The sequence below is a fragment of the Melozone crissalis genome, unplaced genomic scaffold, assembly GCF_028551555.1.
Source record: "Melozone crissalis strain CALT ecotype California unplaced genomic scaffold, PUWL_Pcris_2 ptg000027l_1, whole genome shotgun sequence".
Taxonomy (NCBI): Eukaryota; Metazoa; Chordata; class Aves; order Passeriformes; family Passerellidae; genus Melozone; species Melozone crissalis.
In genome coordinates this window covers 26,174,112-26,235,059 of record NW_026535805.1, presented here as the reverse complement: position 1 = coordinate 26,235,059, position 60,948 = coordinate 26,174,112, and the positions used below count along the sequence as shown (strand labels likewise).

Sequence of the window (60,948 nt, the reverse complement as noted above, 5' to 3'; positions counted from 1 at the left end):
GAATAACAGCAGGCACTGCAACAGAGTGGGGGAGTGTGAGGCACCGAGAAAGAGCTCAGCACAACAGAGCAGGAGATGATTAAACAAACAAACAAACAAACAAACAAACAAGCCCTCACCCCAAGGAGGAAATTATTAAAGCAGCATGAACGTGGAGCTGCAGCCGTCTTCTGTGGGAAGCAAATTCTGCAGTGAGCCCGCAGACTAGGAAAGGCCACAAATGGCAGCTCTGCATTACTGGGGAAAAATGGACTGGTGAGAGCTGCTAGCCAGCATATGTTTGACCTTTCTGAGAAAAGTGGCACAAGCACCTTCACTAATGACCATGGCAGGGAGAAGAGAGGCCTGGAAGGAGCTTTGATTTCCGGACCATCTGCGATCCCGCCTGCCAAGCAAGGGGAGGCACCAGCCAGCCCAGGCCCTGGCCAGCATTCCCCCTCACAGGCAAGGGAAGGTGAGACTGGCTTCTCCCCACTTTTCACATGCAGGGAATCTCATTTAACTCTTGAGCGCTTGGGAGCCTGCTGGAAATTGCGCAAACAAAAGGCACTGCTCACTTGAGCAGAGGCAGATCTGGGCTCTCTGTGACCACCCCTTACTGGGAGGAAGGGAAGAATAGCCAGCAGAAAAACCCAAGAGATTAAACCATTTTAGGTCTTGTATTCCACATGTCCAGCCAGTGTTTTGGTATCCATCAAGACACAAGACATTTCCTTTTTTCTTTCAAGCACACATGGCAAGTAATTTTCATCTCCTTTGTGACATTTTATCAATGATCAGGGGTAAAGCTGGAAGATAACAAAACCATGCTCACTGAAAAGAATACGTGATAATGGAAATATCTGGCTGTTACATACAAGTACATACAGATGGGAAGTGCTGTGAAGAAAACAGATTGGTTGGCCTTGTCTCTACAGAAGAGTTTAGTACCATGACTCACAAGAGTTTGTTTGCAAAGTTGGGATGTACTTCAAGAATTACAAACAACCTGAGGACTTGGGCAAACAGGACAGTATAAAAAGATCAGTTGGTAGGGGTGTTATCAGCCACATAGGTATCTCAAATTACAAATTAGCCCATCTCCCTTCATGCCTATGGTGCAAAACAATGGCTGTATTTATAACAGATGACTGGATTCTGTCATCTATTAGGATGAATTAGGATGAATTACTACTCCTGGAGCTATGGAATGTGATGAGAAAAAAGTGTGGCATAATTCACCTGGGATCAAAGAAGAAGGTGTGTTGCCTTGTGCTGAGATATTTTCAGGCAATGGTGAGGAGGAGGAGGATCTGGTTACACTGCAAAACCCTACACTGCTGCTTAGGCTAAGTGCCACAGCCAGGAAAGACGTGATAGTGGATCCAGGAAGGGTCACATGAGAAGTTTTCCACGGTGTCATGGAAGGTCCTGGCACTGGCTAAGTCACCACAACAGCCTCATTGAGCTGTCAGTGTGCACTTCTCATCAGCTGCCTTTCAAAAAGAGGATTTTAAACAGACAAATGGGAAAAGGGCTGTTCATGAGTTGAATCCCTCTGTTTTTGAAGGGTAGATCAAATAGCCTGTCTTGTGTAGCTGTGTTAACAGAAGACTGAGAGAAGGTTGGATTACATTTGAGCAATAAATACAGGAAGAGAGAGGAATTATTTCCATTTAGATAAAAGCTGCTACAAGATTAAGCAGCTGTACACTGACCCTGAAAGAATTTTTCTTGGAAAGAAGAAGATATTTAACTTTCAGAAATAAAGTGCCAGAGCAGCCTTTGAACAGGGATGCTGGGAGAAGGTTTGTTACAAGATAACATTGGATTAATTTAGAGAAGAGATTGTGTGAGCACAGGGATTGTTCTGGAACTGATGGTGTAATAGATGGGGTTTCAATTGCTTTAGTGTTATTTAGAATTCCAGTCGAAAGGAGACTTAGTCCCATTTGTTTGTGACACAAGATTTGGCTGCTGAATCTCATGCTAGGCCAGGTTCCTGGTTATCCCCTGGTGCCAGGACAGATTTTCTCTTCTGTGCTTGATGCTGTTCATTTTAGGTTTGTTTGAACTTTCTTTAGGGTACTACAGCTTTTTCAGCCAGCACCAGGTTGTTGGTCCAGGTGTGTGGATGCCTCAGTGGCACAGGGACAACTTTTCAGCAGTGCATCAATTTGCATCCCTCACTGGCCTCAGAGTGGTGCAGCAAGCAATTTTCCCTGCTCTTTTCCATGAAATTTTAAGTGGCAATAGATAAAATGGGAGAAGACTTTCATGTCTGGCAGCTGGCAGAGCATGAAACTGAAAAAGAATATGATGAAAAAAGGCACTGCCATTTGTAATTGAGATGTCCTTGCAACTGAGGGGCTTTTTCCTCTGATCTGAACCAAGTCCAGTCCTGCAAAGATTTTTGCACATCAGTAGATCTGGGTTGGGAGAGATCCTCTCATTTTGGGGAAAATTTGCCAACAGAAACCATGACTATTTGTAAAGTACAGCTTTCAGTCTGTACCCTTCCCAAGCTGAACACTCATCCAGGTTTTCTTGTTTTATTAGAACAAGAGAACAAATCCTATTAAGTGACAACAAATTGAAAACATTGCATATAAATACCTAAAAAGGTACAAACCATTTACACATAACCAACAGAGCTGTTATTTAAAGTGCATATTTTTAACCCAGGAATATTTCCCAGCTGCTAGTCTATAATCTAAATGAGCATGAAGTCTTCTTCCCTCAGCAGGAGCACTATTTAATGAAAATCTCCTTCAGAACCAGTCCTGGCAGCCATTAAACATGCTGGATGTGCTTAGCCTAAACCATTTGACAGCAGCATCTCTCAGAGGACTGATAACTGAGTAAGACTTAAACCTGTTAAAAACATATTTTCTGCTGTATTTTAAATGCATACCTGCAGCTGCTATGAAGCCCAAGTCTCTGTTTGTTTTGAATTTGTCCCTCAAATTGAACTCTCACACAATTAACTTTCTGTAATCCACTTAGCTGGGTTTGAGGCTAAACAATACCACACAGAAGAATAGAAGTTAATGTTCTGATTTGTGCATGGCCTTGAAGTTTGGATGCAAAATAGGCCAAATTTATGTAAAGTTTACTAAATTCCATGGGAATGTGCACTGTGGCTGCTGCATCAGGGAGAGAATATGAATTGAATCAAAGGAAGACAGGAACTGAAAATCACCTCTGATCTCACTGCCTGTTCTTGCTTCCTCATAGTCCTTTAGAGACCATTTCGTCATTAGAGAGATGAATTTGGACTCTTGAGATTAAGCTCCAGGTCTCATACATGCTTCTGATTCTTGGATAAACTATTTGTGTCAATGCTTTAATCTCTGGTAAAATAGCAGCACAAATACAAAGGTTGTATTTGTTGCATTGCCAAATCTGGTTGCATTTTTGAAGCATGATAGAGCCATGGTCTACCAAGCAGAAGGGTTCATAAAATCATTAAACAAGATAAACTGGGTTCTTTCTGAGAGAAGTGCACAAATACAGGCTGAAATTGAAGTGCTAATTCCTTGCAATACTTGACACATAGGTTTTCTACTGATTTTATATCTCACATCTAACAAGAGGTGAGGTTAAATGATGAGATGCAATTAAAATTGCCAGACTGACCACATGACCTCAGGGAATGCCTCATGGAGCTGCCAACATGACAGCAATAGCACACCGGGGTGCTGCTGATGTAACAGTTCTGAAAACATTTTTAACCAAGCCTGTATTGCATTCAGGGAGGGTGACACTTTCTGGATTACAGCATGGTGCAAAGAGTGACAGTGACATAAAGGCAGAAATACAGCAGAAGCAAATTGTTCTCTTAGCTGTCTGCTAGATCAGTTTGGTGCAAACACATCATCTTGTTTCTTGGAATTCAATGAAATTATCTTACTGGGGGTCTTGCTGAACCAGAGTTGCGTGCTTTTCATTCATCCCTGCTTCTCCGCTCCAACTACCAGCTCTGGGAGTTCCATCCAGGCTTACATTTTGCAGCTGGGAAAGAAAGTCCTGGGTAACCATTTGCCCAGGGGATCTATTTTTGTCCAAGCTTTCAGGGTCAGTCTGCTGTCCTTGTACCAATCATTACATTATTCTGTTTCGTCACCAAGCTCACATCTAAGGGCATTCAGGACTACAACTTCTCAAAAAAGCTATTTTCATGTTGAGATTTATTTATGTTTCTATATATGACTTGCAAATCAAAAACTGCAACTCTTATTAGCCTCCTTTGTGAGAAGATGAGGTAGCAATACTTGCATCATCAAAATTATCAGTAGCTTGGCAGATACTCAAAGGGTTTTGGATTGCTTGGATTGTTTAGGGACGCCACTGCCTGACTCAGGACACAGCCTTACCTCAGCACCAAGGAGTTAAGTCTCTTGCCTCATCTTGAATAGGAAATTGCAGCCTCAGTTGCATTTTAACAACTAGAGCTCACCAAGGGAGTCACAGTACGAGTGTCCCCAAGAACATCACAGGGGCACTGTCTATCACAGGGGGATGCTACAGCCCTGGAGCAGCTCCAGTGCATGTAAGATTTTTTTTTTTTGACCTGTACCCTGAAGTTAATAAAAATACATCTTCCTGCTCTGTGCAATGCCCTCCCTGCAAGGGGCTTCACTCCTGGCCAAGGGTCATTTATACATTTATATTTGTTTTATACATTTATATTTGTTCTCAGCACCTTGTTGATGCCTGAGGCACAGCCAGGAGGGCAGGAGGATTGATGAGATAGTCCTATTGCCCAAAATGAAGTGCTCTGAGATTGCCTGAAGTAAATGTGCAGTTGACCCTTCTGGTGGGTCTGCCCACGTTTCTTCTGAGCTCTGACAAGCTCTTGCATCCCAAGGGTCTGCACAAAAGGCAAACAGCTTCTGCACAGCAGGCTGGGCACATGGACTAGGAGGCATTTACCAAGCTCCTGGCTCTTGTAGGGTGCAGTAGACTGTGTTTAAAATCAATGTCTCTGTGTCAGACACTTAGGAGCATTTAGGGCAGAGATGCTGCCACAGATTCTCTGTCCGCATGCATCTCCCCCAGGTTAGTAGGGGTGGGGACAAGTATCAGGGGTGCTCCATAGGTGGGGAGAGGGATGAAGGGGAACCTGGAGGTCCCCAAAAAGAGGGAAAGCATGGAGGATGGGGCATGGTAGTTAATGCCATCTCCCTTTTCTACTCCCTGGCCACAGCACAGCCCCTCTGCAGAGCTACCACCCTGGGTACTGGCAGGTGTGGCGCCGTGGTTTCAGTGGTGTGCTGAAAAATGCATGTTGAAAAACTGGACTGGGAATGAGCTGAGCTTTTGACAAGATGCTCATGTTCAGCACTCAGAGGAGCATGGCCTGCTTCACCTACTAAAGAGGACATTTGAAGGATGCTCATCTTTTCAGGGCAAGCTGGTAGCTAATATAATGGGGTCTGTCACTTAGCAGACAAGCACGTAAAAAAGTCCTATTGCAAGGCTGGTTTTGGAACAATTAACTAGAAATTGTGCAGTTAGCCAAAGAAGGCAGGAATTTTTTAACAGGGAAGGTAATTAGCATTAGGGACAGAGGATGAGAGCTGGGACTGTTTCTGTCAGACCTGGAAATCCTATCTGCTCTAACACTGCAGATGTGTCTTGGCTGCTGTAAGAGGCCACAGAAGAGCATCAAAAGGGTCCTTTCTGCCTTCAAAAAACAGAAATGCACCTTCTCCCTCCACTCCTCCGACTTGTAATAGAGTGACTAGTTTTGTCCTAGTGACACCACCTCTTTGATAATCCTGCTGTCAAATTATTCCCTCCTCCCTTCACACTGCCTTGGGCACTGGCTCCTCCCAGGGGCTGGGCTGGAGCAGGCTGACTGCCCCTGACCCTGCACGTCCCACCATGGCCCCCCGGCACTGGCCACCTTTGCTACTTACCTTTGGCCCCAGAGCAGCTGTGGTCTCTGCTCCTGTGCCCCACGGAAGTTGCTCTCCCTGCACCACTCCACCTTCTTGAGGCTGATGTTGCTTGCAAACCTTCCTGGGGCAGACTGCCTGACTCCACACTCTGCATGGAAAACCAGGGCATTTTCTCAGCTCTCAGCAGGGTCAGCAATAGCAGGTCAAGCTCCCCAGAAGAGGGGGTACAAAATGAGGGTCATTTTCTTCTTTCATATTGATTCCTCTCTCCACTGAACATGAAGCAGGAATTTGAGTTAAACGGAGTGTGGATTTTCATTTTTGCACAATAAATTTCAAACAGGGCTTCATTATCCCATGCAAATAGCATTAATCTGCAAAAGTAGCCTACTAAACATTTGAGGGACTTTATCCCAAAGGTGATGTTGTACTTCATTACTGGGCAATGATATTTTTTGCATCTCTCTTCAGAAAGCATGCCTCAAATCACAGCTGGCAATTGCTAAACAAATTTAACACATCTTTGCCCATAATCAGGAAACCAGCCCAGAAATGCAGAATTAGGATTTGCTAATTCCTAGTTAAACTGACACTACAGTTTGCTGTCTTCTGTTTATGCAAACATGCTGATTAATTTTTGCCCACGTGGGGTTGAGATGGAAGCTTTACAGTTGTAGGATAATATTTCCAGATATAATATTGCAGGCCAGGATTCAATCAGTCTAATGCTCATAAGCAAAGCAGTAATACACTCAAAAAGAAAAATAAACCAATTTATTTCTTCTAGATGAGCTATTACTTTTTATGTCATTATGTTACCATTAGCACAAGCACTGGCTGACACGCAGTACAGATGAGTGAATAATACAGGCCTTTTGTGCCAGACACTGGAAATGGTTTTAGAAATAAAGTGGTGGCTGCAGCTACAGCTAATGGGTGGGGTGGGGCTTTCCTGTCCCCTCACCTAGTCCCCATCACTAGGGAGGATGATGAAGTCCCTTTCTACTCTCTGAATCTCACCTTGCCACCTCCTGGGATGGCCCAGCTAGGTACTAGTGAGAGCATAAGGACAGTCAGAGAATACTGTGAGCCATCTTCCTGAATGGAGAAGAGAAATTCAGAAGGTTAAGGGGGTGAACCAGTCTCAACAAAAAATCAGGTAGAGAAGTGGCAGTTCTATGTGCTCCTCCAGATACTTGCACCTATGCACTATACACACAAGGCTATGAAACCCCTGGGATCAGCACCAAATGGATTTGGGGAGTTTTGAGCCTCCCAGAAGAATGTGTTTCTCTCTTTTTAAGGTAGAGAGTTCATTACCATCTTTCCAAACAGGCTAGGCACTAAAACAAAAGGCTGACCCAAGGCCAGGCAGTGCCTTGAGCCACATTTGCCCTTGGAAAGTTTCAGCACTGACACTGACCTATGCTCTGCTCATGGGGCTGAACACCAAGTAAACCTGAGACAGAAAAAGCTTGTTAGGATAACAAGCATAACTTGCCTCAGGGGCCACAGGAGCCATCTACACTGGGGAAATGCCAAACCATTATCCTCATTCATAGAATATATGGTGCAACTGAAGTAACAGAGAGCTGCAGATAAGTGTAGATAAATGGTGAAAAATCTCCACTGAACTTCATTTCAGATTACTTTTGGCAATGTCCTTGCTCTTCCTTCCTGTAACTCCTAGTGACAGGCAATGAAGCCCAGTGAAAACTGTGTGGTCACTTAGCAGTTTGGCAGGATGACTTCTTCCTGACATTGGCTGTCAGCCCGTGCACCTGCTCCCAGCCACACTGTCCCTCCTCATTACCTAAAGCTGTCATTTGGCCCCAAATGATCTCACTGCCACAAGTGAGATCGTCTTGTTATCAGCTAAGGCAATGGCCCTGGCAAACCTGCACCATCACTAGCAAAGTAACTGGATTGCAGTCCTCACACTCAGTGGCAACACAATGACCTTTGAAGATAATTGTGGGAAGAACTCTGTGATAAAAAGTAAGTAGAATGGTAACTTAGGAAGCAATGAGACTGACACAGTAGGCATCAAAATTACAGACACCTAATCTGCATCAAGCAAGACTTAATGCTTTGCAGAAGCAGTCTCCAGAATCTCAAAACTATGGTTTCTGTTTGAAACAAGCAACAAGAAATTTTTTTTGCTATCTAGAAGCTTTTTGATATATGCTGCAATACTGATAGTACTGGTAGTGCAGAGAAGAGAAACCCCATTTTCTTGTAATGATGCACACTTGGAATAACACTGCTTCCCATTACAGTATTTTTTTTTGCTTGATTTTGCTTCAGTAGAAAGCAGAATCTAGAAGAATGAATAATGGAATAACGTTAGGGCAGTGGTATTTTTAACATCTCATCTCACTACATTTGTGGCAACTGTTTACAAGGCAAATTGTAACATGTAAATTCAAAATTTGATATTAGCAAACAGGTTTTGTGCAAGTTCCTATCTACCTAGAGAACAGCTCTGTCCAAGTAATAGCACATAAAAGGATTTCCCCTTTACCCTTTCCCCTTCCTTCCATTTTTCAGGAGCCCATTCCCCACAAGTTACCTGCTAACTGCAAAGCACCTAACTTAAAACAGCTTTGTGGGAAATCTCCATGTGATCCTGCGCAGGACAATCTCTCACTGAGAGACCAAAGCAGAGAGCAGGCACCTCAGCGTAGAATCTCTTCCACACACCACACCTACATTGACTTCCCATTCCTACTAGACACTGTCATGGATCCAGAGCTGCACACTGCTGGGAGCTAGAACAACATCCTGGGCAATGGTTGATACACACTTGCTTTTTCCTTACACAAGTTCACATCCTGCTCCTGGCCATTGCCAGAGACCAAACACTGGGCGAGACAAACATTTAATGCACTCCAGAACTGCTGCTCTTATGCAAGTCCTCTGACATAAGCACCCAGCTAGGGAGGTTTTGCAGTGCTGACATTAAAGCTGCAAACCACCCCAGTCTCTGGAATTATCTACTTAGAAAATAACTCATTTCAACCTCCAGCAAGTCTTCAGCACCCACGCAAGGTGCCACTGGTGGACATCTGGAAAAAACTTTAGAAAGAGAACACGTTCATTAAGGGACAACATGGCTGTCACTCAGCTCCAAAATCAAAACTCCAGTGGGTTTTTCCATTTTCTTTCCTCCAACACAATGAATATCCTGCCAGTCCTTTCCCTTGAAATAACAATAAAACAAGTTTGTATTTAATGACTGACAGACAACGAGAAGATGGCAAATGTCAGCTGTAGCACAGGAATAAAGCTATTAATGGGATATATGCCCGGAACAATTGAAGACAGGAGAGTGAGGACAGAATCCAGGCAATTCTTTTATGTACAAGTAATTTGCTTGCATTTCTATCTCTCTCTTGTGGCTTTTTTTCAGCACCATTGCTTTATGAGCCATGCTCTCCATCTGGGTTTACATGCACCTGCTTCACAGTTTGCCTCCAGGTAAGGGATGCACTTTATACTGAAGTTCTTGCATGATAATCTTTCTCCTTCTGATCTGGATTCCAGTTTCAACTCATCTTATATGCTGGCTTCATGTGAAGATGTAAAAGCTGTATGAAATGAGGGCCATTATTTTCATCAGTTTTGCAGATTTCTCAAATTGGAGCAGTTGGTTCATAAGGACAGGATAAATGCTATGTCGCTATTTTTTATTTGCTATAATCAGTCAGCCTCTGAAACAAAACCAAATATACCTTGGATTGCTCTTCTTTTTTTTTCTTTTTTTAAAGGAATAACAATACTAAGCCATGATTAATATCAAGGTTAGGTACAACACTGGCATTAACAGAGCCTCCCTGAGCTGAAGAAGGCTAACTAAAGGATGCACAAACGCAGACAGGATTTCTTCAAGGCACACATGCCACTAAAGAAAATACTCCCACTTCATAGTGCAGGCAGGCAAAAGCCAGACTTTTTATTTAATTTTAAAATAACAAATATTAACCTACAATCACAGTATACTGCTCAGTTTATCGCTTCTGCTTTGAATTCTGTGCTTTCATTTCACGTGTCTACATTTTGCATTTGTGTACACGCTGCAAAAGTAAATTTGTATATCATTTAACATCTGTGCATATCCTTTAGAGCTCAATATTACACGGAAATTAAAAGAAATTTTGAATTTTAAGGTACTGAAAACAATCAATAAAGTCCCACAGAAAAAAAATAGTATAAATGTTTCTTATAGTACAGTACTCATAATTTTATGTCAGTGTCATTTTAATGCCATAGTTTTCAAATATTGACTGTATAAAGAGGAGACTAGGGGAAAAAATTATCTAAAATGCTTTTCCTAAGTCTGTTAGACTCTGGTGATTTATGATATATGTACAGTATATAAATACATTTATGTATATATGTACATATATATTGGTTAACATTCATTATAAATAGAACTGTGTTAACCTAAGCAGTAGAAAAATAGCCACTTTCCTGGGAACATGCAAACACAATATGCTCTCATCTAATCTTTAAAACTCAAAACAACCAAAACCTTTAGCTCTGATTTTCTACAAATATAAATTTCAATTGAAGACTTTCAGCTGATTTAACCATAAAGTAAGTTTTTCCAGTAAAGATATAAAAAATTGTTTGAAGCTAGCTATAACTAAGCTCAAACACAGTATATTTTGGGTTATTTACTTTCAAGTATTTTTCCCACGTGCGCTAAATCTAGACACGCTGCATTTGTTTTCTTTACAGTAAATTATTATTCAGCTCTAAACACTAAAAGCCAAATTACAGGCAATCTGGCATGCTTGCACTGCAGGTAAAAGGCTCTCCTCTACACTGTTCCTATGTGGGAGGCTGTCCTATTATGGCTATTTGTGCTCCAGATCTTTTGTTCACTGCAAAGCATTATCAGGATTCCCCTATCATAAGATTCTTAAGGCCAGAAGAGAAAGTACTACAACCACTTAAGTCTTGTCTCATGCTCACTGAAATTCACTCTGAGATCCCTGCATTCAGCACAGTGACTGGTAGCTGGACTAAAACACCTCTGCTGTTACAGTCAAAGAGGTTCCAGCTTCAGAAGTTGAGCAAGATCTTGACTTTTTAGTGACTTTTCCCAAGGGGAAAAAAATTCGGTTCCATCCGAACCAAATGTGACATTTTTCCTTTTTTCTTGCCATACGAAAAACTGAAAAATTGTTTTGCCCTGAAACATTCCCTTCTCCTCCAAAGTGTTCCGAGTACCAGTTAGAAAAGCAAAAGAAGAAACAGGAGCTCTGTCCAAGGTGATGCTGTTTCTGTTCCTCCATGTACCCACCAGCTCAGCAGAGCACACACTGGGCTGGACTGTGGGAGGAACAGCACCGAGTCCTTCTGCTGAGCAGGTTTCAGCCATCTCTTAGCAGAATGCCACAAGCACATGACTGTTCCAGTCACTTGTGGCTTCTGTTGACTTGTTTTCATTCCATTCCATGCAGCTAAACACCCACTCCTGCCCATTTCAGAAGACTGAAATGCATCTGTCTTCCTTCCCTACCATGTCACCTCATCCAGAGCTTTGAGTTGCTTTTGCTATCTCTCAGAAAAGTATTTCATACAAAAAACAAACAGCACAGAAGACCCAAGGCACACTTTCTTCAGGACAACATTTTTCTGGTGATTGGAGGCCCTTTTAAGGAAGTAGGAAATTAAGATGTAAATGGCATGGGCAAAGGAGGGATCGCAGTATTATTTTTTCCTTCCTGGAATAATTGTTTACACCTACAAATTACTGGGTAATAGAGGGATGACCTAGATATTCCCCCTCCACCAGATCTAGAGATATTGCTCTGAAAATGTTTTCCAGATTAAGATCCTAGTTATTGGATTAAAACTGACTATTGTAAGTGCACATCCCAAAATCTGCTGTCAACCAGTTGCAAGATGGGGCATTTAACTCAATGAGCTGGATGTCAGTGAAGGCCTAGTCTCCTAAAGATGTTCAACAAAGTTGCTTGTGCAAGCCTTTCTCTCTGGCATCTCTGAATGTGGTACACCTAAATCCTTACCCTCAACCAAAACGGCCTTATGTTCCCAGCCACATCTTACATTTATTCCCTCTTCCCAGGGTGGCTCCCACATTTTTCCCAGAAGTCTTTTCTATGTCAGAAGTGATAAATCCTTGTTAAAGTAGCACAGTCTTCCAGCTTTTATAATTTGAGAAAAAAATATGAGGCTTTCTATTTCTTATGGTAAGTAGCATAAATGCACCAAAACACTGGTATGGATACCCGTGTATTAATTGTTTAGAGAGCTGTCATTGGAAGTTGGGGATTGGGAATTCACAAAAGGCTCGTTTGCCTTCTGATCGTCCTTCATGGAGGCTGCTTGGTCTGAGATGGAAGAGAAGGAGAGCTGGTCATGTTCCATTATATGCACTTGGTCCTCTTCCTTGTCCTTCTTCACATAAAACAGCTTCCTAAACTTTTTGAGTTCATGGAGTTCACAGAAAGTCTCAAGAACCACCAACATTGCGATAAGGCCCATCAACAGATAACCTGAGTGCAAAAAAAAAAAAAATTTAAAAATTAATTATATTAGCAAACCAGGTAGGGCTGGACCAGTTTCAAACTTGTGACTTTTCTCACCCCTGTCATCTCTGACCATTATGTTAATTTTCTTTATGGCATAATTTCAGAGCTTTGAACTGTGATATCCTTGTTTTTTTTCCTTTACTAATTCTACAACTAGAAGACCCCAGAAAAACAGAAAGAGTAATACTAGTGGCTTCAAATCCCTTACCACTGTGTGAGAAAAAAGCATATGTAAAGGCATTAAAAAAACTGTAATAATAAAAATTTACAACATGCACACTCCCGTACTTACTTAGGACTTTCATGATTAAGTGGCCTTCAAAAGATTTTGATCAAAAGATGGGAAATAAACTTTTACCACAATATTCCTATACATTACAAGCAGAAGTAAAAATATGGGAGCTAATTATGGTTATTGGTTATTCATATCAGTTTAGCAGGAAAAATCACTTACTACTTCATGAAAACTTTGTAATTATTTTCCTCTAAAATTATTAGACATACAACACCCTGAAATACCTGGAAAAACAAAGCAACTAGGAATGTGTACAAACCCAATAAAACGAAAATGAAAAATTAGTGTAAAATTACTCCTGGAATTTGAAAAACCTGGCACAGTTACTCCATCTTTTGGGTGCATTTGCAATGTTTTACTGAGGTACACAAATTACCCAAAACCTGGAAGTCTTATCTAAAACATATTACAAATTACTTCAGCCATGTGCTGACTAGTCAGCTCCCATAGACTGAGACTTTTGGAAATGGAGATTTCTATGACCAGCAGTACGCTGAGCTCTTTTTTTTTATATTCTCCAAACATAAATGTGTATAGTTTAAAGGAAGGTATTAAAATGAATATTTATTAACCTCAGTAATTCATTAGATCCCTACTTCTGATCATTACAGTTCAATGAGGAGCATGACTACTTATTTATTTTATCATTTCAATAAAGTAAATGAAGCAGAAGCTAAGTGTATAACTATTAGCAGAATGCACTCGTCCAAGGGCTGCACACTGGACATTTTTCAACACAAGTGTGCTGAAAAATCAACACAGATTAATGATTATAATTTCCATATGGTCACTGTTCTGTTGCCTAAAGGCATAAATATCTCACCTGTAGTTACAGATTATTCACTGGCAGGAACACTCTCCTTTTCCCTTCAGAAGAACCATTAATCAATTTTTTAATACTGAATACTCATCTAAATCAGCACTACAGCTAAAATTTATTAATTGATTTTAAACTTTATGTCATAACATCAAATGGGAGCTATGCATTAACACAAGGAAGAATGACAAAGCTATATCAATTGAAAAGCATCTATAAATCTGCACTGAGAATTTGTAATTATCTCTGAGACTCAGTCCAGCTGATTGTCACTTGATTTAGAACAGGACTTGAGCTCTTCTAAAAATTCTTGAAAAGCCTGTAGTACTCATTAAGCATTTTCTGATGAAGAAGTCCAAAATATCTTATAGAAAATTTAGGTTCAGGAGAAAACATTCTATTTGGTTCCTTGAATTGCTCACATGAAAGGAAAAATAATAATTTAAAAGTTACAACCTTAAAATCTATTGAAATTAGATATTCTAAGGTCATAACTTTGCCTAAAAGCTACTTTTTCCTTTTCCTTTTAGTATTTTCTTTAATATTTCCTGCAATTTACTTCCTAATTGTTGTACAGCTTGAAAAAGCTTTAATCTGAGCCATAATGTTTTCTTCAGATTTTGAGTTTTCAGAACAGCAAGCCTGTAACAAGGCCTTTGCCATGTGTGACTTTCCATTCACTTCACCACTTAGCATCCCCAAATCAACTCTGCAGATCAGCAGGTTAATAATTTTAAAATACCATTCATAAGATAAACATAACAGGGAGAGGAGGAAATCTGCAACAGCAACAGGGCTGGCAAGATAATAAAACAAAGTGTTCTGTTGGCTAGTTTAGTTCAAGGCCCTGCTTCAAAGAATGAAAAAACCTCTCTTCAGGTAAAACACAAAACCAAGTTTACAGATTCTTTGCCTACATCATGATTGCTGGATGATGCACAGAAGCATAGCTGAATGCAGACCAGCCTAAGAAAAGAACCTGACAGGAAAGGTTTGCTTTGGGTGTTTAGATCTTTTAACTGATGCCTCTGATGACCCAAAGACTGCTCAGGTTGAAGCTGTATGAGAAACTGCCATGTTTCAAAACACTGTCGCTGGAAAATATTGCCCTCAGCATACATTTACTCAGAATACCAAAATAAAGGTAATTTTCTTCTTAAAATCTTCACTTACTTAAAAATCACTGATCATTATGATTTCTTCTGTGTCAAATATAATGAAACAATTTAAATTTAGCATTCACAATCTTTCTTTTCTACCATCTCAGTCTACTTGTGCGTTTTGACAGCTGGTATGTACCAGTGCCAGCTTCAGCTACCTTCTGTTACAACTGGAGTCAGAAGCTTTGATATTCCTCCTTGTTTTCCATGGCTTCTTGACTCATTTCTGTCCACCTGTCATCTAACCTTATGGGATGGCCTTAGGTTACTGGATCGTCTTGGCTCTGTGATGCACTGAAATGTTAGCCCAAGATGCTCTCAACTATTTTAGTAACAATTACATGAGGTTTTTTTTTTTCCTACTATTAATAAGAGAGTAAATATCTATGATTAGAAAAATGGAATTCCTGTTTTAGCTTTTTCTTCCTTAACTATAAAGACTGACCTTACTTAACAGTTTCCTCTTTACAGAGCTACCTAAATTATTGCCCAGTTTGCTACTGACAAAGCATCACTATTCACAGAATGGAGAGGAGAAGTCTGATTGTCAGTTTGATGTTGATTTTTTTATTTTTAATATAAAATGCCTTTTACTTAGCTGGTTAGTTTGACACTTACATGTAATTCCAATTTTATACAGCTCCCGAAATTTTTGATTGTAGCCTTCTCCTGGCACATAGTCTCCGAGACCAATGGTGCTCAGGGAAATGAAACAAAAATAGAATGACTCCAAAAAATTCCAGTCATCTTCCAGGACAGAAAATATTGCTGCTGGGATTAAGAAGAAGCAGGAGACAGTGATGAAGCCGAGGACCATAGCATGGATGATTGCAACGACCTGCTTGGAGAAGCCCCAGCGGATGTGGAAGTAGAGCACGGGGCGCCGGGTGACGTACACGATGATGCGCTGCACCACGGCCGTCAGGAACAGCAGCGTGAACGGGATCCCGATGACCGAGTAGATGATGCAGAAGGCCTTTCCCCCATCAGATAAAGGCACTGTGTGTCCATAACCTGCAACAAAGCACAGCAGGCATGAGCTGAGTGAAAGATAGGAGCTCAGCTGCTGGCCTGATATGGGCTGTATTGAGTGAGAAGAATAAGATGCACTATCAGTAATTCTGAATTCTGCTACTCCTGACAAATGCTGTTCAATGGTCTGTTTTAAGCAGGCAAACAAAACTCAGTAGTAGCCATGAGCAAGTAAACGCAAATATTTTTGTATTTCAAAATTGTGATCATCATTGTATAAATGCTTATTTCAGAGAAGGAAGTAAGGCCTAGTCAGGAGTGGAAGCTTATGCCAGGAAATTTGTATTTGATTCTGGGTTTTCCTGCTCAACTTTTTATTTAGTTTTACAAAGTGATGTAACTTTTCTACCCACCTTGTAAACTGGAACAATACATACTAGAGAAAAATGCTCCTACATCTACAGTAGTAACACACTCCAACACCTTTTGTGAAAATCAATTAAATTACATAGAAGTACTATAATTGACATTCAGAGCTATCTAATTCCATGCCTCCACAGATTATAATCCAACAAAAGGTATCTAAAAGCAGAACAAATATTTTTCACAGCAAAACTCCAAGGATTTAGCCACTGTGGCTAGATTTCTGCCTCACCATTTAGACACCAGGAGGATGAATAGTGCTGCATTCAGAGTACAGGAATAGATCCCCTGCTAGTGCCAGCAGTCCCAATGTCACAAACCTGTGCAATTGTACCGAGTGCAAGTGGCCATGCTGCCAAAGTACACTCTGACAGACAGAATTTGGTTCTAAATGTGAGTCATCATCACAGAAGGGAACAGCAAATCCAACATAAACCAGGAATGCTTTCTTCTGTTTGCCAACCCAGAAAAGAAAAAAGAAAAAAAAAGTATTTTGTTTTCATTGCAGCTAGGAAAAGGAAATCTCTTGAAATTTAGTCTGGGCACCATTTACACTGATATCAAACCAAGCAAGTGCAGACAGGCCCTACCAATTCTGCAGCCCCAGATCAGCCAGCTCATTTGGGTTATATTACTGCTGTACAGCAAGGCATTTTCCAGAGCTACTGCAACTAGCTACCTGGAGCAGCCCAGGCAGAACACACAGTAAATTCAGGGTTATGCTGTTTCTGATTTCTGAAGTGCACTCTGCACCACCCCAGTCTGCCCAGTGCAGCACTAGACCAGACAGACATTCCATGAGGCCTCCTGGGAACTCTCTGCCTGCGCTCCTGTGAAACTGGCTGTTCTGCAAGTCCCTTCAAGTTTTATACGAACAAAAGAGATTTCTTCTCTACTTTGATGGATTTAATAATAGAATCATTACTTTTTAATTTTTCCAGAGGAGTAAATTAAAAATAACATTTCGTTTTCTTAAGATGTACAAAGACACCTCCAGACAATGAGAGACAGGCAAAATGTCTTATCACTACCATGTTCAAAGTCTTGTAGACATGAGGTGTAATTTCTCTGTGTTAGCTAACCCAACAGGAAATTTCAGTTGTACTTGAATTTTAATGATATTATGAATAATTTATCCAAGCTCAGTCTTTTGAGTCCCAGTAAATTGTATTAATTAATGACTTTTTTCCTGCTCACCTTCTGTTTATCTGCTTTGAGATAAGAGGATCAGAACTGCACAGAGCAGTTCAATCAGATTTATGAAATTGTAGACAAGTATTCTACTCTGTGCCTAATAATGCAGGAGGTTTGACTGGCATTTCTGACTACTGCCAAGGTGAGGCTTTCTTGGCCCTGTCTATCAGAAGTCTTGGATCTTACATCCCCCAGGGCATATCCCATCACTTAATGTTTGAAACTATGGCTGAGCATGATTTTATCCACACTCATTTCCATGTGACACTTTACTGCCCGGTTGCCATGGGGCTCTTCCACCATCCTTACTGCCTTAATTAATGTTGTGTATTTAGTAAACTTAGTTGCTTCCCTCTTCCAGGTATTTAGAAATAAGTAAAACAGCACAAGCCCAACACGTCTACAAGGAACACCACCTGTGACACTCCCTAATGAACAAACCAGTCCTTCAAGAACTAACCACTTCTCCTACTCTGTTTGCTACCTTTACATATCTCAGGCTATGTGGGGAAGTGGAGAAGAAAAGGATTTCTATTTTTGCCCAGCCTGCAACTGCTTTTATGTAACTTTTCTTGACAAACTTAAGTGTCAAGCAAGTTGCCTATAATCTTAGTTATCACTGTACAAAAGACATTAAAACACCCCAAACCAACACAGCTACACTTTAAAAGAGAGGAAATTACAGATCCAAGGCCCAAGATACTCCATTGTCTGGTTTCAGACACTTGGGCTCCTTTGCTTCCCATCTCTGTTCCTGCACCTGTTTGTACTTCAGACTGTGTCCTCTTCAGGAAGGTGTGTGTGTCCATTCTCCTTTTTCAGTGGAAACAACCATGATCAGAAGCATTACAGTCGCAATCCTAAGGTATCATTTTTGCTATGAGGAAAGGATGCTCACCAAAAGGGAACTACTTATGAAGATATGTTTTTATTCCATCAAGGGCACTTGCTATGGTTGACCAGAATTAAATCATCAATGCAGCCTGTCTGATAACTGTATTATTGATTATGAAAAAACCAAGATTTATTGAATGCTATATTTTCATACGGTATAATGAAAATATCAGATAACAATCACCCATTTAAAAGCACTGACCCTTGAAAAATCAAACCCTCAGAAAACTTGGCCAAGCACTGCTACTCACAGTGACACTAGAGATAAAGGATATCACTTAAAAAAAAAAAAAAGGAAAAGAATTCATCTAAGACCAGCAAAATTTGCCTAATAAGTACCAATGATCTATCTAGCTCAATGTGTTGAGATGGACCATACTGGATTGATTACACAAAGAGCAAAACTCCACAAGATGTTGACAGTTGAGTTTCACTTCTGTTCACATATGGGGATTTTTTCCTTAAAAATTTCTTACAGCTTGGAGGATTGCTACTATTATAAGCTTATATAAATATAGAAAATGTCTTTAGCAGTTCTGACGTAATTCTGAAGGTTGTCACAAAAGTGAAAACATACATACAAAAGTGTTTAGTTTTAGAAATAATTTAAAATACTTATATATTTTTACATTTACTGTGGTGCTGAGTTATACACATCAATGATGTATTCAATAAAAAAATTTTCCTCTTGCTGTACTTCAAGTTAGAATTCTGCTCTTACATCTTTCTAAAAAGGCTCAGTCATGACTTTTCTACACTTCTCAGTATGTTGTATACCTCTTGTTCAAGTTCCCCTTTCAGTTATTTTGTCTTCTGTCTTAGCTGTTGACTAATTGCTCCTGTTAGATCACTCTGTAGGTAAATACATAGAATTGGCCATTATATTCCAGGTAAGATATATTTTCTCCCTTCATTTTTATACACACCATTGGACTTTGTTCTCCAGAGTCTCTAGGTAGCTTCCAACAATGTCTCCAATGCATTACAGCCTGTATCAAACCTAGCACTGCCTTTAAGCATTTCACACTCTTCTGTCCTCTCTCAGCTTGGCACTTGTTGGCAGGGGGTGTTTTTCCCTCCCATCCTTCTCGGGCACTGCTTTGACCAATCTAAGCAGTTGTGTATCATCACTGCTTTGTCTCTTTATAGTTCAGTCTCTCCTGTAGCTCATTAACGAGCTCTTCTGTGTGTTCAGAGGCAGTGGCTGCCTTACAGGTTTTTCAGGACCCTGAACTGAGCATTTAGTGCCAGACTGCAGAGGTGCCATGGTTCTGTGTTGTAATAACCCAGCCTAGACTTCCACACAAATGTCCAGATGATGCCCCAAAAGGTGGATATTTGAATGGTGGAGATGGATCTTACATCAAGTGAGGCAAGTAACAGACAAACAGAACTGCTACAGCCCACAGAAAGCTTCCCTCAGCCAGCCTCTCCCAGGCTGTGGGGATGAAGCCTGGCAGGTGTGTACCAGGTTCCAGCACTGCCTCTCTCTTCCACTGCCTATTCATAGTTTAGAGGTACTATTCATTCTACGACAGGTTTTGTCAAGCCACAGCTCCCTCTGGCCCCAGGTGACCTGCTGCAACACCACCAGCCCTGTGCAGCACCTGAGATTGTCAGGGCATGGAGAGGGTTATGTTCAGCACATCCAGTGTCCTCCCCAACACACCCATTCAGATGGCAGAATCACACCACGCAGCGTAACGCAGCAAGTGTGCTCATCCCTTTGCTGGTCTGAGTCAGTGTCCTTGAAGAGAAGTCAGACCTTTAAATCAGCTCATAATCTCAAAATGCCCCAATAAATTAAGTGCATCATGTACTATGTATTTTAAAGTTATGCAAAAATCTTTAATTCATTCCAAGCATAACATGACTCACTGGAGTATGATGAAGATGGTCATTGATAATATTTACATAATTTCTAGACTTTCATTTTATAAGCCTTTGACATTTTCCACTGTGTTTAACAGTGAAATACATCCTTCTTTATAACTGGTCAATTATCTTCCAAGACGAAAAGGAAATGTCAGGTGATGGTAGATCTGTGTAGTAAGAGAGATCACCCTGGTTGCTGCTATGCTTTTCCTTGCTATAGAAAATAATTGTTTGAGACCTAGTTTTATGAAGAAAGATGTATTTCATTGTTAAACTTATTGTGCTACCAAACTGGAAACACTCTGGAAAAGTTCCCTAACACCGTTTTGCTAAACAAATCAGGGAACCTGGATTTCTAGCCAGGCTGAAATACGCCACCCTCCATTGCAGAAATGAGGAGGAAAAATTCCACTGTGACAGGCATTTCTATGCAGAGGAAATCCATTTGGAAATTACATTTTGCTGTCTCCTCGGTTGAGTTAATGAAACTGATTTTGTGTGCATTAGAGGAGGGAAGAGGAAGAAGTGCTGTAAACCAAAATTGATGAAATAATCATGAAGGAGAAGAATAGGACAGAGAAGAGAAGGAGAAGGAGAAGGAGAAGGAGAAGGAGAAGGAGGAGATTTTGAAACCTAGTCCATTTCACAAATAAAAGCTTACTATACAGCTCTCAAAGACTTGCACTGGCACAATTAGAGACGTGATGAAGGGTGTGGCAAAAACCTCTTAAACCAGTTTTGCCACTAAAGAAAACAGTCATTAGGTTCATTCTCACACCACACCAGTAAGCATGATTTAAAAGTGATTTAGATTTCAAGCTGAGCTGATTTAGTATGGTGCTGATCCAGCTCTCTTGAATAATAATATACCCCTCAAACTTCACTAGAATAAAAGTAGTAAAACAGTATTTAAATTAATGTAATCATGAAGACTACATCTTCTTCACAGCAATATCTCACCCCAACCACTTGTCAGAATAGAATTGTTTTGTTTTGCCAATTTCTAGAATGAAGGGGCTTCTTCCAAAAGTACAAACCAAGCAACCAAAACTCTAAAGAGATTCCAACTGATTTACATGCATCTCCTATGTGGTTTTGATTCCTTCTGCTCTCTGCTGCCACTAGTTATCAGAGCCAAAGACTGCTAATTCTTCAGAATCAATGTCCTGCAGCTAGGTTTGACTGTGGAAAGGACTGTGTTCATATAATCAACTCACAAAGGTCACCTGCTGCACCAAGAAAAGATGAAATGGCTTTTAACGCAGTCAGTTTAGTAATAAATACTAAATACTAAGTAAATACTCATATGAGCAATTTGGCTGATTGTCAGAAATATCTGAACCAAAGAAACAAGGCATGGATATATTTGCTTCTATGGTCCAAGCCAGTTTCAAAACCAGTGTCTACCAGAACAGCTGTATGTCAGAACATTTTTATCTTGCAAAGCATCCAAAATCTGCCTTGTCTGTTCCTGCACAAGAAGCAATATTACACTTACCCAAAGAAACTGCATCCACAGATGCTGGGAAAGGGGGATGCTAATGAATCCAACTGGGGAGAATGTTTGTATGAGGACAAGGATACTTTCACACTTTATTCATATTAATATGAAGAAGAACAGGTTACTCTACAGTCTTATGTTTAGTATTGTTTAAACTGCCTGTGGATTTGTACCAGTGCTAGCAAACCACTGATGTTCACTTCCTGTTCTTATACATTCTGCGTTGGCCTAATAAGTGGTGTAACAATGGATTTACTGTGTATGGACATGCCACATATCCTCATTCAGAAATCATGGTGATCAGTAATAATAATAAAAAAATCCAAAATATTACTACTTTGGATTAATTAATAATAATACAAAAAATCCAAAATACTACTACTCTGGAAGCAAGACTAGTAATACTTCCAATTTCCTACTGAGTATGTTCTCAGTTGCCTAAAAAGCCTTCCTGCAATAAGCCCATCCCACCTCTGACTTCCTGGGGAGTCCTACATGAAGAGACAACAAAGGCTCTCACTGACTTGGACTTTTGAACAGAGTGGCACTTCTGGTGGAAAATAATTACCCATACAAAAAATACATAAAAAATTTAGCAAATATTTTGTGTTTATATGATTTTTAGATAAATGTAGTAAGCCTATAGAATTTAACATGTAAGTATTTAAAACTAAACTAAAACAAATGAGAAAGTATTTTTGTATCCTGTAATAATTCAGTTATTTAATACTTATTGTGCTACCAAAGCAGAATGAATATATCTCCTTGTCCTCAAAATGTTGAACTTAAGTAAAAAAATACTAGCTAGCCAGTGAACATGAATGGAAAGGTGGAAAAGAATGATCTGACAGGGGCAGTGTGCAACATAGCAGCATCCATATGCCACCTGCAATATTAGTCCCTAACTTACTCTCTCAGGTATTCATATACACTGGTGAGCTCCCCACAAAACCTTTCTTCTCCAGGCTCAGCAGTCCCAGTCACTCCCAACCCTCACAGGAGAGATGCTCCAGTCCCTTCATCCCTTAGTAGCTCTTGGATGGACTGTCCAGCAGCTCTCTGGGTTTTTTTGCACTGGGGGGTGCAGAACTGGAGCCAGCCCTTCAGGAGTGGCCTCACCAGTGCTGAGTAGAGGGGAAGGATCATCTCCCTCCCTGCTGGCAGCACTCCAGGTGCAGCCCAGGATAACATCAGCCCTCTCTGCCATCTGGGCGTGCTGCTGGCTCACCTGCCCCCATTAATTATGCAATGAAAACTGAAAATGTTTTAAGCCTTTTCAAATGAGTCAAACAAGTAGGATCAGAATAAGGCCATACATTATGTATCAATAATTTTCTTAACTAGAGAAAAATTACTGAACCATTTATTTACAACAAGAAGTCCTGTATCTTTTTTGCTATTGTAAGATCATTTACATTTGCCTAGAGAGATACATGCTGTCATTTCAATCAGCAAGAGAAAATCTACAGTCAGTGCAGGAGGATTCCTGGACACTACATATTTATAGATGGTAATTTACTATTCAAAACATTATCATCTTGATACTCTTCACATACCAGCAAGGCAGCAGGAGAAACTGTAAAATGTCATGATAAAGAAAATGTTTTTGTATTGGGCTTGTGAGCAAAACTTTAGAACATGAAAATAGTTTGGTTGCAACAGGAGCTTAGATCTTATATCTGAAAGTCATGAAAAAAGTAGTATTTGATCATATTACTTAAGAGGTCAGATATCTGCCAATTCCTGCGCAAAATCAATTATTTTGACCACTGGAATGCAAAGTATAGACATAGGAAAAAAGAAAAAAGGGACAAAAAAATTTGCACGGTCATCTTGTTAACATTAGTATTGTATCACAATAAGTATTGATCCATAGTGCAGAACACTTGGTAGCATGTACCTAAATTCAAGATTATATTTAGGGAAGCCAGGGTTTACTTCAGATTTGCTCTACTCTGTTCACAAATACTGTAAGCCCAAAAATAGCTGAGGTACTCTTTACTGCTTCATGTTGTTTAATTAGAAAGAAGTCCAGTCTACACGCTCCAAAACTGTTCCACAAGGGTGAACCAAAGCAGGAAGTCAAAATCATCTGTAGTGCACTCTTGATCTGAACCCAAGCAGAGGGCCAAGAAATAGGCAGACTTCAGCTCTCTTCAGAATTTGAAGATGAATTCAGTGCTTCCCTAACATCAGCTCCTCCAATGGTAATCCACAGCAGAGGTATGCCAGACTGGCTTAATTTCACAGCTCCCCATACTTCTCTGATAGGCTCCAGATTTCTGGAGGAAAGACTTTCAGTTATTGTTTCTGAATTTCCATCATAGCTCAGTAAGATGAACAACAACAGTATTACACGTCTGTGAGGCTACCTGAACCCCAGGTCACCTGGTAATGCACAAGAACACTCTGTTAATTAAAGGGAAACTAAATACAACTCTGAGCCAAACCAAACAAATTGCTTGTATTTCCCAATTCTCATTTTCTGTCATCAGAAAGACCATCCTTGTTTCTCTCACACCACCACGCAAGGAAAGGCACACCTACAGTCTGATGGGAATTGCAAATGGCACCAAGCTGTACTATTTTGTCCATTTACACTCACTGCTGTTTTAGACAGTATTTGCCCACAGCAAGTAAGTGAAAAACATCACAACCCTACAGCAGCGATGCTAATGATGAAGTGATTCCCATATCAGCAGTTAAGATGTGGGGGGGTGTGTGCAAGGAAGGACTTGTTACTAGAGCAGCATAACAGCAGATGGTTCCACTGCACAGGAACCAAATGGAGGCATAAGATTAAGTACAGAAATCAGTATCTCCCCCCCACATCTGAGATGATTATTATGAGTGTTTGGTACAGTATTATCTCTTCTCAACAAAAGTATCAGAGGGAAACACAGCTCAACAGACAGTAACTTTAACTGGAAAATGATAGCACTCTTTCCTGCCACCACCCAACACTGGGTTTTGCTCATCTTGCCTGGATAGATGATGTATAACCAAAATGGGTATTATCAACCCAAGGGAACTGTTACACCCTTCCAGCAGAGCCTACATGAAAACACACATTCCTTGCCACCAGAAAGATGTCTACCATGTGTGAGACAGGGCTCCAGGTGAGGCACATTTGCCATTCCAGGGCTAGTAAATATGCCTGTATAAAAAACATGTTCCCTGCAGGAAGACTTGTGCTCTCCAGGCACTCAGACAGCAGGCAAAGCTTTCCCACTTTCCCTGCAAGAGAAGATATTTTCAAACCCTGCCTGTCAGCTACGTGGCTCCCATCAGACTGCCTGTTGAGGAACTCCTTTTTGTTGGGATATGCTAAACTTCCAGCCTGTCATGCAGTCTGTGTGGGCTGGACCCATGCTCCCACAGAGCCCTGACAACTTCAGTCATGTTTTTTGGATGTGTCATTAAAGATTTCCTGTCCTCTGTGTGCTTCACAGTGAGCTGCAGGGCAGGAGCAAAGACTAAATGTGAGCGGCTTCAGCAGGCAGAGGTCTGCTAAACCTCTGTGCCAAAGCATTCAGGCTTTACTTCTATCACAGATGATAGTCAAGAGGTATGCATGAATTTCCAGGTCTGCCATTTGGGTTTGTGTTTCTTCTTTTCTTTTTTTTTTTTTTTTAAGCTAACAGCACTTTTCTTTTTTTTTTTTTTTTGAAGCTCAAAATCTTTATACTGGAAATTGGTTCCTCTTAGTGTCATCCTGGATTTAAGATCCTATAAGGGTTTAGTTGCAATCCAACCAGGATCGATCTGGTGTTGGGCTATTTTTCCCCCCAGAGAACTCTTAATAACGGCACATTTCTAGAAATACTTATCTAAAACACAAACATCACATCTTTAGATCTGCCTCTAGCAAAGATTTAGCATAAATAAACAAACTCTTATCTTGTTTCAACAATTCTTTTCTGTTACCTCAGATTCATTTTCCAATGGAGAAAGAAGTAAAAATTACAAAAGTCTGTTGAATAAAACTCAACCAACAGGTCAAAAGCAAGGTGAGACTTCCTGAGGGCTACTCTGAGAATCCAGCCAGGAAAATTCCAATTATTCTTTTATTGGTTTACTTGCCCGCTAGGCAACAGATGGTCAAAAATCTGTATCAAAGTAGGGGCTCCAACAGACTACTTTATTAGTGAGGTATCCTAATAGAACAAACTACCTAAGTCTCAGAAACTTAAATTTGCTAAAAGAGAAATGTGAGGGAGTTTTATTAGGAAATTTTAACTTGTAGTCCTCTGAAACATTAGAAAACAAGATGAGATTTTTGCACTGGAATGTTCAGAATGTGTGTGCAGCAGCATTCCCATATTAATAGATTTTCAAAGCCACTGATCATCAAGATTAACAAGCAGTCAAAGAAACAAGTCCTTTAAAAACCTTGCTAAGAACTTCAATACCAACTTCAAGGTATTGAAAGGGGTTGTTATGGTTTAACCTGAGGTGGCAGTTAAGTACCATACAGCTGTTTGCTCACTCCTCCCTCATGGTGGGGAGGAGAATTAGGAACAAAAAGTAAAACTTACGGGTTGAGATAATAAATTTTAGCAATTGAAACAAAGTGAAGTACAATAACAATAATAATAATGACAATAATTATAATGAAAAGGAGAATGAAAGGAATAAAAGCCAAGACAGACAAAAGAAGTGCACACAATTGCTCATGACGTGCTGGCTGATGTCCATGCCATCCCCATGCAGCAATTGGTCTCTACCAGCCAACTTCCCCCAGTTCATACACTGGGCACCACGCTCTATGGCATGGAATATCCCTTCGGACAGTTTAGGCCAGGTGCCCTGGCCATGAGCCCTCACAGCTCCTTGTGCACCTGCTCCCAGGCAGATCACGGGAAACTGAAAAGTCCTTGACCTGGGGCAAGCACTACTGAGCAACAACTGAAATTTCAGTGTGTTATCAACCTTCCTCTCATAGTCAATACAGAACAGAGCACTGTACCAGCTACTAAGGAGAAAATGAACTCGATCCCAGCTGAAAGCCGGGCAGAGTACAAGCCTTTTTACAGTTCTTCCTGAGGTTCACATCCTGAAATATTCAAAGTAGGACAAAAAGAGCTTAACATGGACAATGTTTTGGCAGAGATAAAATGTCATTAATGATTAGACTTAGCCAGCAGCTTGTCCACAATATTGATCTTCTCATTTCTCATGTTGATTCAGAAAAACAACACTATGAGGATTTCACCTTGACTGCAGCATAGAAGTAGTATATTTCACACAACAGATCTTACACCTCTAGATTTTGTCTGTAATTCCAAAAGTCTGCACACCTATGGAGAAATTCCTTTTAGTAGCTAAGACACATTTAGCATCTAAATGGCAGTGAGCCTCAGAGGACACACACTTTCTGAACAGACTGAGAGAAGATGGATCTTTTTACAAAAAAGGTCTGGAACCACAGATTCATTCCGTGCTGCAACTTTGTCTTTCCACAGCCCCTCTAATTTTAATGTAACAGGTTTTCAAGTTCTATCAATTACTTCAGCTTTCTACCACTTGAAAGACCTTGTGTATGCATGGTGTACCACAGGGATGTGCCAGGTGCTACTGCTGAACCCAGCACCTGTGCACTGTAGTGCTGTGCTTGAAGCCTGGTACAGTTCACTAGAAAAGAGATTTCTAAAAATTTATAATTCACACCTGTTACCATCCCAAATGCACCCTGGGATGTGTCAAAAGCTTTGAATGTGTTGCAGTGGCACTTACTGCAGCATTTTAATCACATTTCCAGTTACTGAAGAATACCTAGTCTTGCAAACTTAATTTCTCGCATTGAAATGAGCCACAATTTTTCTTCCTACCATCTGGAAATAAAAAGAAACAACCAGCTGCAAATTAGTAGGCTCTCCACCTCCACTCTGAAACAAAGATTGCTTTATTGCGCCATCAGAAATTACAGAGCATGAAAACAGTGAAGGAAACTTGTATTGTGGGCAGTAAGGAATTATCCCACAACATTAAAAAATTAGGCCATTTCACGCTGTGGAGTTAAATTCAAATCTGTAAGCAGCATCTTTGCATTAAAATGCAACCTCATGTAGAAGAAACTGTTATCTACTAGATGCAGCAGGGGAATAGGAATATTTACTTCTAATCTTGTTATTGATTTGACATCTGGAACTCAGGGAAATTACAAGCATCAACTCCCTTGTTTGGCAGAGAAAGACACATAGTTCTTGCCTATTTTTGTAAGATATTTCAATATTTCATATATAAGTCAGTCACCATAATGTACTTGAATGTGGATATCTTCTGTTTCAATAGCTATTTCTCAGAAACATAAAGATTTTAACAACACATAATGCCAAACAGAAGCAAAACAATTTAACACAAATAGGAAAAAATCACTAAAGCAACTAAAACCACACAGAACTGAAGTGCATCACACTCCACTTTCATGCAAGCATGTTCCATCTGGAATAATAAATCATGAGACAATACTTACATAAGGACCAAAGTGAGATACCTTTACAGATGAGATGACTTATTCAAAACTCTAAATTACAGTCCTAAATATGATGCTTGATGATACTCTCACATCTGAATACAGTCAAGCTGAATATATTCACCATTTCAAGCTCAAAATAGAACACAAATTTGCAAAACTCAATGGGGGAATTCCTCAACTGTTGTGAGAACTAGTTAACTGAACCATAAACAGATTTTATAGATACATTAGTCCTATTCAATTACTCACACATTTAAGACATCCCACATAGCAAACAATAATCGTGGGAAACACAAATTTGATTAGTTACACTGGAATAAGGACAAATGGGATAATCACAGCCCTGTATGTCCTATCACTAAATAAAGGGAAACGAAAAGAACTGTGGTTGCACATACGATTTATGTTCACAAGCAGATGAAATGTAGAGGGTTTTGCTTATCTAAAAGTTATTTGGAAATAAACAGGAATGTGGCATTTAGAAAGGTAAACTACATACACAAGACATTTAGCCAGCAATGTAAAGACAAAGAGAGAGCAACTTTAATACTCTGTGGTTTTCAAAACCAGTGTTGTCTGTTTAGACTAATGGCAATTTGTTTTAAAACGACGCACTTCACTTGGTACAAAAATTCCTATTGGTGGGATAGTTGATGATTCCAAAAATTCTTACAACTATAAGGTGACTTTCCTAGTGGGAATACATTCTAAACTCTCAGGGCCAGAATAAGATAGGTGTGCATATAATGAAAGCAGGCAACATTAAATCCAGTATGACAATTCATCAAAAAATACTCCAGTTGCCCAATTACAACTCTGGACTCACAAGTCAGTCAAAGACCATCAACACCGACCAAAGATTTTGAGACCCATTTCCTTAAATCCTTTTCCAGTAAGGTAGCACACATATCAGAAATGCTTAGCCATCCTCTGTGCTGAAGGTTTCATGTTCAGCATCCTCCTGCCAGCACTTGCATTTGCAAACAGTGACCAGCATGGAAAAGGCTGGACTGACACAACCTGTGACTCTGTAAGAAAACCAGTGTGTTGTACATGGCACCTCTGAGACCTCAGCATAAAGGGGAGGGGAATGTAAAATTGTTGGTAATTCCAAAAGAAAGACCTAGCACAGAAGAGTCTGAGCAGCAATGAGTAAACTGATAGTTAACACATCTTTACAAGGGACAGATTTCTTTGAGTGTCTGGTCCCATGAACACATCCAGTTTCCTGTAATTGTCAATGATAAGAATTTGTAAACTGGGTACAATGGTATGACTGCATTGCTTCCTTACTAACTCCAAAGACAATGCAATTTACCACATGACAGTAGTTACCCAGTAGGAAAAAATGAAGCTCCCCTGAAGATATGCGGACCTGAAATACACCAGAGAGAAATATTTTAATGATGGCATCTGAATCAACAAAATGGAGTCCAGTTAAAATTCTTTCAGCTTTGCTAGCTGACATTTTAATCCGGTGTGAAACAATGCTCCTTTACAAGGGACAGCCAGCAATTGTCACATACATTATCAGCACAGGAAACACTTTCTTAGGTTACCAGCTCCTTTCTTATACCTGTTGTTGATTTGGCTGTGCTTTTTAGATTCTTTCTGTGCTTCTACCACATAGCTACATGAGATGCCTAACTAATCCTAGAGTAACTGCTAGGAAAAGGGCTGCTGTTGGTTCTGCCCCCTCTTGTATTGGTTGCAGTTTGCTCAAATATAGTAACTCAGAGCAAACTAATCCAGCAAGAAGGGAATATGCTCCTTCCAGTCTGATAAAGTGACTTGGCCTACTGTTGTGGTCCTGTTGGCCACAGACCTAGCGCAGGGCTGGACCCTAGGATGAGAATCAGGGATCCAACGCATCTTCCTACCGCTGGCAAAAGCTGTTAGGTAGGCTCAGCCCATTTTGTTTTACAACACCCTGAGCAAACCCTTTGCTAGGTAAAGAGAGGCATCCAGCATGCTAAAGCAGAGAAAATGCTGCCACCTTCTCACAAAGGCTACTCAGGCATTTGATCAGTTATGTGGGCAGCATTATCTGGTGTATAGTGTGTTTTCTACACATAGTACACACCTGAACAATTCCCTAGAAGGGAGAGGCAACATTTCTGGACTCTCCACTGAAGTAAAGATACAGAAATGTGCATTGCACACTTTGATGTGGATTCTGTAAAAGTCTGTTCAAGTAGCTGTGATTTCCTCTAATATTACTGAGCAGAAAAACTATTACTAAAGGAAAAGAAGAAAGAACATCAAATGCAAGAAAATAAAAGCCTGCTGAAGTGCACCCACAGGATGGGAAATCAGCCTACTGTATGGGAACACAGCCTAGCAGCAGAAATGGAGAACTGCAAGACACAGGTTCCTATTCTCAACCATACTAATGGCTCATATGTGATCTTTCATGATTGTTTTTCCTTTGTCTTAGCTTATCCTTTAGCAAAATACATACAGAAATGTCACTGTGATCTCTCATGATACAGAACATAACAGTAGTGCACTAATCAGCAAAAAGCAGTTTCTGGTATGCACATGCTTCAAGATCCACTGATAAAACATTATGGAGAAATGTGAAAGATGATCACCATCTTCCTCATGACATCTAAGGACATGGTGTAATGCAAGGCTAAAACCAGGAGCTCAAACTTCTGTTTGAGATGTTGAGTGAGCTTCCATCTTTTGCTTTGATTGAGATTCACGGCTAACAATAACTCCTAGGATAAATAACATATTCCTCAAAGCAGAATACAAAATAATCTCAGGTGGCAGCTAGAAAACCTGACCTGAACATTCAGGTGGCTTCATTGACTACAAAGAGCTGCACTAAAGGATACAACTGAAAATTAAAGATGAATCTTTCCACTATAGGTAGGCAGAATGTAAATACATAACACTGAGGCCTAAATCTAAGGCCTGAGATTAGTCTTGGATTTAGTTTTTTCTCTCATCAACATGAATTGTTGATTCACACAGTGCTGCATCCTGTAGTGTCCACAGTTCCTTGAATACCCAACCAGAGTTGCAGCAGTGGACCAGGAGCCAGACTGAAGTCCTGGATTTCTCAACAGATGTGTAAATGCACAGAGGTAAATTAAACAATCCTCACGTTAGAGAAATTCATTCCCAAGTACTAATCACTCAAATGATTTACAGAATTTTGCGTTAATTTCTGTGCACCACTTAGAGTTTACAGTAGCTGGCATTTTCAAATAATAACACAATTATACTTCTTTGAGCCCTGTCCATTTGCTATACTGCTCAGTCAGCATCCCAACACTAACCAAAACAGAGCCATGGAAATCACTCATCATAGAACTGTTAAAGTTGGAAAAACTCTCCAAGATCACCAAGTCCAACCATCAACCTATATAACATATATAAATAAGTAACAAGACCTGTTGTGAAGTGTTTAAAATTTAATTGTCCATTAGTAAATCATACAGCCTAGAGCTTCTGAAACTCTACAAGAGATGGAAGTTCTTTGGTTTGCTTTAGAGTTTTCTCATTTCCTTTAGGCTGTAGGCTTCAAAGGAAAAGGTCTATGCAATTCTTGTACAGCATACAGCTGGGAAAATAGTTACTTTGAATAACATACAAAGCAGAGATTCCAAGGTCTTCCCATATTAAATAAAAGGATCAATTTTTAAGGCTCTTTTTCCCTTCCTGTGGAGAGAGATGTATGGACTTCTATAATAAAGTTCCCAAGAGTTAAACATCCAAACTATTTAATTTTTAGCAGATCTCTGGATATGTTACTGCTTTCTGAACATGAGTTTTTTTCCACTTTAAAGCCACATACAGTAGAGTCTCAGTCTGTCAGGGAAGAGGTCAAATAAGATTTTTGCCTTGAGTTTGCATTTGGTGACTCTGAAGTAATATCTCCTTTTCAAACTATATTGTAAACAAAAGAGGATACCTACTCTAACTTGCTTCTGGACTTTGGCACTAGTACTGCATGTTGCAATGTCTGAGGCTGCCAATCACTCAACTGAGCAAAACAGGTGTTCACAGTGTGCCCCATAGTTTTAAAATATCAAAGAAAGTAGAAGACCAAGTGTCACATAAGAGAAAATTCAATACAGACTATAAAATAAAATCATACCTAAGTCCCATTCCAGTCAGTGCTGCATCATTTGAGATTTTCGGAAGGATTACTTTTGCCTCTTAATGCTGAGAAATCTTCTCATACTTGGAAGTAATTATAGTTTTAGTATGCATTTCATGGAATCATAGAACGGTTTGGGTTGGAAGGAACCTTAAAGATCCTCTTGCTCCAACCCCCGCCTGCCATGGGGGGAACACCTTTCACTAGAGCAGGTTGCTCAGGGCCCCATCCAAACCTGACCTTGAACATTTCCAGAGATGGGGCCTCTATAACTACATTCATCTCTCATTCTGCTTATTGGGGAAAAAAAAAACCAAACATCAACAATGATGTGTTTTAACATTATCATTTCAGTATCTAATTCTGGTTGGTCTCTCTTTTACCTTAAACCCACTTACATGTCTAGTCTTAGAAACCTGTGAAGAAGCTACTGTTAAAGAATTTACGGTTATTCAGCTGAGTCAATTTAAACAGTGTTTAAATAATTGAACGACACAGAAGGAGGTACTCATACTGCAAGCAAAATGAAATTCATTTTAGCCTTTTCATTTGAGCCATTTTAAGCATATTCAGAAAAAATACTCAGTGTGTCAGAAATTAAATGCATGAGGAACAAAATATATTACAAAATCCCATTCTCATAGCACCAATGCTCTCAAAAGCTGCATTTACAAAGATATTAAATTATGCTTGAAAACATTCTATACAGATATTCTGGTCAGGCCAGAAGTTTTCAATTTGTGGTTAGAGGCAGAAAGCCTCCACTTGCTGTTATCATAACAGTCTGGACTCACAATTTGCAGGAGAAAGATGGAATTCTGCTGTAAAGTTCCTAGCACTAGATAGTATGCAACTTTGTCAGAGGGCACAGACTCAATTTCTCACACACCAGCAAAGGGTACTTGGAAGACTACTGAGCCAGCTTGTTCCGCTGGTAAAACCTGCTTCCCAGCCCAACCTGCAAGTGGGATCTCCTTAGTTCCTCAAAGATAATGTGATAACTTCCAAAGCTGCTGCAGTGACTGGCACAGAATCAGTCTGGAGTACAGACCATGGTAATACTCAGTTAGTAAATGTTTGGAGTCTGGTGACAGCTGGTGTACCACTTGGATTCATATCTGCTTTTCCTACAAGGACGCTGGTACATTCTGTTTTCAGAGATGAATGTGTATCTTTTCCTTTCCAATCCATATGTTCTTCCAAGAGGCACTTGGATACTTTTGTGAAGCACAGCCACTTGAAAAGCTCTGCTCCATTGATTCCTTTCAGTGCTGCTCTTAACCAGAACCACACTGCTGTTTTGACCTCATAACAAACAATCTGTTTAAGGTATATGCAGGGTTCTTCCATGAAAAAGATGGCTGGTACATCTCTCCTAGACCTTCTGGGTCACCATCAGTAACTTCTGTAGGTCATCAGCTGAATTTTGTACAAATATCCTAACTGTCAAACAGCTGAGGTCAGACCCAGTGAGGCAGTAGGTATTTAGGTAGCCAATTCCCAAGAAAATTTTTTATTACTTTTCTTGAATCCTGAAGGCATCAAAAATCTCATAGGAATCCTAATTTTTCCTTAAAATGCTAAACTTCTACTTCTTCACAGGCCAAGAAATACTCTGGTCTTCATATGGTTTAGTAGCTTGTAACCTACTTTATAATTAACCTGGAGCAGTGACCAAAATAGACCTTAGTCCATACATATGATGTTAGTCTATTTAAAAAACTCCACAGATTATTAAAATGATGATGCAGCAGGCCAAAGTGAAACAAGGGAAGAACCAAAACAAACAACAAGTAATGAAAACATGATTAACAATAGGTTTTAAAGACCTTTAAAAAATTATATTCAGAAAAAAGTGAAAATCCTACCAAGTAATGACCAGGAATTGCAGGATTCGGTTGTTAAGTTTTAGAAATCCTGCTCTGAAAGTATACATTACTTAACTTAGGACTTGATTTGGAGATGTCGGTAGAATAATAATACGAATTCCAGCTTTACAAAAAGGCTGAAACATAGAAAATGTTTAATGAAAGGCAATTTTGCAGGAGATGACTCTCTTGCTTTCAACTGCTTGTGTGCACAGGAGGAATGACCCTAGGCCAAACACAGAAGGACTACAGAGGCAGCAGCTGCAGTCCTTCACCTGCTGAGAGCTGCTGGTGGGGCTCCTCATCACTGGCAATTTAGCAAGGCAAGAGGAATTGGAGGATACAGAAGTGAGGACAGAGTTTGTAAGAAAGACATTCCACCCATCAGCAGCCAGCAGTGCTACTAATACAATAATACAGTCTTGGTAATCCATGGCTTCCCCAGTTTCTGTCAGGAGATGTTTTTCCTACTCACTGGCCTGTAAAGAAGGCCAAATATTGGTTTAGAGTGACTCGACGCCCTTTGTTTCAGCAAGCACAAGCAGGATTTTTGGCTTAGCTGATTGCTCTAGCCCCATGAGAAACCAGGAACTACCATCCTGCCTGGAACACAGGACAGGGAGAGACCCAGATTTCCTCTCTGCCTCCGCTTACTGCAGTAGAAGAAAACAAGACCTTTGTCCTGGGCACACAACAGATAATGTGACCAATCTGCTGGCTGCAGCTCATCTCTGTTACTCATCTCTGGTAACTGAGTGCCTTCTGTCCTGAAGTCCAGAACCTACTACCTTTCTCAAAAATGTTTATTAACATGGATTTTGACAAAATAAAGAGGTTCTGGAGATATTCACACCACACATTTTTGGTATGTGTATTTTGGTAGGTTTGCTTGGTTTTGTGTTTTCAGGGTTTTTTTCCAGTTTGCTTGGGCTTTTTAACTGGTCAAGTCCCCTCTTTTCTGATTGTAAATGTGATTTTTTTTTTCTTTTTTACTATTTCAATGAACTTTCCCATTATTTTGTGTTGTAAGGCAGAGATACCAGAAGCATCCAAGCTATTTTCTCAGTATGACTCCATGCATACTCAACTTTCACAACTTCCCCAGATGGTGGTCTTTTTGTCTCCTCTTCCTAAGGAGTTCTAGAAAACCCTAGTTCAAATCCTTTTACTGAGAATAACATTAAGCTGAACTCAACTGAAATCTCCCACATCCCAGGAGACAGCATCTTGACCCTGGGGCCAGACTAAAATATGACAACAGAAAATCTGGAACTGCTCCATGGGTATAGAATGAAGGAAGGAAGCAGACACACAGGCAGACAGAATGACTCTCTGACTTTGTGCTTATACCACTTAATGCAAGAGGCAGGATGCCTGGTTCCAGGACAGTCTATTGATCTGGAGGCCAACAGCCTTGGGGCCAGTAGCTGTGATCACCCTGTCCCAGAAAACCCTGTAGGCTTCAACCCCTTGGCTTCAGATCCAAACAGTTAGCTTATAGAATGTAATCCTTTTCCTCTGGCATCCTTCTCAACCTACCTTTGCTCTTAGAATGTCTGCTGGATAAAAACCACTCTGTTGCAGAGTACAGCACAACCTCCCGTTGCTTCCAAGATCATCCCAGCAAATTGCCTTTTCCTGTAGATGTTATTTCCAAGTAACAAACAACTCTTAAAAGAAAAACAAAGTTCCCAAAGTTTGGCATCCTCACCCTGGTGAATAGCTGCAATTCATCACAACAATTTAAATAATCTATGAGTGCTGCAGTCAGGGCAACAGCACAATGAAGCTTCAGTGTTCTGCTGGAGACAGGGGTGACTACCAGTGAGACAGATCTGAGTTTAATCCATCACCAAGTTTGTATATTTTCAGATAAGAGGCAACAGAGAACCTTATGTCAGGTCTCTAGACAGACATTTGGTATGAATTATGAAACACAATTATTTGGTGTGTATTAATGAGATAATACAGGCATCACCAGGGACACAGCCCACATATTCTGACAGCAGCAAAAATAACATATGCATTTTACATTGAATTCAAGCATGGGACAGAAAACCTTGTTTTCCCTAAAGCCTCTGTAAACTTTCCTCTTATTTATTATTTATTACCTTAAGTTATATTCACATCTTTCTATACAGGATTGAGAGATCTCAGTAGTTTATTCCACCTGAGGGCTCTCCTGTAAGAGCCTACAAATCTTATGATGTCTTTGTAATGCTCCACTGTCATGCTTTCATGGCCCTCACTCATCTTCTATGGATTTGTTCAGATCTGCAATGCACACTAAATATGCACTGGATGTGGGGCCTGTTCCCCTGAGGGAGAAGAAAGGCAAGAACATCAAGCACTTGTGAGAAGAACATGGAGAAAATGATGCAGACTGCCAGGCTTCTCTTTCCCTGGTCTCTTCATACAGAATTCACGTTCTTTTGCAGTACATCACAACCTCACAGCCTGCTACTTGTCATAAATAAAGGCATAGTTTAGTTTCTCAAAGCAAGTAGCAATGCTTATGAGAGTCAGATCTAACGGAGAACACTCTTATAAATCAAATTATAGATGCAATAACTCCTCATACAGCTTGGCAGTTAAATAACCTGAATGCAAAACTTTTCCTGAAAGCCATATTGTATCTTTACTTGCCCTTCCACCAAGCACTTTCAAAGTAGCAGCCTCTGTCAGCATTTATCTGCAACTACTGAATTACTACTGCTCCTTACTCCATTCAAAATGCAGCGAGCAAAAACCCAAATTCAGCCCATTGTGGATCTTGGGTGACGGTCCCTGAATGCAGCACAATACACCCACGCTCAGCACCAACAATGAGATTGGTACAGGCTGAATTCTGGAGAAAACAATGCTTTCACAAACCACTTTGCAGACAACCATGTTACAGGCTTCAGAAGTGGTGAAAAGCAGACAATCCTCCCCTCTCCTACTGCCTTAACTCCTGTGATTCAAATGACAGGCCAGCTGACCTCAATCAAAAACTTTAAAACGTGTTGGCATGGTAGAAGAGGCAACTTCTCACCTTTCCTCTGCAAATCCCTAAATCAGGACAAGGCTATCCTCACCTCCTCCTCAAGGGTATCTTGCCAACCCTATCACAGCAGAGAAGGATAAAGGCAGCTGTTCCTCAGCATCCCTTTGGTGTCTAGATGTTATATGAAACCTCCAGCCATGCCTGTAGGTGGCAAGGCTTGTGAATGAAGGTAAAAATACTCAAAGCTGGACAGTCAGAATAAGTCTTAGAGCCTGTGTGTATAAAATGCCATGGAATAATTTTGCACTGAGAAGACTCATACCAGAAACAAACATAAAACTAAAGGCCCCAAGTTCCTAAATTGGCTGCTCCTTTCCTTCCCTACCTATTTTCCTCCAACAAGCAGAAGTCAGTGTACTTTTCATATCTGTCAACACAACCAGTATCAATTTCTTTGATTGCTTCATTCTGCTTACAACTCGTGTAATGCAGTATTCCCATATTGTACCAATATGGGATGTTAGACACTGACAGCACACCAAGATGAGTGAAAAAACCACCTGCAAGGGTGAGTGCAAAAAATTACTTCATTTTTATTGTTAGAAATAAAAGACTTTAGTACAGATGGCACCACAACAAAGCCAACCAGAAAGAACTGTTTCAGCATAATGATTTGATGGCATCCAGCACTGAGACAAGCAGACCATAGACGTGTGTCAGGTATTAATTACAGGGCATTTCCAAGGCAGACACTACTTAAATGCACACAACTGTATATTCTTAGTGTTTAGCTGTCAATTATTAATGACCAAAGTGCTTCACCTTACACACTGCTCATATGGCATTCTGCACAACTGCTTAAATTGCATAGGGAGGAATAAAGTCAGAAGAGAAACTTGCTACTTGTCACTGCTACAATCTGCTGAAGCCTCACCACCAGTCCATTTCACTGCCCTTTGCTTGCCCGTCCTTCAGGCAGCTTGTGACAGTCCTGTGACAGCCCATGTGCACAGCAATATTAATTGCTTTCAAGTAGCAATTTGCCTTATTCTGCAATCACCTTTAAGATTTTTTTTTAAATTCATGACTGGCTGTATCATTTTCTTCGTGGATTTTCTCTAGTGAGTAAGAAGCCAAAGACTATAATAAGGACAGGAGGGAACAAGAAGAAAAGTCAGGGTTGCCAAATTTAAACACTTCCCCACATACTTTATATAGAAAACTGAAAGGCCATGAAAGAAGCCTTGTCCTCTGTACAAGGGGTAGGTGTGCATTTATTTACATATGAGAGACAAATTCAGTCAGCTGAACATAAGGAACACCCAGCTGCTCCCTGTAATTTCAATTACACACAGAAACAACCCTCAGCTGGAACCATCAGTAGCAGGGTTCTCTTTTCTGGCTTTGCCCTTACTGTACTTGGCAAAGGGAGGGCATTTCAGGTGTACACTTTATAACAATACAGCATATTTTGAATGTTCAAGCACTTCTGAACAAGTGTTTGAGGTGGCCAGGCAGGTTCTTCTGCTTGTCATCCCTTTGAATGACCATTTCAAGAGACTTGAAAGATTTCTTGCACAGGTGCAGAGTCAATTGAGGGGAAAAAAATACACCTCACCAGAAATAGCTGTGCTCTGGGGAGAGTTTGAACAAGCACTGGAGGTACTGTACTGGTCTGGATTTATACTTGTCTACCTGTACAAACTCTAATTTGTATTAAATAGGGATTAAGTGCAGCTGAAGGCCACTGCACAGAACAAGAAACAGATGGAATTGATAAAAAGGGCCCAAGGCAAAGGACTATCAGACACAGAAGGAAGTACCACCACTTGATGCCTGGTCTATTACATCAGTCATGACTGGATGACCTCAGATTATGAAGCACACATAAATAACAAAACTCAACTCATGCATGTCAGACCTCTGTGCTTTCTGCACATATGCCATGTAAGTGGCATTTTCTAAAAGGTTTTCCATTTGTACATTGAGTCTTCTTCCCCGGCAAGGCCTCTGTGATCAAGCCAGCTACACATGCAGGGCCAGCTTACGCCTTGCCCTTCAGCAGACAGGCAGTGGGAAAGAGACATCCCTGCCTGAGCTGTACTACTCAGCCAAACATCCTTAGCTGTGCATCAGCACGAAGTGCTAAGGTGTCACCAACTCAGACCCAGCCCCACTGTCCCAACTGCGAACATTTTTTGACTGAGTCATTTAAAAAAAAAAGTAGGACCTTTTTTAAATTATTATTTTAATGTGAGTTACTACACTACAGAAAAACTAATTTGGATATAAAAATAGCTCTTGGACAAAATAATTTACATTTTATAGTACCTAACAGTACAACTGATTAGAAATGAAAAAAGCAGGTCAGTTCAGCTCCTTAAGTTTTAAGTGCTTTATAGCTTTACTGAAAGAAAACAAAAGAAAAAATTTGGGTGCTGAAGTACTATCACAGTTCTATGCTTTTTTCATCAGCAGTATTCCTACATGTTGATTAATGCTTGGAAAATTATCCACTGAAAGCATTCAACTGCTTTAAGTGTGTAACTTTCTCTCTTCTTACAAACTCTAGTAATTAAGAAGTGAGGAGGGGAGGTGTTGGGGGGACACCCATAACCCTGTCTTACTTTTTAAAAACACAACTTCCTTATAACCCTAGTCTGTATGCTCAATGGCAACTATTTATAGGACAAGCACTGCCTGTTTGAGATCAGTCAGGAAGCACTAACTTATGAACAGGTAAGCAAACTATTAAATGCCATTATTAGTATCAGCTGATTAAATTTCCCATAATAGAAGGAGGGCTAACTTGGGGGCAATGAGGAAAAAAAAAATAAAGAAACAGTGCATCTTTTATAGTAATATCAATGTACTGCCAAGACACAAAGCCCTCTCTGGTTTTGGGGTGATTTTGGGGTGATTTTTTTAAAGCTTTCCTTATTTGACAAATCCTTATTATTTGTGTCATTCAAATCACCAGAACCCAGCTTCCCCGCACAAATCCCCTGCACTCATCCTTTAGAATGCCGTCCACTGTGATGGTATGTGAAATGTTAACTACTGTAAAAATAAGTGTTTGTAGAAACTATGGTCAGAGGAACGTTTCCTCGAGTTTTTCAAAACACCAATGCAAACTGCTATGTGGAAGAAAGGAAGCATTATCTTTCAGTCACTTATATGCAAATATTAAATGGAAATTGACAGTAAAACAGGAAAATGAAATTTAATTCATTATAACCGGGTTAGCAGTCCTTCCCCGTCCACCCGTGTGTGTGTATCCCCTCCCAGGAAAGAATCAGCCAGGAAAAAAAAAACACCAAAGGAGAACGCAAAGGAGTCACCTCTAGAAGCATTTAAAAGTTCAAAGAAAGAGCCGGGCATCTCGCCGGATTTTCGAGACCGCCGACGATTTCAGGGTGGAGGAATGGGCAGCCCGGCTCTTGGCGCCGAATTCACGGGGGTCAGGCATGGGTGATGCACCCTGACAAAACACGCCTGTGGCACGGGACAATTTGGGAAGTGGGCTCCCTCCAGAGCCCCCCTCACGCCCAGGGCCGCGGGGCCGGCGGTCGCTCCGTGCCCCCGGTCCCGGCTGCCCCACACCGGCCCCGCCGCCGCCGCGGGGCCCTCGGGGGTCCGGGCCTCCCCGGAAGGCCTCCGGCAGCGGGCGAAGCGCCTTTGCCTTACCCGTGGTGGAGAGGACGGTGCTGGCGAAGAAGAGGGAGGAGGTGAAGTCCCAGTTCCAGTTTCCCGAGGCGTTGCTGAGCACCGAGACGCCGTAGTTGCTGGCCTCCAGCACCCGCACCAGGAACTGCTCCAGCTGCTGCTCCGAGAGGCAGGCGTGCTCCTCCAGGAAGCGCTGCTTCAGCTTGCCCAGCTCCTGGCGCAGCAGGTCTTCGTAGGGCAGCTCCACCGAGGAGAAGACCACGGCGCCGAACACCAGGTAGAGCAGGTAGCCCAGCACCAGCAGCGCGAAGCACCAGGCGGAGCGGTGCTGCTCCACCAGCCGCACGCAGGAGCTGCCCGCCAGCGACTGCAGCATCTTCCCGAGCCGGGGCCGGCTGAGCCCCGGGCCGGGCCGCGCCGCTGAGGGGAGCGGGGGCTGAAGGAGCAGGGAAGGGAAGGGGCAGCGCGGCCGGCGGCTGCCCCCCGAGCGGCGGGCTGGCTGGGACGGCGCGGAGCGGCGCTGATGTGGCGCTCACGTGGACGCGCGGCGCAGGTACCGCGGCGGAGGGAGGGACGCAGGCAGGGAGGGAGGAAGGGCCTCCCCCCTCCTCCTCCTCCTCCTCCTCCTCCTCCTGCTGCCGCCGATGCTGCTCCCGCCGCCTTGTGCTGGGACGCCGGCGCTTTCTCTCGCTGCTGTTTCTTGTCTCCGAGTAACGCGTGGAATCCCCCCCTGGCGCTCCCAGAAGCCGACCCGAGAGCCTCCCCCCGCCCCGCGCTGCGGCGGAGCTTTATTCCCCTTTCCGCGCAAAAGTCTCCGGAGATTTCCTGGCCCCGCTGCTTCCCGCCCCCTGCGGTGAGAAACCCCCAAAACAGCAATTCCTTCCACTATTTGTTGTTATTATTTACTTATTTATTCATTCATTCACATTTCAGCGCAGCATAAGGTGACGCAGTGTGAAGCGGGAGGCTGAGTTTCATTCAGCGCAGGATGTGATGAGTTCAAGGAGAAACCCAGATGTCAGGTGTTGAAGTCCTCCCTCAGGTCTCTAACTTCGAAATGGGGCCTGTTTGGGGGTGCGGTTTGAACCAGGTGACCTCCAGCAGCTCCCCAAACAAGCCAAAGGAGTCTTTGCTGTTGTGAGACACTTCCTTTTTAATAGTGTGGAGCGCCTGGCTAGTGCTCAGAGCAGCATCCACGGTGAATACAAATGTGCTGTGCAGCCAGCCCTCTGTGTAGCCCCAGCCAGAGATCTTCACAAGTTTTGCTGTGAATGCTTCTTTCTTCATCCATCTCAAACTCCAACCAGCACAGTAAACTTGCCAGATGAGGGTCCCCACCAGATGAAAAGGAGCAGTAAAAATTACAGCTTCCCAAACTATCCCTTAGGGTGAATAAAGACAGCTTCTAGTAAAGGAGGTAGAAAGGGTTCCCAGGTCACAAAGTTCTGCCATGGCCCTTCCACCTCTCAGCTAATGGCAATTTTTTACAGACACAAAGGAGTAACTTGCAGATTAGAAATTTACTAGGGTTGAGCCAGGGAGTTTGGACAGAGTAAATAAAATCCAGCAACCTATCTTAAGCTGTGACATACCCCTCTAAGCTTTAAGGACTACTGTGGGAAAATAATAGAAAAATGAAAGGCAAAAAAAAATTTCAGGCTAAAAACTTAAGATTATATGTCAACATTTTCTTTTATACAACAGCTACATGAAGCTAGGGGATAAATCTGGCCTGACAGAACAGCTCATCCAGTTCCTGGTCTATTCCCCACTCCCAGCCGTAGCTGGGTCATTCCAGGGCCTTGAACACATCCCCCACCCCCGTGTTTCATTAAAATGTAAATGTGCTCTTGCATGCAAACAGCGGCTGCTTGAATGGTTGGTCAGTAGAGCACTGGGGGATGTGGGAGGTACCTAGGAGACAGGCTGGGCAGGCAGACTCTCTGTGGCGTGCTGGGAGAGCCCATGTGTGGTATTCGTGACAGGCAGTGGTCATGTCTTTGCTCTGAAACAGAATTTCCCCAACCTTCAAGCCAAATATTTGTTTAAAGGTTAGAAAATGTTTGCCTAAGAACACGCCTCTCTTCAGTTATAGGAAACTGTGGCTGGGTAAGCTGAGCCAGCCTCCTTCAGTTTTCCATTTTTATGAATCAGTCACTCTCCATTTTTAGAAGCCTGTCACACTTGGAGGTTTGTTGGGCTGAAGAGAAAAAGAGGACTCTCTGCTGAACAGAGCCTGCGATACTCTCCTAACTCGTTCCTAACTGTTCTGCTAGTCAAAGATTAGGCTAGTCAAGGATTCAGTGTACTGAACTCCGTGTTATGCCCTGTATAACAGGATGTCACAACATGCTTCAGCAGGGAGTCACTGGAATTGGGGAGCAGGGTGTTACAGAACAGCCTTTCCCCAGCAGAAGTTTGATTCTATGGTGATCATCCCTCTTAGTAAAACATGAATCCAGTTAATAAATTGGATTATCCAGTTAATAAGTGGATTATCCAGTTAAACATCATCACATTGCTTGTCCACCAGCAATACTCTGTGATGACTGGGCTCCTTACTGTTGGAGAAGTCCAGCTGCAAGCAGAGTGAAGAAACCCACTCTTGGTATGTACTGGTGCTCTCCATTGCACATAACTCCCTCTGAGCTACAGAAAATGCAAATACCAGCTGCCTGTCTACAGGGGCAGAAAAGAAGGCAGACATTCTACTCCACCACAGAACTGAGACAGAAACCACAACTGTGTCCTGGGGTGCTAGAAAACCACAGAGAAAATTAGTAGTCTCCAACTCTGCTGCCTAGGGAGGTAGGACAACTCCCCTCTCACATCACTGGGCTAGCAGCTTCTGTGGCATAGTCCAGAGGCTGAGAAAACCCTCTCTTGTATGTAAGTGTAAGGCTCTTTCAGAGCTGTATGAATCACTGACATTTTCTGTTGGGAGAAGTGAATTGAAGTAAAGAAGCTTTGTGTTAATGGCAGTCTGTTCTTCTCTGAGGTTTTTGGTTAACTGGAATAATCTTTAATTACAGAAATATCTCCAATGAAACGCTGAAGGGCTTGAGACATCAGAAGATAAGGAGATGGTGGCTAGAGGAAGAGGACAGCCTGGTGGCAGACAGCAACCAGAGAGGGGGATCACTGGACTTTTGTCCAGTGACTGAAAATGACAATGGATAGCAATAGTAGCTTCAGTGAAAAGCAAGAATAGCTCACAGCAGGGCTCACCCAGCACAGAGCCTGGTCTGTGATGGGTGGCATAGGCCAAAGAGGAGATTTGACATGGAGACTCTGGTGCTATAATCACTGAGTTCTTGTCAGTGAGCAGGAGTGAGTCTGGGGAAAGGGAAACACCCATGTTTGGCACTGCTACTTCTATCAAGAGTATAAAATATTTTCAGCTCCAAAAAGAAAACTATTCATATGCACAGAAACTTCAAGTTGACTGAAAGGATTATTTATTTTCCCTTTTTCCCCCCCAAAAGAGTAGTCTCTTAGCCAGATCACAAAACTTTTTCCATCAGTCTTGGAAGAAAAAGCCCTTCCTCTCATTATGTTTTAGAACCTTAAGTCCCAGAAGCTGGGTAAATAAAATTAGTTACCAGGCAATACTTATCCTGCCAAACCTGTTCTGCTCTGGCATAGGTACAGCAGGAACTCACAGTACAGGGAACAGAGGAGGTGGTGGTGAGGAACGGTGGGATGAACCAGGACAGTGTGGGAGGCAATAGAAACTTAAGTGGGGAAAATATGAGGCAGTATCAAAGCTGTGTTACCCTGACAGCTGAATATTGAATAGCAGCAGGGAACTGATTTGTCCTTCAGAACCTTTCTTCAAATTTGGCATGGATATAAATTCAGTGGATATGACAAGTTTGAAGTCTGATCAGTCCTAAATTATGTATACATGAAGAAAGATTGCCATAAATGTGAGATTCTCTGAATTCACTTCTATTAATGATTCTGCCCCTAGAATATTTTTTGATGACACTGATAAGAAGTAGAATCCTTCATGATTTGGTCTGTCTGATAAGTGAAGGCTGGAACATAATACATTTCTTTTTATAGAAGAAAATTTTTCTGATCAATCGTTTCTAAATACTCCATTTGCCAGCTTTTACAGAAGTTAGTACAAGGTTGGCTAGTGGCTGTGATTGAATGCCATGGCCCTGTGGGCAGACAGGATGTGAATTTATAAGAATCACATCCTCACAGGCACTAACACAAATGTAGTTAAGTTGAGAAGTAGTTAGATGGGTTACCATGTGTTCTGTTTCCAATGGGTAAGGTGTTCTATTTTGGTTAAATGGAATCATATAGATTTGGGTTAAATAAAGTAAAACTTACAAAATTTGAAACAACAGAGCCTGAATTTTCAGGGGAAAAAAGTAATCTGTGAAGAGGGGATGCATTCCTCTCTTAATTTGGCAGGAGAATGGAGATGGAATAAGAGTGTACAGATGTATTTAAGTCTTTAAAATTTATCAGCAGCATACTGGTGACAGTAGATACATTGCTATGGAAGAAAAAGAATCAGCAAATTCTGTGTCCACGTTCATGCCATTTCCAACAAAACCTGCCTGGCTAAATTCTACTTAAAAGGGAAGGGAGAAGGCTTGAGATTTAGTGGTTTCCTCAAAAAAACCACATTTTATACAGTTTACTTAATGGTGCAACACTGTTCACAAAGGTTCAGACCACTGCTGTGTGATAGCAAAGGAATTAATGTGCCTAGTTTGGACCTATATTTAGGGGAAGTTTTGCATCATGAAGTAGTAGTGTTCAGAATCAAGGAAGTTTATATGCTTGGTCAGGCACAATTTCTTTCTTGAGTGAGTCATCCTTGTTCAGTGTAAATATAATTTTCCTTAGACTTGCAGTAAGTATTCATATCTAACCAATAATCTTGGTGTCCAGGTAGAATAACTGATAGATAACTGTTTTATCAAGATAAGCACTTTATGCCATGGAAAAAGTAATGTCACATATATTTACCATCAGGTTTACCAATGGCATTATCCAGAAAGCAGCTGGGTTTCTCTAACAGGTATAGGTCCATATATGTACATAAATACACCCATTTATACACATATATGGTCTTATAAAATTATATAAATAGCACACTTCTTTAAACTCCTCACTCCTCCCTCCTTTATATTCAAAGTTGTGCCATATCTTTGTAGAAAGGCAATTACCTGTTAATTGTAGGATTGTGTTAACACTAAAGAAATGTACTAGCTCAGAGAATTCAGGATGTCAACATGACCTTATTAGTGAATTACCATAAATAAAATTCAACGTTTTCAACAAAGTGACCTTGCCTTCCTAAGTCCTGTGACAGCCACCCAGCAGAATTGGTCTTTTTAATCTCTTGTTCAAGATGTTGAAAAGACAAATGGTTGATGCACTTTATACTTTGTACTGAAAAAAAGGGTTCAAGTCACAAAATATTTTATATATCTTCCAGCTACTCTGTAGAATTTTTTGTCCTTCTTCCCCAGCTTGGCAGTCTGCTCTTAAAGGTGGTCATGGTAGGAAATAAAAGAATGCAGTAGCTAAAGTGGTCTCACATAACTGTGGGTGTCCAAGCCTCCATCCTGATCTTACCAGTTCTGAGACCAGTTTTGGTTTTGTTGAACATGTTGTGCCAGTTCTTGGGCGCCCAGGAAATGATGGGGTCAGCAAAGCCCACCAGCTTTCTCTGGGCCAGTTTCAAAACATACAGACTTAGAATGGATTACACACTAAATGGTCTGTCTGTAGTTACTTTTTACAGTAGTTGGGCTCTATTTCCTGGTTTCTGATTCTGGTTAACTAGAGTGCAGTCCCAGTCTCAGTTTAGTGGTCCTGTTGGGCTATATTGTATATCATTTTACCTCTTTTAATTCAGTTTGCATCACTGTAGATTTTGTGTACTTATTGTAAAATCAATGTTATGCAACGGGCTGTTGAACTTGGGTTACAGTGGCAGACAAAAACTTGGACCCAGCAGTGGTGACATTCTCTCTCACAGCTCACACACCCTCTTACCCATTCACAGAAAGGTCACATTAACTTGTCAAAACAGCTTTCAGCTTCAGCTCCATTTGACTCTGTGTTCCTGGGCCACAGCACGTGTACACAGCACAGCCCTGCTCTCTGAGGCCTCCTTGCCCTGGGCTATGAATTTGGATGGAGCAATATGTGCATGCTTGGACTGGATGTACTGGGGCCAGTGTACTGGAGCCTGGTCTGGACACTGACTGCTCTTTGGCTCTGCCTTGGGCAGCTGGGTTCCAGCAACTGGAGATGTTTCTGAGGCTGTTATCCTTTGTAGCAGTAAATGTCTTCATGCCTGCAACACAGTGGTTCCAGCCCATAAGAGACCCAGTGAATAGTGCACATCATCTCCAGGCCAAGATTCTTCACTAAAGTAGGGAGGTCTGGTGCTGGGTGTAGCTGCCTGCATGTGGATCATACAGGGCAGGTTCTTAGGATGAGTTTCAGATGCTGCCTAGATGTTGCCCAGTAAGTAATCATCTGTGGAAGAAGTAGGGTTGAAACTTTGGGAAAGGATGTCTTTCCTGCTGCATCCATAGCTGATAGCTAGGATCTATTGCAGCTTGGCTTTTCAGGGCTCCAGGCTTCTAGAGAGCAATGCTAGTGAGAGGCCCATCTTTGCAGTGTCTAATATGTAAAATATGTTCTAACCCAGATATTCAGGCATACCTGAAAACAGCACCTGTGTGTGACCTTGCGTATTTCCTGTGCTGTTTGGATCCTACTGTTTAAAGGAGCTTAATGTTTAACTGTAGGGTGGCATAAGTTCCAATGCTTCCCTGAAAATGGCCCAGCAGGATGGAGGACCCAGGCAACCTCTTCCCTGGGCACAGGCTTTAGAGCCAGCACATGGTGAAGGGGAGCACTGAAGCAGGTATCCTTCTCTCTTCTGTGCCTTCTTCTCTATTCTGCCTCTTCTTCTCTCTTCTGCATCTTCTATATCTTCAGGTATCCTTCCCTTCCTGCAGGGCAAATCTGTGTGTTTCCATGGGGTGACAGCTCAGAGGCCTAATGGTTCTTCTCTGGGAGTGCAGCACAAACCAACACACTGTACCAGATGCCCTCAGCCATGGCATTTATTCCTTGTAGCTGGAGGCCCACATTGCCACAATGAAGTCAGCAGGAATTACTGCTCACCAATGAGGAAGCACAGGCAAACCATCTAATTTGGGATGCTCCCACCCAGCCATGCTATTTAGTCAGGTCCATTTTTGCAGGCATCCCTTCTGCCTCAGCAGTGTTAAGTTTTAGTAAGTGCTATTCGTTGCCTCACTGAAGCAATGCCTGGAACAGCCCATGGGTACTATTGCCACATGCACCTGCTATAATGAACACCAAAGCCTATTTCAGTGACCTGAATCTTTTGAAAATTTAGTCCTTTATTTTTATCCACTTGAAGGGAGCACAAGCTAGTGTCCTACTTTTTCTCAACTGTGTCATCTGACTCATCAATCAAAACTGAGGCTGAATCTTCTTATCACCCACTGACTTTCAATCAACCTAACAAATTGATCAGAAGTACAAAGGAAATATTTTGTCACTCAGCCCTATACCTTTGCAAATCTTGAGTCATATGAGATATTATAAAGTTTACAGAAAATACAATTTCAACAAGGCCAAATCCTACACTCTTGGAAGTGTAGGTAAGTTCACCTTGGAGGCCTCAGAGCTATGCTTAGATAGAAAGAACATCACAGGTCAAAGAGAAAAATTTATGTGAAGGAAGACAACTTTAATATGAGCTTCTGTACTATTGGGTTGCTTCATTTTAAATATAATACAATAGCAGTATTGTTTTATCCACTTCCATCAGAGTCCACTGTACAGTCTTATAACATTTACCAGATACAGAAATAGAAAAGATATTTGGCCTACAGGCTGTTAAAGAAATGGCTTAAAATGTAGGTCTATCCAGAAGAACCTCTGTTAAAAATGTGACAGGTTTTCCCCCTGTACTTTAGAAAATGCATGAAGCAGTTTAAAAATAACACATCACCATCACCCCTACCACCAAGATCTGTGTTTCTTGTTGTTATGGCAAAACAAGTGTCAGTGACCTGATCCTATTCTGTCTGACTCATGAGACATATATAGGAAACAATTACAACACATGCTAGAAGATCATTCCTTCCTTCCTCTTAGAAACTCTTTCCCAGAATCCAGCCTGCAATCCTTCAAAATGTCTTCAGCCTGGCCAGGAATAAAAAGTAAAAGACTGAAATATCCCAGTTTCCAAGGTAAATAACCCACATTTCTCACTGTGCCATTTGTCTTCTGATGTCTCACACCTGATTTTAAGACAGATTTACAAAAAAGTTGAAAATATGTTAGGTTGGGACCCAAAATTCGCAGCCCTTTTGAACATTACCAACTGTGGGTTTTCTTTTTCTGTTGCGTTGTGATTGTCTCTACCTCCCCCACTTCTTTGTTTAAATTAGTCTTACCTGTGCCTCTTCTTGCTCCTAGTTAAAGTCCTCTTCTCCTACACATCCCACAAAGTAAATTTAGGACTATATTTTCATAAACAGAAAAATGAAATAACATTAACACTGTGTATATTTTTCAAGCTATCCTTTCATAAATTAAGTCCTAAGCATTACCTCTGTGCAAACAACCAATGATCAAATCCTAAACCAGGCTGCAGAATTGACCCTCAGCATAGGTTTTCCAATGAAACTGAATTGGTGTTAAATTAATTTGGGGACAGTGGATACACAGATTAGAATTAGGAACAATCTTGCAACCAGGTTTTATGCTTTGGATGGTCCTCTGTTTCCAGAGGATCCAGACCTCATCATACACCTCATCAACATGAAACCAATCAAAATATTAATGATTTATATGAAGTTATAACTAATAGTAATCAGATGTATTGCCACAATGACAATTACTTTTATTTTGTGTTCATTAAGTAAATTGAAATTTTTTCTAGGCAGTGTGCAGAGAAGGAAAGATGAAAGAGAAACCCTAATATTATTGGTTGTTTATAATTTTAATATCACCAATCAAAAGGACAAATGAATAGTTTTCACATTGTACTGATGTCTTCTGTTTCACTGTAGTTAAATTCTTACCATGCGGAGTTTGACTGTAAAATACAAAGGCTTTCATATGCTGTGTGCCTACCATACCACGTTAAATGTTTCTTTTTGAAAAAGCATTATTTATAGAGTACAATTTACCTGCACCAGCACAAAACACTGTTGGTAAACAAAGATAAATCTGCTGATGAAATTCAGTACATCTAAAACCTATTACTGAATTGAAAAGGAAAGTATTGTCTATAGAGAAGCAACTTCTGGGCTGTATACTCTTCTTCAGTTAATCTGAGCTTTGATTACAAAAATGGAGTATAAAACATAGTACATTCCAGGGAGCAAAACCAGAAGAATCAGACTGGAATAAAAGAATGTTTGAGTAAGATTTTTGTGAGAATAGTGCATGGTGATACATATTTAACATTAAGCTTCACTGATACTAAGCATTTAGTAGGGATACTAAGCTGAGTAGACCCTTTAGTCCTCAAAGGATTCTCAGTCCTGTTCCAGGGGAAACAAGCATGAGAACTCAAGGAGAATATGCAGCAAGCAGCTAGGGGCTAAATGATCTCGTGTCAGAATTTCAGTAAGGACAAATCTCCCCTAGCCAAGATCAGTGAAAGGATCTTGTGGAGTTGCCTCCAATGCTTAGGGCAACTAGAAGTGAAATACTATTTGTCAAGTAAAAATAGTTACAAGAATCACACAATGGGTGAGGTTGTATGGGATTATATTGATGAAGAAAATGATGATGGTTATTCCTATTATCCAAAACCATAGCAATTTGGTCCAGGGCTACAAAGAACCTCAATATTATTGAATATTTATATCTTCATGATATTATCAAATCTCTTTAGCGACAAAATTTATCTAATATATTATATAGCTGTGCTATAATTACTGAACAACTCAATAATTTTGAGCACTGAAAAGAGAGAAAGTTTCAGTGTTTTAAATCTCCTGACAGCTTGCGAGTGAGGAAATTCTGGTTTTCTGATTTTCCATCTGAAAAATGGAGTAATAGAAACTGAAGATCACTTTCTGAAAGCCAGTCCCCATGAGATTGGGAGAGGCATTTAATAACATAGTCAGGAGTGCCAGCAAACCCCTACTGACATCATTAGGAGTTGACATGTGCAGTTGATAGCAGTACTTTTTTTGCAATCCCATGAAGGACTTGCCTGCCTCCTAAACCTCTAATCCCCAGTGACTGAAGTCCCTGCATGGAGAAGAAAGCAATGATGGAATCAGTTGCCTGCTGCCTGGAAATGAAATCTATGTGCGAAGCAGAAGCACAGGGAGAGCGGATTTTTCTACAGCATGGGGAAGGGACATCTGATTTCCCAGCTGGCCTCTGCCAGAAAGTTTCATTCCCTGGCAGGGTCTTTCCTTGCTCCTTCTCTGGGCCACACTCTTTACCGGTCAGTAATTCCTGCAGGATTTTCTGAGGGCTTGTATGCATGCAGCCGTGTCCAAAACTCATCCAAGAAGAAAGGGCTGATGGTGAGTGGCATCAGAGCAAGCAGTTGTGCTCTGATGCCAGTCACCATCAACCCTTTCTACTTGACACCCTCCCCTGCTAATGATTAAACAAACGTAACCCCCACTAAAGAATCACAGTTGTTTCCAGTTTAAATGGATGAAGAATCCCCTTGGTGTGCAGTCCTTACCTTCCAGCACAGCACCTCAGCAGAGCTGGCCTGAGTGACTTCCCGTGGTGTCCAGGCTATGGTGGAAATGCTGGACATTTCCAGCTGGCTGCTGGCTTGCTGCCTTCTCCCTCATGTGGCTTTATGTTGCTCATTTATGGTTTTCCACAGGCAAAGGGCACAACAGACCTGAAGGACCATTGCGCAAAAGAACCTGTAACAGCTCAGGAAAGCCAAGAGTCTTGTGGTTAATTCCCCAAATGCCAATTCTGAAACTTGAAGATAGACACTCCAAAATTTTTAGCCACAGGCTTCTTTCTGCTTAGACATTTCCATTCATATTCTGTGATAGATAGACATTATTTTGGGAGAACAAAATGGACTATTACCACAGGATCATATAAATTCTCTCTGTCTTCTGGGAAGTTCAGACTGAAAGATAATCTGGATGTAACTATCCTGAAACATTAAACATTTATGAAAAATATATATCACAGCATCTTACATACAATTGTGCAATATACTTTCATGACTTTGCTCCCAAGGCACTTCTTTTAGATATTAAATTGATGAAAAATGGTGTGATGCTTTGCAGCAAGAAAAGATGTCTCCTCCAGCCCCCCAAATGAACTCCCTAAGATATATTTCTTTTGCTTCATATTAAAGCAGAAAACTGCATTTCCAGCTCATCATTTTATATTGTAATGGTTCTGGTTATGAAAATGGAATAATAAAGAAAGCTATTTTTAAAATAGCTTCCTAAACTATAGAGGAAATTATATTGTCTGCTGAGTTAGAAAATCTGTCTATAACTAGATTTAAATGTTGCTCCTTTCAGTGCATTTTAGCATTTCTGTAGACCGTAGTCCTTATGAAGTATATAGTTCCACAGTATAGCCTTCCTCTTTTGAAAATTATGACCCTGTGGCATGCTTTCAGGAGATGATGTCTTTATATCATCTCTAAAAGATAATCTAATAGTTGATGCAGTCTCACTCCTGTGGCATAATTTTTTTTCATTTGCTTTTCTCTATGTATTGTGTGTTGTAAGATTGTGAGGAAAATTATTCATCTGTATCTAAGGATAATACAAAATTTTACTGTAAATGTCTCTATTTTGTATTTTACAAATGATGCTTGTGTATATGAAGTGCTATTTACTCTACATAAAAAGCAGGGGAATTTCAACAATTGTAGTATTGTTTCTCATTCTGCAATCTTACTGTATAAATAAACAGTTATTAGTATGAAAGATATTTATATAGCTGTCCTTTTGCAGAAAAAATGACAACTGACCAGCTCTTGTTGAGTTTTTTATTGCCTGCAATAATACCATCGCTTATGAGGTTAGGTTTTTTATTCATCCACCTGTGGTGGCTGTTTCCAAATTGAGACTTGTTTCTGAAAACTATACTGAAGAGTAAAAAGTGACTCCTAAAGAAACTGTTGACACCATATTGCTAGTTCATCTGGTTGTCAAGACATTGCTATGCTTTAGTGTCTTCTGGGTACACCTACAGTGTATAGGATGTGTATAGGGTGGAGAGATGGAGAGGGGAGGGGGACACACAAGGACCTTGTGGTGTCCCCTGGCCACCTCGCAGCTCTGCCACATGTCCTCGTGGTGTGTGAGTAGTTGCTGCCTCCACTAGCCTTTCCTCCTTGTCTTGCAGTCCACTTCTAACATTTGACCAGCTCAGATAGGGTCCCCAAATCAGTCTCTGAGCAGTGTCAGGGAGGGGAGGGAATGGGGAATAAAGGTGCACAAGGCCAGATCATCAGCCAGCATTGAGCAGAGTAAACAAGACCAGTGTAGATGGTTTGTCACACCTGCAGTTCTGATGTGGATGCCTTCCTATTTGGAAACAGCAGAACTGACCCTCTCTTCTAGCAAGTACACCTTGTTCTCAGGTGTTCAACCACTGCTGGATTTGTGTTTAAATCAATTGAAGTATAATGCAGTGGAAATATTTTCCCTTTGGGACCTCTGGTTTTCAGAAGATATAGTTCCCCTTGTTAGCCAGAAATGAACTTAAAAAACTCACACCTCAGCCCCCATGAATTCTGACTGTACTTGAAACTTTAACCTAATTAAACTGTTAAACTCTAGCATAAAAAGAAAAAAAGGAACAATTCTTACATTATGTAGGTAACATCTCCCATTTTGGTGGCCTTTGTACTACACAACATTGAGTTTAGACATTTCAAATCTAATTATGACATGTACATGGACTTCCACAAAGTTGTGATATGAGTAAGTAGAACCATGATTTCCAGCTCAGGTGACCCAGCCTGCCTGGCTCTCCTTGCTTACCAACCATGTGGCTGGTGAAACAATGCAATTTCTTTTATCAAAAACTCCTGGCTCCAAAGATCTGTCACTGCAAACAGTCATGGGAGCAAATCACATGCCAGCCTAAAAAATCAATATTGGTGAATAAATTGAACTATAACAGTGTGTCTGTCTGGGTATTTAAAAATAGATGAACAAAGAAAATGCAAAGCACGTGAAGCAGCCAAGAAGGGTTTACAGGGATTACTCAAAGGCTAAAAAATTGCAAGCAAACTCCCCTTCCAGAAACAGCCTAGCTCAACACCGTATGAAATCTGAGAAGTACCTTGTTCCCATGACTTTGAAAATCTTCTCAAACACATCATTTGTGTCTTCCCAAACACAAAGAGATAGTAGCTAATTTCCTTTTTTGCTTATATGCTCCCATAATGGCCCATATATGGCCCATTGATAGAGCCCAAATAAATCGAAGGAAAGGGTCTTGGACATGTAACAATTCAGCCTTCAGGCCATGAACTTTCAAGGAAATGGCAAACAGCAAATCCATCAACAAACAGCGAGCTGAGATTGTCTCAAGAGGGTTTATTAAATTTGCAGGAGAACTATGAACACATTCAAAAGGTTCTACTGAATATTGCTATCAAACCTCTGAACTGTTACAAGCATCTTCTGGTGATACTCTTGAGGCTTCTTCTAACATTCTAGCGAAGATGCAGTTTTCCTTTAAACTCCACAGGGTACTTCAAAAGTCTGCAAGGGTTATAATTTTCTAGTAAATATCATTGTATCAAACATTTCTTTTAAGATTCTCTTTCAAAAGAAAAAGTAATGAAAAGCAAACAAATAAAAACCACTTCGAATACAAGGTTTTGACTCTCAAGAAAAAGTTGAGACAGCTGGAAAAAATTTAGTATATGTGAATATAACGAAACTCAAGGATTCGTAAAGAAATTAATGACATTAATGAAGAACTAGCAGGGATCTATAAATAATTATATATTAAAAGCTTCTTAAAGTGACACTTTAGTTGGACAAACATCTCTTGACATCTGGATCCATAGGAATAAACCTTTCTGGGTGCCATATTAGAGTCAGCAGCTTCTCTCTAGAAACTAACTTTAAAATGCTAGTAATTTTAAAAAAGTTATTTATTAATTATCCCTATAATTATTCTGTGCAGCTGCTCCATTTCTCATTTCTTTTGGGGTTGTTCTCACTGGGCATGGGGAACCTGTGAGCTTCACCTTGATCAGTTGTTCCTCAGAACCTGGCCAGGGCATTCATCATGGCAAGGGCTGATCTGATACCAGTTCCCTAAATGTTGTGCTTGAGTCAGCTCCTGGCCCAGTGGTTATCGGAAGCCTGAAGAGATTTTCCTGAAGAAGCTGAAATAAATGAGGTATGTTAGCTTGTTTTACAAGTCCACCCTGCTTTCAATGAGCTAATCGCCCTGCAGTCTTATTGCTGGTTATGCTTTTCTAATGCTTTGTGAAATCTGCTGAATCTGGAGGCAGAGCAATTATGACACCTCAGGTTCATTTCTGATTACAGTTTGTCACTGTGTAAGCAGTGACTGTTCTCACAGCTCACATTGTATCAGAGAAACTCAGAGCATTTTATGAACACTCAGAACAGTTGGAAGAATATATCAATTATTAATAAGATACCTTCTTATGTTTGAACATTATATGCTGTCTTTTCTTCTCAGAATGCTTTCCAATATACAAGTACACTAACAGCTTCATTCTCTGTGGCACTGTATAGAGTTTATGATCAATCTAATAGGGTTTAGGGTAGGAAGCAAAACTATGGTTGCTAGAGAAAAGGACAGAAACCACTCTGAGATACAAAAAGTAAATACACAGAATTTGGCCTAGGATATGGAAGCTAAAATGTGCGTACTCTTGGGAATGAAATAATGCTGTTTTTAATGACTGTGGTGTCAAGGGTGTGCCCTTACAACTGTTTAAACACAACTCCTATTAGCACCAGTCTGGATTTTATGTTAACACAAGGTCAGAGAGATGAGTCATGCACAGTACAGTTATAGCAGATCACTGAACCCACGCCCGGGTGAGTGTCCTCTACATTAGCTGGGCATTAATGGTGTGTGACTGCTCTGCTTAAGGTGGCACAACTGCAGCACTCAGCAGGGACAGCATGGATTTTCTCTCTATCCACAGCAGAGATCATGCACTCCCATCCTGGGTCACACAAAGGAGGGGCAAACACGCAGAGGAAGGGCAAGGTTTAGGTAGGGACAGGCAGTCACATCACTCTGCTCATTGTTGGGCTCTGTGCAGTCAATAAGGGTTTTGGATATGGGAAAATAGCTCATGCAGGGTTTGGCACACGTGAGAGAAGGCAGCCATCCTGGCACCCTGCAATGCCAGAAGTGTTGGTGCTGAGGCAGGGTCTCTTTGGTACCTGGGTGAGGGTGTGTGCCAAAGGGCCTGCTGGCTCATGGCAGGATGATCGAGGCAGAAGTCTAAGTATTTTTGAATAGTTGTGCCACTAGCTGGTAAGAGAGAGGATATTTTACAGGCAGAGAACCAAGACAGTGATGACGTGACTAAATCAAACCCAAACATGGAAGACAGCCAAGAAATTAACTAACAAACATCTCCATATTCCCTGCCCAGGTTCCTAGAGCGGACAGCATTATGTGCTCTACTTTTTAGCTCTGCCTCTGTGAGAGTCTGTCCCTGTTGAACAGCGTGCACTGCTTTGCATGCTAACAAAATACTGTGCATGATGAAAGGCTCAAAGCCAATAGCTGTAGCAGCCTTACTTAAAAATGCAATTAAAACCCTGGAATGAGTTACTGTTAGCCAAAGGGGCTAGGAGAAACCAGAAGGTTGGTCTGGATGGGTTTTTTCCCCTCTAATGTACTGGAGTGGGAATGGAGCTAGAGAGATAACACAGCAATTAAAGATGAGAAATGGAGGAAATTAATGATGAAAATGGCTGGGAGAAGCTGAACTTTTTACCTTTTTTTTAATCTGTCTATAGTATATTAAATAAAGAAGTTAGAATAATCAAGAAGTCAGAATGATGCTGTAAAATTAATTGCTAATTAACAACACAGATAAAGTAAATGAAAAATGTAAAATTTATGATGAAATGGCTCCAGTTATGCATATCTCTAAGGAGCTAGAGGAATTGTGGTGTGTGAATGAATTTGATGGGGTGCTCTAGGGTGTTTGCTTCATCTGGGTTTATGTGCCTAAAGGCAGTGCTGAGTTACAAGACTCACCCCTGTGTAGTCAGGGTGAGGGAGTAATTTCCAACGCCTCAAGAGTCCATGGAGAGACCAGAACAAGTGTTTTTCGTCAGGGATAGATATGATGAAACCTAATGATGAAAACGCTACAGCTTCACTCAGCTTATTACAGCGTTCTTGTTATCAGGGCTTTAGAGCCTTACTGATATTGAGTTCACACTGGCTCTGTATTCCCTTAACTCCATCAGCTTCCAAAGGAAAAAAGGAAGGAAACACTGAGACAGAAATGAGGCATCTTCAAAGGGCAAAGTTGCTACTTCAGTTACAGTACCAACACTAAGCTCAGAAAGGTAAACTTCAAAGGGAGTGAAGCCTCTTTTCTCCAGCAGCTGGATGAAGCAATTATGACACATATCAACACAGACAGAGTTTTTTTCTGAATCCAGAGCTAAGAAAACATCTTTCATGCATCTAAAGACTTGGAAATCAAAATTGATTCCCTCTCAATTTCATCCTTGTGCTTTAATCCTTTAATCAGAAATGATCCCTGGCAAGAGTCTTTGTTAATAAGAGCCCGCAGCGAACTGTAGAGGTGGCATACCTCAAAAAGCTGCTGAAATTGTGAGAATAGCCAGCAGCAGGACAAGACAGGAAGATATCCAGAGATCAGTGGTTCATCTTTCCTTTGTGTACCAGCCTTGCCTTCTGCTGAAGATTTATGCATCCTTGATCATTTGATCTGCTGCCTGGGCTCTGAAAGCGGTGTGGAGTGACTGTGCACGGGGTAGTCTGGAGGGAACATTCCAGTTGTCACATAAGGAAAGCGCTGCTGTGCTGGTGTGAAAAGAGAGAAAACAGTTCTGACAAGCAGACCATGTCTGAATTATTAAAATGCTTCCTACCCTGGCTGCTGGAGTCCTGTATCCAGCATTAGTACACCGTGTGCTACAAACAGGTGGCACCTGGGAGTTTAGGAAAGCAAGGGAAAAACTATTTTGCATATTGGGGTTTTTTTTCCTATAAGCTGCTAATTAAAAACAGACATATTAAAAAAAAACCCACCCAATAAACAAAAACCCAGCCCCACAAAACAAAGTATTTTCTTTGCTGCCCTGTCCTTCCTGAGCAGTCTGACAGGGACAGGGGTGTCTGCATGCTGCCATTCCCAGCAGGACATTGTGTCCACCATTCCAGCTCCACCTAAACATCCCAAAGAGGACAGAGGAATGACAGCTCACTGGCAGCATGTTTCACTCATCATTTTGAGCTGGAATAAGGGTAGAGGTCTGAAATTTCCAATTCAGTCTGGAAATAAGCATAGAACCTCATCACACTCCATCTCAGAGACCAGCAAAAGCAAAAGCCCTCAGTGGGTAAGACATGACAGCAGAAGACCCGAAGCCTCTAAATGAACAAATAATCTATTTTAACTTGTGTTTCCAAGGCTCATTCCCAATGGCTTCTACCCTGCCCATCTAATCATCTGGAATAAGGCTAGGTTCATCAAATTCCAGTGGCTTCCCCTGGATGATTCCTCTTAATGCATGTGTGCAGAGGAAGGCAGGAGAAGCTTAAATGACATTTTTAACAGCTCTAGCCTGCAGCAGCAATAAATGTGTCACTGATAAAGGAACCTGAGTGTGCCAGTGTATCTAATTCCTTCATAGCAGCCACCACTGGTAAAACACTACAGACTCTCTGTAGTATGCACTAAGGGCTTATTAAGAGGGGGCAAAGGAAAGCAGAGATTAACAGCATGAATTTTATGTGGAATTTTATGACAAATTTTTTCCTGAGCCTGTTTGCAGTCTTGAACTCCAACGCATCCCATTTGGTATTTTTCAGGCAGCATTTTGATATTTAGTCCAAAGGGAAGACCTACTGCAGGCAAATGAAAGATGAGCAAAATGTTCCCACGCAATTCTGCCATGAGCACTTGCTGGTCACCTACGCATTTCTTGTTCAGAAACCCTGGGCATAAATTTGCATGGAACTGTAAAAATGCAAACAGAAAACCAGCAGTGCACAAATTGGGAAAAGCAAGGACCACAGCAGAAAGATAAACTTGAATCTCTTGGTCAGATTCGTTTTAATACCTTGTGCTTCTTTAGATAGATCCACACCGTGTTTCATCAGCTCCTCTGACCTGGTCTCAGTGTTATTCCTTTGACTTTACTTATTCCCTCTTCTGTCAGCAGAAGATATGGGGAAAAAAGGCCTACCTCCACTGGGTGTGGAATGCATCACTCTCTGCCCTAATGATGATGCTCTTCCTTGATGTGCTCCCTCTTCAACGTCTTCTCTGCTCAGATCTGCTCTTTTAATGATCATCTGCACCAACCTCTGAGGTTCAAACGAATTCCCCACTCAACTTTCCCCACTTGTTTGTCACTATTGAGAGTTTTATGAAAAAACACAGCTGACTAACATTACTTGGCATGTCCCCTTTTGGTTTTCTGAGAGATGTTAGAGTGGATATACTCCTGCACTGTTACACAGGGGATCAAATATATCCCCAAGACTTCTACTTTCTGTAAGTAAAAATCATCAGCACTAAACTCACGCATGAGTTCATCACCTGCAGCCCTCATTCTGCCTTCAGGAGTAGGTGCCATTGAAGCACACAAAAATAAAATTCCACATTAAATTCGTGCCATTAATCTCTGTTTTGCTTTAGTCCCACTTAATAAACCCTTAGTGCATATTATAGTCCATGGTGTTTTACCAGTGACAGCTACTATGGAGGAATTAGATACACTGGTACACTCAGGTTCCTTTACCAGTGGCACAAAATAAATGAGAAAATTTTAAGAAGAGCTTCTGATGTCTTTGAATTGCCTGATTAGCACAAAATTATGGCTGCAATGCACTAAAAAACCCACTCTATAATCAGTGTAATTAAAACCTTATGTACCTCCTCCTGTTTCCCCCACAGAGTGGTCATTTGTTAAATTGCCTCATAAGGCTCCTGCATCAGCTTCACATTTCAGCCTGATTTCATGGTGTAATGGGGCTCTCACAATCACTCTCTGTGCTTGCTTGTTTGCAGGTAGGTGTGTCAGCACTTGTCTAATCACTACTGCACTAACCAGCCAATTTCAGTCAAGCTTTGGGGGTCTCAGAGGTATTCTGGTCTTGTAAGATTTACAACAACAGAAAATTCCATGGAGGGAGAATTTTCTGCTTTTCCTGAAAGAAATGCAAATACCATCCATGTTATTTGATGTAAGGGAATCCACTCAGAAGCCCAATTAAGCTTTATTAGTCCTGCAGTCTGCCAAACAATCTGTAAGTAACCTGATCACCCCACATGTACAGAACCATTGCAAAATAAGGAAAACAGGGACCTCTGGGAGGCTTCTAAACCAACCAACTGCATAAATGATACTGTCTCATACCTGCTAAACATCTGTCTAACCTGTTGAAGATTCCCAGCCCTGAGGTCTCCCCAGGCAACTGTATGAGCAAACAGCTTTATTCTGCACTGCCTAATGCTACAGCTGAAACTTTGTAATACATTAGAGAAGCTCTGTAAAATATGGTTCAAAGCCTGCAGTTCATAGCTGCATTTGCAGCAATTTTTTTTTTTAATTTCAATTTAGAGCAGTCTAGGTAAGGCAAGGAAGGTAAAGCAATGCTGCAGCATTGATTTCTCTCAGGGACACGACAGTTGCATAAAGGGCTCTGCTAATTATAGCCACCAGCTATCAACAGACCCCACAAAAGCCACTGCAGCTATTTGGTGCCTGCCACAGTGCGCAGCTCTGCCAGCTGAAAGCATCTGTCAGACTTTAGAATTGATTTCCAAAGGTAATGACCCAGCAGGCCCCTGCAATAACATGAGGGTGGACTTGACTCTGAAAGGTCCTTCTGATGGTGATTTGCTGCCAGAGCACTTTCCTGCAGCCCACCTGGTTTTAATTGATGGGACTTCTCAGAGCTGGATCCATTATGCATGACTCAGTCAGCTTCAGGACTTTAATCCCAGAGAGGTTACTAACAAAGCTTCCTT

The 60,948-nt window shown here is 41.1% G+C and overlaps 1 protein-coding gene across 1 annotated transcript; it reads right to left on the bottom strand.

Annotated features, from left to right (window-relative positions):
- Positions 1 to 9,808: 9,808 nt before the first annotated feature.
- Positions 9,809 to 41,260, bottom strand: KCNK1 (potassium two pore domain channel subfamily K member 1). Its single transcript, XM_054280238.1, has 3 exons — positions 40,716 to 41,260; positions 15,342 to 15,737; positions 9,809 to 12,415 (listed from the first exon to the last, which is right to left on the bottom strand). The coding sequence occupies exons 1-3, from the start codon at positions 41,068 to 41,070 to the stop codon at positions 12,156 to 12,158; spliced, it is 1,011 nt and encodes a 336-aa protein (XP_054136213.1). The 5' UTR covers positions 41,071 to 41,260; the 3' UTR covers positions 9,809 to 12,155.
- Between the last annotated feature and the right edge of the window lie 19,688 nt (positions 41,261 to 60,948).

Bases quoted from the DNA above. Each gene is read 5' to 3' on its own strand.
- KCNK1 (XM_054280238.1), bottom strand. From the start codon at position 41,070: ATGCTGCAGTCGCTGGCGGGCAGCTCCTGCGTGCGGCTGGTGGAGCAG. The intron at 15,738-40,715 runs GTAAGGCAAAGG...GCTTTGTTGCAG, and splicing joins CACCGTCCTCTCCACCACGG to GTTATGGACACACAGTGCCT. The intron at 12,416-15,341 runs GTAAGTGTCAAA...TTTTGCACTCAG, and splicing joins GTATAAAATTGGAATTACAT to GTTATCTGTTGATGGGCCTT.